Source organism: Citrus sinensis, chromosome 4 (assembly GCF_022201045.2).
Source record: "Citrus sinensis cultivar Valencia sweet orange chromosome 4, DVS_A1.0, whole genome shotgun sequence".
In the NCBI taxonomy this organism is placed as follows: Eukaryota; Viridiplantae; Streptophyta; class Magnoliopsida; order Sapindales; family Rutaceae; genus Citrus; species Citrus sinensis.
This window is the reverse complement of record NC_068559.1, coordinates 10,089,902-10,161,990: the sequence shown is the minus strand read 5'-3', so window position 1 is coordinate 10,161,990 and position 72,089 is coordinate 10,089,902. Positions and strand designations below refer to the sequence as shown.

The window sequence follows — 72,089 nt, the reverse complement described above, 5'->3', positions numbered from 1 at the left end:
CTCTTTGTCCCCTCGAATGAACTCTCCCATACATGTGTTTTTAACTTAGATCGTTAATTGCCATGTGCAATAAATATTAATAAGCTTGTTTCAAGTGATAAAACATTTTATTTTTCCTTGATGTGGCTGCTGAAGTAGCTTAATCACGTGCCCTTCTAAAACTGTGGACCACCACCAAATATAGTGTAATCTCAAATGAATTAATATTCTATAAATTAATAATACTTATTATATAATAATTTTTTAGTCAACATGTTAAATTAATAATTTTGATAAATTAATAAGATAATACTTTTTTTAAACCGTTATATAAGTTTATGGTCCCATTCGTATTATAAACTAATAATTTGCTAAAATTACAAATATAAATTTTTTGATATTTAATATTGTTATTACTTGTTTTTCTTGAAATTTAAATATAGTTATATCTCATCTCTAATTTTGCATATTGCTTTAAAAGTTCTAGGTTGAATTCTCAAATTGCAAGTACTTTAAATTTTTTTGGTCAATTTAATCTTTATTTAATGGTTAATTCATTTTTAATTGATTAAATTGGTAAAATACAAGGAGCTTTTAATTACTCTATAAATTAATAATTTATTGATTAATTAATACCTCTTTAAATTAATAGATATTTTATAATCCTGATATTATTAATCTACACACACACACACAAGGGATTGTGAAAGTATGAAACAGAAACCATGAGGGTGGATCTTTCAGTCCTACTAGCCGAGCAGTGAGAACCAACCATTACGGTGCTCCAAATTAAGTTAGAATATACTGATTTTATTTGATATAACATTTTAAGTAAAGTTTATTGAAGTAGAGGTTTTATTAAAAAAAAGATTAGTTTAGTTGTTAATGAGAACTTTTATTGAAAATTATAAAATACTTTAATAAACAAGTTTCTTAAAGTTGCATTATGAAATAAATGAAATAAGATTATAAAATAAATAAGAGATATTTTTAGACAATTTAACATTTTAAAAAAGCTTTCCAACCTCTTAAGTAGAGGTAAACTTAAGGATAACAAAAAATGAGGGTTTGGCCCGAATCTGCAAAGACCCAGTCAGAGGGATGGCAAAATGCAGGCTTAGGCCAGGGTTGAGCCTTTAGAGTGGAAGCCTAAGGGCTAGGCCTAGGCTGAGCCCACTGTAGGGTTGGGTTGGGCTTGAGCTTTCACTTATTTTTTCAATTTTTTTTAAATGTTGTAAACTTGAAATAAGTTAATAATAATTAAGTTGTTATAATCAACAATGAATTAAAGAAAATAAATATTTCAAAATTAAATAATAAATAAAGAAAATGAAGCAAATAAAAGTTTAGAGATATAATTTTTTTTAGTACTAGATTTTCTAATTCAAACACCCTCTTAATTAATTAACACTTAAAAGAGAGTTTATTATTGTAATTTTAAGTTTTTTGATTCATTATTGATATATGAATTAGGGATTAAAGCTTTCTCTATCTTTTTTTTTCATTATTTTTAAATTTTAATTTATTATTCTAATTTATAAATTAACTTTTCTAAAAAAAAATAAAGGGCTTGGACTGCCCAAGCTTTTATCCCTAAGTCCTTATTTGCACCTTCATTTAGGAGGCCTAGAAGATGTGAATCTAAAAAAAAAAACTGTATCCACATATTAAAAAAATATGGATTCAAATTCTAAAAATTAAGTTATAAGTGGATCTGGATCCAAATCCAGATGCAAAATGCATCTAGAAAATCGATCCACATTATTTTTAATTAAATTATTTATTAAATTAAAATTAAATAAAAATATATAAGTTAAATGAAAAAATTAACGTAACAAGTAAACACATGTGCGGATCCATATGGATTTTTGGTGGTGTTAAACTTAGATTTATGTTATTTTTTATGTTTGATTTATATTGTGATATTTTTATTTGTGGATTTATGGTATTGTATGCTATTCTAAGTGTTGAATTGTTATTTGTTGAATTATGATTGGATTTTATTTGATTTTATTAGGTTAATTTCTTGAATTTTAAATTATATTTAAAATTTAAAATTTAGTATTTTGCAGACCCAAATACCCAGAAAATCCACTTGCAATTTGTAGAGTACTACCCACATCTAGATTTGGACATATTAATGCAGTGCGGATTCGGATGTACCTACATTTAGAGACGTATATAAATTTTGCCATCTCTAAGTGAACTAGCTTGTTTAATCCTAGAAAGCTCTATTTAAAATACAATCAGAATCACTAAATATTTAAAAGGATCTTACAGGATTCAATAAGTATTATTGACTATTATATAAACTATGCCAAATATGCACTAAAGCCCAATTCATAAGCACTTGATTAGATTGTGTCCAAACAATATTTTATTTTCAAATCCTATATTTGGGAGGATCAATAGATATTTTACTCTATTAACAACTGAGGCTTGAACTCAAGACTCTTTTTAGGCAGGCTACACTCTCACATCTTAAGCTAATTATTAAAAAAATGATAATAATTAATTAACTATTCAGTTCGTGTCCAAATCCAAGCACTTGAATAGATAGTTATTAACATAAAATAAGTTGTTATATATATGTTAATGTGAGTCAAACACTCCTAAATTCACCCCATTTTAATTAATTAAATACATTTTAAGAAGATACATTATTCTGATATCCCAATGGTTAATTGGAAAACAAAGTAATACCATGCATATAAATGTTAGAACAATAAATCATTTGGTGAAAATCATCACTTATAATTCAAGAATATTCATATTCTATTATCAAGAATCAATAATAGAATATGCAGAAGCGTATCTAAATCCATGCTGAATCCATAGTTTGTCTTCCAAATCAATACATTCTCCTAGACCTAGAAAATCCTTTAAGTTTCTATGTGATTTCTCTCTGATGATGAGATGTCAAAAAGAATAGATCGATACATGTTACCTAAGAATCATAACCACTTATATAGACAACTTTTTTTTCATTTTTAATTATTTCTATTTCAACCCATCATAAAAGTAGAAATTACCCTTAAGTATCTACATATTAAAGTTCACACACTCTATTGGATACATTGAATCCCATATTAACATAAACCTTAATAGGCTTAACCTTATATGATAGTTTCCAACACATAATTGTTCACATATAAGCTCGATGTTGGATTAAGGATCCAATAATCTCCTACTTGGGGTATATGTGTAACCTTATAATTACGCCTTACATAATTAACCGTATGAGCTCAACTTTTCTGTCATTACTAAAATGCATCTACAATCAATTCGGTCCATTAATTATACCAGCATATGATTAAAGCGGTCTTTATTACGACTATCGTAACTTGACCCATTAATGGTCACTATGCTAATACCACTGAATGAAATAGATCATGATGAACGTGTGTAGTACTATATGCATTCTTATGACAAACTCCATAGCCATATTCTGTGATTGACGCCTCATAACATGCCATGAACTTTACTACCATCGTAGAAGAGGCTATAAGAGACTAGAGTACTCTTTTAGGAGAAAGCACCTTTAGATAATAGATAGATATACTCTGATGTGGACTTCATACTATCGAATAACTCTATGAAATGAGAGTTATCATGACATTTTTAGACTTAAATCAATATTACTTAGAGAGTAAATGATATGTTTTTATTGCATTTTAATTACATTTTGCAAGAGCATTTATTTAAGTTAATTTTTAATAAATTGATGTTTTGTTAGATCATTTTGTGCTCAAATTATTTTTCATGGAACCCACACTTAATCACATTATTTTTTTCAAGTATAACAACTGCCAGATGATACAGTAAGAGGGAAAAAAACAACAATAACATCAATTCAACAAATAGTCATATGTGATTTGTAAACAATAAAATAAAAAGCAAATAAAGTGTTGACTTGTACCTTAGTTGTAATGAATGAAGAGATGAGGGGTTGTTTGAAATTTGGAGGAATAAATGAAAACAACCCCTCCACTGTCACTACTTTTTTGCTTTTAGAGATGCCGGAACAAGAAGATGATTTAGGGATTTGAGATGGGTGCTGAACCGGTAGTGGAATTGGAGAAGGTAAGAGTAATAAAATATTATTAATGAGTTTGTGGGCTATTTAAAAATTTAATTAATATTAATATTTATGAGCTTGATTTTAGTTTGCAAACCCCATCTCTTTTGATTTGTTTTAAAAGTTTGGAGTGTGAGAATTTAACTATGTATTAGGGACTTGAATATAAATTATTGGGGGCTTAAGACAAAATTATTGAAAATTTTAGACAAATCAAATTAATTATTAAAAGTTCATTTTCTAAGTCCCCATTGGTCCTACGGTAAGTCCGCCTCTACTTAGGACTATGATAAAATTTAAGTCTATAACAGATTAAGAAATCATACAAGGAAAGCAAATGGGACTCCATAAGAGCCAAATTGGTGGTAGCAAAGGCTTGTAATAGTACTAAAACACATAAATTAATCATCAAGAGCGAAACTCCACAACGAGCAAAAAATTCTATGACTAGGGAAGGAATAGGGAATGACAATACCTCAATTTGTTGGCGATAAAGGTTCATACTATCGACACTATCAGCAAGTTCTCTCAACTGAATATTAGAGCCAAGATCCACATTTTCCACAAATTGGTCAAAGGAAATCCTCTCCATTCTAGGGGCAATCATGTTCTTGTCAAAAAATAAATAATAAAAAAATGAGAAAAGAAAATTCAAAGCCAATTCTTGATAGCTTGCTAGCTACAACTTCTGTTATTAACAAATGAAGCAAGTTATGCTAGAGACCATACTCAAGGGTACGAGAAAAGAGAACAAAAAGAAATAATAATAAAAGAAAAAAGAGGCCGAAAAGAAAAAAAAAAGAAAAAAGAAGAAGCCAAAAAAAAAGGGAAGAGAGAAAGCAAAATGGGACGAAAAAAGGAAAAAAAAAGAAAAGAAAAGAAAAAAGAGGCCAAAAAGAGAAGGAGAGGAAAAAACAAAGATAAAAGGGACGAGAAAGGAGGACTAAAAAAAGGCAACATAAAGAAAAGAAGAAAATGAGGAACGATGCAAACGGTAAAAAAAAAAAAGCAAAAGGGGACGAGAAAGAGGAACCAAAAGAGGAAAAAGAAAAAAAATGAATGAATGGTGGTGAAAAACGCAAGGCAAAACAAGACTCTGAAACTTACAGGAAGAGCAAAAGGCAATTGTGAAAGGAAAATGATGTTCTCACAAAGCTCAGCACAAAGCTTTGCACAAAATGATTCTTTTTGTGCGAAGTATAAAAGCCATTCACACGTGCAAGCAACACCGCCACACACACACGTAACAAATCCTGCAGCAACGTTCCTCCCATCTCTCTCTCCCGTCTCCCTCTTTTCTCCCCCACCACACAACAACATTCTTCTCTCTCTCCCGTGTACACACAAGCTCGATATCAGCTCCGTTCTCCCTTATGACGCAGCAGCAGTGACAACTCTCTCGTCTCTCGCTTAAAGCATCTAGTTGGCTCCCTGGGCTCCGATCTCCCTCACTCTCTCAGCTCCGGTCTACCTCACTCTTTCGGTTTCGATCTTCCTCACTCTCTCGGCTCCGTTGTCTCTCATTCTCTCGATCTCAACTGCATCGCTCTCTATCCCCCAACACAATTGGCTTAATTGACTAAAGATTAATTTGTAATTAAAGATGTAGACTGATTAATTGTTAAAGATTAATTAATATGTTTTTGAGGCCTCATAGATTTTGAATGATTATTATTCTTGGTAAGGATATTGTGGTCTTCAAATTATTTTACAAACCATATATTAATTTGGCGATTAATGGTTATCGTTCTTGAATTTTGTTCTTACATGAGGGACCTTCTTAGTTTGGTTTGATTGGGTTCTTCAAAATTTCTTATGATTGCCAAGGACTGCAGCAATTATTCCTCTGAATGGGAAGCTTTGTATCATTCGTAACATCATGAGCATTAGTATGGTTGCTGCACTGCTGTGTGGTGCGGGATAAAAGAGGGAGAATGAGAGAGAGAGAGAGAGAGATGGGAGAAACGTTGTTGCATGCCTAGGGGATTTGTTCAGTGATTTGGTGTTGTTGCTTGCAAGTGTAAATAGCTTTTATACTTTGCACAAAACGAACCGTTTTGTGCAAAGCTTTGTGCTTAACTTTGTGTGAATATCGGTGCTGATTGTGAAAAGAGTGAAAAGCCTTGGAAACACCAAAATAAGCAAGAGAATAATTTTTTAAGAATGTGAAAAGGAAGAAGACAAGGTGGTGACGGGAGTAAAATAATTATTTAAATGAATTCTTAAAAGAGTCAAAAGCGCAAGTAGCCCATGGCCAAGTCAAGTTAAAAGGTTGCCCATAATAACCACTTCAATAGGAATATCATGAAATTGAAAACATTTATATATTGGCTGCAGGTATGGACATAAAAAAAAAAGGCATGACGAATCTCATCATCCCAAAAAAAATATTTCAAAAAGGATAGCAAATGTCACATAACCACTATTTTTTTAGTCAAGTATTTTTAAATAAAAATACATTTGTGGGAGGAGTGATTTAGGTACCATACCTTAGAGGCACTAAATTACGCCATGTGTCCATATAAAAAAGAAACGAAGAAGCTATCCCAAAAAATTAAATAAACAATATCCAATCTATTCTGGAGAAAGTATCATTAGAATAAAATTTCCCAGGGACTTACGATAATAACAAGAAGAAAAACTCATTCTAATTCTGAGTTTCGGGGTTTGCGAGAACCACGCCCAAGATCATAAGAATAAGGAAGCACATGAACATGGAATAAATGATGTAAGTCTAGAATAAATATGTTTATTTTCCTATGAACAAATTCACGTCCACATGCGCAATAATAGTGGGTGACACATGTCATCAGGGAGAGAGACAAGGCAAAACCCTAAATCCATGTCACCCATCATTTATAAATAGAGACCATCTCACTAAGAGAAATGAGATCCCTCTTGAGCCAAAAAGAAGAGCATTGTTCATCCCTTAAAAGAGAAAAATTTAATCTTACTTATTGCTCTTATTCCCATTAAACCTTAAATCAAGAGAAAAATTTAATCTTACTTATTGCTCTTATTCCCATTAAACCTTAAATCAAACACTGACTTGGGTGTCGGAGTGCTTTTTTTACTACCCATCTCAACGGATTCGAGTTCAACAAGCGTCACAATTTCTCCACAAATAAAAAAATACATGTGAAGGTAAATTTCAGCCTCCTTCAACATCATAAAATATTGTTGACTATTCCAAGTAGTTGTAGGAGTGGCCCATAAATATCCATATGCATGCATTCTAAGAAATCCAATGTCCTATTAGCTTCAAATCTCCTTTTATTGGTTTGTTTTCCCTTAATACAATTAACACAAATTTCAAAATCTATAAAATCTAAGGGTTCAAAAATTTCATCTAACACAAGTATCTCTATTATAGATATGACCTAACCTCTTATGCGATAACGCAACTGAATTCTCATTAGTTAGTTTTTCTTTACACCTCGTGTACTTAATTGCAGGGATTCACTAAATGAAGCAATCATATCAATTAAATAAAGATTATCATAGAATGATAAAAAATCAAAACCAATCAATTTTCAGTCATGAAAAAACAAAATTTCCTATTCCCAAATAACAATAAAAACTACATTTGTCTAAACTAGAAACGGAAATCAAATTCCGTCTAAGGGATAGGACAATAAATGTTTTTTCAAGATCTAAATAAAATCCTATCTCTAATAATAATATAAATTTTCCAATTGCTTTAACTTCAACCATTTTTCCATCACCTATATAAATGTTCTTTCATCTTCACTTGGCTTTTAATAGCTTAGGCAACCTTGGATAGATTCACTGATGTGAAATCTATCCACCAATTGTGTCTAGGTATTGAAATTAAATTAACCTCAGAACAAACCAAATTAAGACGCATAAGTTTCTTAGCACACCATGCGGGATAATTGGTACAATGCTTCTTCTTATGCCCTTTAGCTCCATAGAAGAAACAATTAGTACCTTCCGGATCACTTGGTTTCTTTGCTGTATCTATAGCTTCCTTATCTTTATTCTTTTTTTTTTTTGCCTTTGTCCTTGCCCTTAAAGGTAGAAGCTAGTGGTTACTTTCTACCTCATCTTTCTTTAGCATACCTTCTTCCTAAACACAGTGTGATATGAGTTCATTCAGAGACCATGTCTCTTTCTGACAGTAACTCACCTTAAACTAGTCAAACCATGTTGGTAAAGATATTATGATCAGATGCACCAACAAGTCCTCAAAGAGTTTAAACTCAAGCACTCTCAGCTTATAAGTAAGATGAGACATCTCCATAATGTACTTTTTGATATTGTCTTTACCCGTAAACCTCACTAAAATTAGGCTTGTCAATAACGTACCAATTTAAGTCTTTTCATTCTTCATAAACCTCTGCTCAATTTCTGCAAGGAATTCCTTAGCTGTAATTGTTTTTTCAGACATTGAGCCCCTGAATGCTATCATAATGGCCCTCTTCATGATCATGATACACATGCGATTTAATCCCTCCCACCTTTCTATTTATATTTTATCATCAATGGTACTCTCATCCATAAGAGTTGGGGGAGAATCAACTCTTAACGTCATAACTCTATGAAATGAGAGTTATCATTGAATTTTTATACTTAAACCAATATTACTTACAGAGTAAATGATGTGTTTTTATTGCATTTTTAGTTGCATTTTTGCATGAGCATCTATTTAAGTATATTTTTAATAAATTGATTTTATTTTAGACCATTTTGTGCTCTGATTGTCTGTGATTGTAGGTGACCAAAAAGTTTAAGTTTTATGCATAGAATGTTGTTGCAACAGACTTGCAAAAATGACAGAAGAATATGGCTATAGAGGAATTAAAACAAGTCTGAAATAGTGAAGATGTTGTAGCCATTACTACAGCAATCTTGGAGCAATGACAAATTGGATTTCATGAGCGTTAACTGAAATATTGCGATATGAAAATGGGAGATACACGGCGACATGCTTTTGGTTGCCCTAATTCCATGTTATAAAAGGAGCACACATAAAAAGAAAAAAGGAGAGTCGTCACTCATGGAAAAATAACAAAGAAAAACAAAAAAAACACATAAATTAGGAGAGATTTGAGGGCTACAATAGAAGAATCACAAAGAATAAAAAGGAAAGATCGCAGGATTAAGTGGACTTCAACTCTTTATCTCATTTTCTTGCTTTCTATTTTTTTATGGGAATTATTTGATGGCTAAAATGATTCTATTTATTGTTTTAACGCAAATCATGAACTAAACTTTGTTGTGGTTAAGTGATAAAAAAACTTAATGGTTATTTGACTGATACAAGTGTGTTGCTCTATATCTGCTATAGCATTTTGTCTTAATTTTATATTTCGACTGACCACCCATTTAATGGATACTAGCTAAGAAATTAAAACAATATTTAGTTTTAAATTAGGTTTCCAAGTTGAGTAAATCTCGATTGAATAGGGTTATACTTGATCTAAAATTAGTGAATAACTAAACATCGAGATTCACCTTGTAAGGTAAATGGAACGTAAAATATTTAATGATATATCTAATGTCAACGTAACAATTGGTCAATGTTAGGTTGCATTAGGTATAAGATATATAACAAGCGACAGTTAAAGATTCTACCCAGTGCTATAGTAGATGACACGACTTAAAAGTGATTGATAGTGAGGTTAAACACTCTTAGTAGATATCTAACAAGACACTCTTATATTTGGGAGTAAACCACAATGAATTCTTAATATCTTAGTATAAAATATGGAAAAATGGTATTAACCATATTTTTTTACTAAGAGTTTCATTTTCCCCTAACTATGAATATTTAGCTAAACATATTTAAAATAAAAGAATTTTTCAAAAAACACATAATAAAAAAATGCTTGAAAATTGAAAATAAAACTAATTTAATGGGCCCAAAATGCAAATGTAATCAATGCCTCTAAAGTTGTAAGATCTCCTGGTAAGAAAATGAAAGCGTCAGCATGATTTAACATCTCAGATATAATGTTTTAATTGCTAGGGGCTAGCAATAAGCTAGTTGGGGGATGTGATTAGTGTTAGGGAATAGTTGACAGCTGTGGAATATAGCAAATCCTAGTAATGCTTTTGTCGAATATGGGATGTAGCGACTTTAGAAACGCATCTTCAGTAGCTTGTTCAGGTGTGATCTTTCCTATTTCTTCTTTTATTATTTATGTTTTCTTTATCTTTTTTTGCCTTTTTGCATGCATATTTTTAAATTATGAATAATGTTTAGATTAGGTTGGGGGGAAGAAATAGTTGACGTAAATTGTAAATATGTGTGTTTATTTTATTTTATTTTATAAAAAAATTCCTAAAAAGAACAAATTTTTTTTATCTAGGATGGTTGTGTAAAGAATCATGACTCATGAGACACATCCTAATAGTTCAGTTGTGTTATATTTTGATTTTAAAATTCATAGTAAATTATTTTTATTCCCTTTTCTTTGAATTACTCAAATTTGTGAACTCTCCCTTTGGTTATTAAATTATTTTGTTGTTTACTCATTTAACATGTATTATTAAATCATTCTCCACACACACACTCTGCCACATACTAGTGGGTTGTAAGTTAAAAATTTTACAGCATTTAGTTCTTTTGATTTATTAGGGATAATATCTAAGGTGGTAGAAAGTGTATAATTCCAAAATAAAAATAAAAAGAAAAAAAAGAAAAAATTGAATGAGTTGAATTTTGTTATATCTAGAACCTGAGTAATTAAGTCTGTAGGGGTGTTTCAACACCTAGTGCCCTAAGGTCAACTGGTCTAGGAGTCACTGACCTAAAGCTAGCTACATGAGTTAAAAATGTAATATTTTTGTTAAAAAAAAGTTTGAATAATCTACTGCCTGAAGATAGAGTTTCTAATGAGTTTTAAAACGAAAATTTTATTTTATTTTAATGAAACCCCATAAGTGTTGTGTTAATTACTTGAGCACAAGAGAATGTTTATGATATTCTGGATAATGAGTGGACGACCAAGAGTTAGAAAATTTTGGGAGAGTTTATTTATTTGGTAGTTTAGAGGATAGATGAACAACTATTAACTTGCATGTAAATTTTGTAAATCTTAATTTAATATAACGCTTTAATTGCTAGGGGCTAGTAATAAGCTAGTTGGGGGGAGTGATTAGTGTTAAAAATTGTATGTTTATTAAGGGATAAAAATGTTATTTTGTGCTATTAATGTAATTTATATTTGTAATTGTGTAACATATTGTGAATTTCTAATTATTTTCTAAATATTTGATTTTGTGTATTTTTGTGTGTTTATTAGGTAAAAATAATAATTTCATGCAATTTGAGGCTCCAAACAAATGTACGGATGTCAAATTTGGATTGCGGAAGTTCGAAAAATTATGTCATTGTCGAGGAGGAGCCAAGACTTTTGTTGTAAATTTTTACGTTTTTACCACAGTAAATGTGGTAATTGTAAAATTATAAGTTTTTATTATGTTAGGTATGGTAATTGTTAGTGCAATGTGTTGGATATACTTGAGTAGATTAAGTTAGGTTTCTGTTTTATTAGTGGGATTATTAGTGGGACAAATGTAAGGTTAAGATGTAATTAGATTTTTTTATTTGTGTGGTGTGGATTTACCATATATTAGTATAAATAGAGAGGGGGGGTGAACACACCTCTTCACACTTTTTCTTTTCTTCTTTCCCCCCAAATTCTTCTTCTCATTTCTCTTTATAATATATTTTCAATAAATAAAATTAGTTTTATTTTCAATTTTCAAGTATTTTTTAATTATGTCTTTTTGAAAAATCCTTTTATTTTAAATATGTTTAGCTAAATATTCATAATTAGAGGAAGGTGAAACTCTTAGTAAAAAAATATGGTTTAATCAAATTCTATTTTTAATTTTATAAATTAAATTGTTTTCTATTTAATTTTATCCATATTTTATATTTTGAGATTTTGATTTAGTGCAGACAAAAATAGGAATTTGGCACAATGAATTCTTAATATCTTAGTATAAAATATGGAAAAAATGGTATTTTGATTCAGTGTAGACAAATTAAGTTTTGGCACATTAAATTCTTAATCCACAATTAAATAAATGAGAAAATACTTTTAATTTATACAATTAATCTTTTGAGAAATAAAATAAAAATAAAAAGAATTTGTTAAATTGTATTTATTACTAAGAGTGGATCCATAACCCTAACTAATTCAATTTTATACTTTTTCTTAAATAAATTATATATTTTTTATTTTTATTTTTATTTGGATAAACTTAAGTAAACAAATTAACTCATTTCTCTGTGGATCGACCTCAGACTCACCGAGTTATAATATAACAAAATACTCTTATACTTGGGAGTAAATCAAACATTTTAAGTTGTGTCAAGTTTTTGACGCCGTTGCCGGGGAAATGTATTTATTTTGTTTTATTTTTCCTTTTTTTAACTTTTCGTGTAAATGTTCAATTACCCCCTTTTTCTTTTTTTAAATTCTCTTCTATCCCCAAATCGTTCATAATTCCAGTTTCACCCCAAAAAATCTCGTTTTGGCCCATTCTTCTCATAATTATAGTTTGACTACAAAATCATAGAAAACTTTCAAATAGGTCCCTAGCCAATATTTCCCATAAATCTCAAATTCGGACCTACAACTTAAACTTCTTCGGCCCATAATTGGACTTCTTTGGACTTGATTTGGACTCCTTAAAAAGAATTTTGACTTTAAAAATTACAAGGTCCATTAATTTGAATAAATCACTTAATTGGTTGGTAATTTTTAAATTTTGAAAAAAGAAAAGAAAAAGAGCCTACACTTTAATTATTTCTTTTCTTTTTTTTCTTTTATTTATTTCTACAATTTAATTTTTGCATTCATTTTATTTTTCTTTTTGGCTTTTACTTTGTTTATATGTTTGGTTTATTGCCTATTTAGTTATTTTAATTTTAATTAATTAATTTTTAGTTTATTTATTTTGTCTTGTATTCTTTTTGTACATTTATCTTGTTTATTTAATTTTCCTTTTGTCTTTAATTTGTGTAATTTTCAGTCTTTTTTTTATTTGTTTGTATATCATTTTTACAACATAATTTTATACTCACACGTTATCATCATTGCATGAGACGTTGGTCTCGTACTTCAAGTGGCAGGTTAATTCGTAGATATCAATCACCACCACCAATCATGAACGAGATGCAAGACAAAAACAATTTGAGCCAACTTAATCCTTCAATTGATCAGGAAGACAACCAATCTCAACATGATCAAAATCAACCAAGAACTTTGAGAGACTACATGAATCCAACCAGAACCGGAGCACCGTCGTGTGTAGGATTTCCTCCAGAAGCGTCTCGATTCAAATTCAAACCAGGTATTACTACTTTTACCAACATTTCATGGTTTAGAATTTGAGAATCCATATTTGCATCTAAAAGATTTTGAGGAATTTTGTAATACATACACAGACCAAAATTGTAGCATGAACATAATTAGATTAAAACTTTTTCCCTTTTCATTAAAAGATAAAGATAAAACTTGGCTATAAAACCTTAGATCTAGATCATTAAGAAATTGGAATAACATGCAAGAACAGTTTTTGAAAACATTCTTTCCACCTCATATAACCAATTCTTTTAAAAGGCAAATCATTTTTTTCACTCAAAAAAATGGAGAAACATTATACCAATGTTGGGATAGATTTAAAGAATTGTTTAACATATGTCCACACCATGGTTTTGAGACTTGGAGATTGGTCACTTATTTCTACGAAGGCTTAACACCAAAAAGTAGACAAGCTGGAGAAATGATGTGTAATGGTGAATTTAGAGATAAAAATCCTGAAGATGCACTAGATTACCTTGACCAATTAGCTGAAAATGCACAACATTGAGATACTGTTGAAACATTTGAATTGACTAATAAACCACAACCATCTCCATCTAGTGGAGTAATCTATAATCTTAGGGAAGATCATGATTTACAAGCAAAATTTGCATCACTAGTTAAGAAGGTTGAAGCTTTGGAAAATAAAAAAAGTGATCAAGTAAAATCTGTTCAAGAAATTGCATGTGATGTTTGTAGTTCTAATGATCATTTCACTCAAGATTGTCCCACTCTGCTTGCACTCAAAGCATGTTTGCATGATCAAGCTAATGCCATCAACACTTTTAATAAGCCAAACCCATATTCACAGACTTAAAATCCTGGTTGAAGAAATCATCCAAATTTTAGTTGGAGGAATAATAATAATGCACAATCTTCACAAGTACCACCTCCACAAAATTTTCAAAATACTCAGCCTTATGCACCATATGTTCTACCACCATAGAAAAATATAGAAGATACAATGCATTCATTCATTAGAAAGCAAGATGCTATTAACAATCAAAATGAACAAACCTTTTTTTATTTGAAAAATACTCTTGCTAAAATTGTTTTTGCACTCACAATTCAAGAAAAAAGAAAATTTCTAGCTCAACCACAACCAAATCCTAAGATTCAAAATTCACCTATGAACCAAGTTAAGTCAGTTATAACTCTTCGTAGTGGTAAGGTTATTGATTGTCCTATTCCTGAACCTTGTGAAAATGAAAATTCAAAGGGTAATGAAGAACTAGATAAACTTACACCTAGTGAAGAAATAATTATTGTTCTATCTGAACCACCATTTCCGCATGTATTGAATAAACCTAGGAAATCAAACCACTCTTTTGAAATTTATGAAATCTTTAAGCAAGTGAAAGTTAACATTCCTCTGTTAGATGCAATCAAGCAGGTACCTTCATATGCCAAATTTTTAAAGGACTTATGCACTGTTAAGAGGAAATTGAAGGTAAAAAAGAGTGCTTTCATGGTTGAACAAGTATCATTCTGTCTACTAATAATAAGTTAAAATATAAATATCCTGGTTGTCCTACTATTTCTTGACTTATGCATGCTTTGTTAGACCTTGGTGCTAGTGTTAATTTGCTTTCATATTCAGTTTATCTTCAACTTAATCTTGGTGAGTTAAAATCAATTTCAACTACACTTTTGCTTGCCGATAGATCAGTTAAAGTACCAAAAGAAATAGTAGAAGATGTTTTAGTACAAGTTGATAAATTCATATACCCTGTGGATTTTATTGTCTTAGAAACTAAACCTGTTGTAAATAATTATAAACCAATTCTCGTAATTTTGGGTCGACCTTTTTTAGCAACTGCTAATGTTTTGATTAATTGTAGGAATGGTTTAATGAATTTGTCACTTGGAAATATGACTCTGGAATTGAATGTCTTCAATATGTGTAGGCAACCTAATGACGAAAAATGAGAATGAATATGAAATTGATAAACAAAATGAATTGCTTCAATTGTGTATAGAGGAAAATATTCAAAAAGGAAATTTTTCTGAACTTAATGATATTTGTTTAGTTAATTCAATTGAATCAAATAAACAACTTGATCATGATACTTCTAATATAAATTTGTTGTTTGATTCTTGTTAGACTTTACAAAGTGATGATGGAAAACAAAAATTTGAGGAGCTTGGAATTATTGAAAAGACTGAACAATAAGAAGCACCTAAATTGGATCTAAAACCTTTGTCAGAGGGATTGAAGTATACTTATCGTGGAGAAGAACAAACCTATCCTGTTGTGATTTCTTCGACCTTATCAAGCGACCAAGAAGGTAAGTTACTATCTGTTCTTAAAAATCATAAAAACGCAATTGGATGGACTTTAAATGACATTAAAGGTATTAATCCTTTAATTTGCACACAGAATCAATTTCAAAGAAAATGCTAAAACATGTCAACAACCTCAAAGAAGATTAAACCCACACATGAAAGAAGTAGTAAAAATAGAAGTTCTTAAATTACTTGATGCAGGAATTATCTACCCTATCTCTGATAGTAAGTGGTAAGTTCTACACAAGTAGTGCCTAAAAAATCTGGAATCACTGTAGTTAGAAATGAAAAAGATGAATTAATTTCAACACGAATTACATTTAGTTGGCGCATGTGCATTGATTATAGAAAATTAAATGAAGCCACTAGAAAAGATCATTTTCTATTACCATTTCTTGACCAAATCTTAAAAAGAGTAACTGGACATCCATACTACTGCTTTTTAGATGGATATTTAGGTTATTATCAAATTTCTATAGCACTTGAAGACCAAGAAAAAACCATATTTACATGTCCCTTTGGAACATTTGCATTTAAAAGAATGTCATTTGGATTTTGTAATGCTCCTGCAATATTTCAAATATGCATGCTAAGTATTTTCACTGATATGATTGAACATTGTTTAGTGGTCCTAATGGATGATTTGACTGTGTTTGGAAATTCTTTCGATGATTGTCTTGGTAATTTGGAAAAAGTTTTAAAAAGATGTGTTGAAAAAGAACTCATGTTAAATTGGGAAAAATGCCATTACATGGTTACTTCTGAAATTGTTTTGGGTCATGTTGTATTTGTTAAAGGAATTGAAGTTGAGATGTGCGATCTTTTTTAGAACATGCAGGATTTTATAAGAGGTTTATTAAAAACTTTAGTGTCATATTTAAACCACTTTGTAACCTCTTATTAAAAGACACACCATTTGAATGGACTGATGATTGCCAAAAATCTTTTGAGAAAATAATTTGTCTTTTGACATCTGCACCTATTATGCAATCTCCTGATTGGTCTTTACCTTTTGAATTAATGTGTGATGCAAGTGACTTTGCTATTGGTGCTGTTTTAGGACAAAGAAGGGATGGTAAGCCGTTTGTGATTTATTATGAGAGTAAGACTTTGGATAGTACTCAAATAAATTATTGGACAACTGAAAAAGAATTACTTGTTGTGGTGGTTACATTAAACAAATTTCACTCATATTTGCTTGGTTCTAAAACTGTTGTTTTTACTGATCACGCTGTTGTGAGATATTTGATGACTAAACAAGATGCCAAACCAAGACTAATTCGTTGGATTTTGTTACTTCAAGAATTTGACCTCACTATCAAAGATAAAAAGGGTGCCGAAAATGTCGTTGTTGATCATTTATCAAGACTCACATATGAAATATGCACTGATATAACACCCATCAATGATTCCTTTCTTGATGAATTTTTATTATCTGTTACTTCAATACCATGGTATGCTAACATTGTTAATTTCTTTGTTACAAGTAAAATGCCTTCATAATGGAATACTCAGGAGAAGAATAATTTTTTTATTAAAGTAAAGAAATTTTATTGGGATGATCCTTGTTCAAATATTGCCTGATCAGATTTTTCGATGATGCACTCTTGATAATGAGGTAAGTAGTGTCATTAATTTTTGTCATTCTGAAGCATGTGGTGGACACTTTTCTTCAGGAAAAACTACGGCTAAAATTTTGCAATGTAGATTTTATTGGCCTACCATATTCAAAGACACATATGAATTTTGCAAAACTTGTGAAAACTGTCAAAAATTAGATCGATTACTAAAAGAAACATGATTCCCTGAAATCTCATACTTAAGATTGAAATATTTGACTATTGGGGAATTGATTTCATAGATCCATTTCCATCATCTTTTGGATTTGTGTACATATTAGTTGCAGTTGATTATGTCTCAAAATGGATTGAAGCAATGTCTTGTCGAAATAATGATAGTAAAACTGTCATTAAATTTTTAAGAGAAAACATTCTAAGTCAATTTGGAATCCCTCGAGCCATTATTAGTGATGGAGGTAAGCATTTTTGTAATAAGTCATTTGAGTCTTTAATGAAAAAATATGGAATTACACATAAAATTGATGCCTCTTATCATCCTCAAATAAATGGTCAAGTTGAATTAGCAAATAGAGAGATAAAATAAATTTTAGAAAAAACAGTTAACCCAAACCGCAAAGATTAGTCCCTTCGATTGACTGATGCACTTTGGGCCTACCGTACTGCATTTAAAATGCCTTTAGGAATTTCACCCTATCGGCTAGTTTATGGTAAACCTTGTCACTTACCTATTGAACTTGAGCATAAATCATTTTAGGCTATTAAAACTTTTAATTCAAATTTGGATGATGCTGGTAATGTGCGAAAATTGCAATTAAATGAACTTGAGGAATTAAGAAATGATGCATATGAAAATTCAAGAATTATTAAGGTAAGAACAAAAAATTTCATGATAAAAGAATTTTTCGAAAAACATTTGAAATTGGTCAAAAAGTGTTGCTTTATAATTCTCGTCTTCATTTGTTTCTAGGAAAGTTAAAGTCAAAGTGGAGTGGCCCATTTATTGTAAAAAATGTATATCCACATTGGGCTGTAGAAATTGAGAATTCAAAAAACAGTGTCACATTTAAAGTTAACGAACAAAGAATAAAGCCCTATCTAGAATACCAACCACGTGAACCAAGCACCGAAATAAATTTAAGTGACCCACCAAATCTTGATTAAGTTTTTAATGAGTGTTTTAACTTTTCACTGTTGTTTTACTGTTTGAATTGTTTGACTGTCTGGAATGATACGCGTTGTGACGTTTCTTGCTTAAGTGTGTTTAATAATTGTGTTTTCTTATTCATTTTACATCAAGAGCACCTCAATAAGGAAGATTTTGTTCAGACATCTTAAAAACCTTTTGCGAATAAAATTTCACTTTAGAAACCAAATACAAAGCTTTAAATCACATCCAATTTAGGAATGACAACCACCAACATTAGTGGCCTACGTTGAGGATCAAGAAAGACAACTCAGAGAAATAGAGCGAGGTATATATGAATTTCAATTGGAACTTGAGGTTAACTCAATGAGAGGACGAATGTAAGTTCATTTTCCTTCTTACATTGTGTGTTTCTTTTTGTTCGCTTTCACGCTTGATTTGATTTTGCAGATTTGATTTTGGTGTGTTTTGATTTATTTTCCCATATAATGGCGGATAATGGTACTCTGTGACTTCTTAAGTCAGTACCCTCAGTTTCCCACAATAAATGAGATCTCAAAATCAAGCATGGAAGAAATACAACATAAATTGCATAAGCGTTTTCATTCTCTCCCTCAAAATGCACTCAAAAAAATTTACAAAGCTCGTTGTGAAAGATTGCGTTTGTTAATAATCAACGGAATTCCTTCTGATATTCGTTGGTTAATTGAAGCAAAGGTCCAATTAGCTGGTGAGTTTCCTGATCCATTTATTTCTTACATGCCTGGTTTTGGTAAATACATATTTGCTAAAAAATAGAGAGCTAAAAGACTTGGCTCAGAATGTCATAATTGTGTACGACTTAATTGCAAACTAGAAGTTTGTAAATCTTTAGGAATGGTTTATGGTAATCGAGAAGATAAAATTAAATTCGTTAAAGATGACATGAGTAAAGAATTGTTGGATGATATCTTTCAATTTCTTAAGACACATTGAAGCGGACATGTGCAAAATAAGATACACAGGTTATGAAGACTATTCCAAAAAGAAAGTACATAGTTTAGTCTTGGGAATCTGACTCAAAAAGACCTTGTTTGCCAGTTTATAAGAAAACTAAATGGGAAGCATATCCTTGACCCATAGAGGGAGTTCAAGCCGTTACTGGACGTAAAACCAAAGGAAGATGTGAGCCACAATCACATCTACTAGTAATCTTTTTACTTTATTGTTCTTTTATTATTTGCATTATTGCATTTCATGGTGTGATTTTGTATTTAATCATTATTTGTTTTCTTTGACTTTTTTTCTTTCTTTTCACTGTTTGCTTTTTTTTTACTGTTTGCTTTTGAATAATTGAGACATGCGCTTTACGTGTCATTTGAAAAATACACAAAACCATTTACAATTGTTTCTCATTTTTTCTGTCACTCAGATCTTTAAATAAGAGTTCTTTTTCCAACCACTCACAACTTGTTTTTGAAGATTATTCTAATGGCAGCATCTTCGAGTAAACAATTTAAAAATATTTGTGTACTCTCTGAATTTCATTATGGAAAATACAAAGAATTTGTTCGAGCAGCTGTAGATCTTGGTCATGCCATAACTGAGAGGAAATTCCACCTTATATATGAAGGAGGTGACCGCAGGTTATAAAAACTTGTCTCATAAGTTGTTTTTATTAGAGGAAACCAACCATTAGGTATCATTCCACAAGCCTTAAAACCTTTGGTATGCATGTCTGATGTGCCAATTAGCGAAGAGTTAGTTGTCTCAAGTATGCAAGAGCAAATATCTGAGATATTAAATTATGCAAACGCTTTTATTTTCTTGCTAGGAGATCTTGCAACTTTAGAGACATTGATTACATTTGCAACTTGAGCCCATTTAAACGTCCATAAAAAACCCATCGGTTTACTAAATGTTAAAAATTCTTTTGATGGGTTGTTGACATTCATTAACCACGCAATTAAGAATCATTTTATTCCAATCTCTATGAAAAATCTCTTTGTTTGTGCTTCTACTACTAATGAGTTACTTGATTTTTTACAAGTTTACAAACCAGAGCCAGATCCTAAGACCTTGGCATTGGAATGGTTGACTAATGATGGTAACCCTAGCCCTAGTAAGAAGTACAAGTTAGACTTAACTCTTCGGTTGTAACTTTTTTCTCGGAGCTATGAGGTTATGTCTTCTAAACTCTACTTCTTTCCTTTAAGTCATTGAGGACAATGTCTTGTTCAGGTTGGGGGGAGGGAATAGTTGACAGATGTGGAATATAGTAAATCCTAGTAATGCTTTTGTCGAAGATGGCAGAATAAGGGTGTAACAACTCTAGAAACGCATCTTCAGCGGCTTGTTCACTTGTGATCTTTCATATTTCTACTTTTATTATTTATGTTTTCTTTATCTTTTTTGCGTTTTTGCATGCATATTTTTAAATTATGAATAATGTTTAGATTAGGTTGGGAGGAAGAAATAGTTGACGTAAATTATAAATATGTGTGTTTATTTTATTTTATTTTATAACCAAATTCCCCAAAAACAACAATTTTTTTTCTAGGATGGCTGTGTAAAGAGTCATGACTCTTGAGACGCATCTTAATAGTCCTGTTGTGCTATATTTTGATTTTAAAATTCATAGTAAATTATTTTTGTTCCCTTTTTCTTTGAATTACTCAAATTTGTGAACTCTCTATTTGGTTATTAAATTATTTTTTTGCTTACTCATTTAACAGGTATTATTAAATCATTCTTCACACACACACACACTATGACACATACTAGTGGGTTGTAAGTTAAAATTTTTGCAGCATTTAGTTCTTTTAATATATTAGGGATAATATCTAAGGTGGTAGAAAGTGTATATTTCTAAAAAAAAATTTAAAAATTCACAATATGTTACATAATTACAAATGTAAATTACATTAATAGCACAAAATAACATTTTCACCCCCCAACTAACTTAATGCTAGCCCATAGCAATTAAAGCGTTATATTAAATTAAGATTTACAAAATTCACATGCAAGTTAATAGTTGTTCATCTATCCTTTAAATTACCAAATAAATAAACTCTCCTAAATTTTTCTAACTCTTGGTCGTCCACTCATTATCCAGAATATCATAAACCTTCTTTTGTGCTCAAGTAATTAACACAATACTTATGGGGTTTCATTAGAAGAAAATAATATTTTTGTTCTAAAACTCATTAGAAATTTTATCTTCAGGCAGTAGATTATTCAAGTTATTTTTTTTAACAAAAATATTACATTTTTAACCGATGTAGCGAGATTTAGGTCAGTGACTCCTAGACCAGTTTACCTTAGGGCACTAGGTGTTGAAACACCTTTATGAACTTAATTACTCGAGTTTTTAGTAAATAAGCTAACAATATATCTATAACTCATGTAGCGAGCTTTAGGCCAGTGACTCCCAGACCAGTTGACCTTAGGGCACTAGGTGTTGAAACACCCCTATGGACTTAATTACTCGGATTCTAGATATAACAAAATTAAAGACATTCAATTTTTTCATTTTTTTTTTGGCAATATACACTTTCTATCACCTTAGATATTATCCCTAATAAACCAAAAGAACTAAATGCTGCAAAAGTTTTAACTTACAACCCACTAGTATGTGTCATAGTGTGTGTGTGAAGAATGATTTAATAATATCTATTAAATGAGTAAACAACAAAATAATTTAATAACCAAATGGAGAGTTCACAAATTTGAGTAATTCAAATAAAAGGGAACAAAAACAATTTACTATGAATTTTAAAATCAAAACATAACACAACAAGACTATTATGATGCGTCTCAAAAGTTGTAACTCTTTACACAGTATCCTAGACTAAAAACATTTGTTGCTTTTGGTTTTTTGGGTTTTTTTTTAAATAAACACACCTATTTATAATTTACGTCAACTATTTCTTCCCCCCAACCTAATCTAAATATTATTCATAATTTAAAAATATGCATGCAAAAATGCGAAAAAGATATAGAAAACATAAATAATAAAAGAAGAAATATGAAAGATCACACTTGAACAAGCCGTTGAAGATGCGTTTCTAGAGTCGCTACACCCCATATTCAGCCATCATCGACATAAACATTACTAGGATTTGCTATATTACACAACTGTCAACTATTCCCTCTCCCCAACCTGAACAAGACATTGTCCTCAATGGCTTAAAGTAAAGAAGTAGAGTTTAGAAGGCATAACCTCATAGCTCCAAAAAGATAGTTACAACCGAAGAGTTAAGTCCAATTTGTACTTCTTACTAAGGCTGAGGTTACCATCATTAGTCAACCATTCCAATGCCAAGGTCCTAGGAACTGGCTCTGATTTGTAAGCTTGTAAAAGATCAAGTAACTCATTAGCAGTAGAAACACAAACAAAGAGATTTTTCGCAGAGATTGGAATAAAATGATTCTTAATTGCATGGTTAATGAATGTGAACAACCTATCAAAAAAAATTATTAACATTTAGTAAACTTATGGGTTTTTTATGGATGTTTAAATGGGCCCAAGATGCAAATGTAATCCATGCCTCTAAAGTTGCAAGATTTCCTAGCAAGAAAATGAAATAGTCAGTATAATTTAACATCTCAGTTATTCGCTCTTGCATACTTGAGACAACTAACTATTCTCTAATTGACACATCAAACATGCATCCCAGAGGTTTCAAAGCTTGTGGAATGATACCTAGTACCTAGTTTCCTCTAATAAAAACAGCTTCTGAGACAAGTTTTGATAACCCGAGGTCACCTCCTTCATATACAAGGTGCAATTTCCTCTCAGTTATGGCATGACCAAGATCTACAGCTGCTTGAACAAACTCTTTGTATTTTCCATAATGAAATTCAGAGAGCACACAGATATTTTTAAATTGTCTACTCAAAGATGCTGCCATTAGAATAATCTTCAAAAACAAGTTGTCAGTGGTTGGAAAAAGAGCTCTTATTTAAAGATCTGAGCGACAAACAAAATAAGAAACAGCTGTAAATGGGTTGGTGTATTTGTCAGATGACGCGTAAAGTTCATGTCTCAATTATTCAAAAGCAAACAATAAAAAGAAAAGCAAATAGTGAAAAGAAAGAAGAAAAAAAAAGTAAAAGAAAACAAATAATGACTAAAAAAAAGTAAAAGAAAACAAATAATGATTAAATACAAAATCACACCATTAAATGCAATAATGCAAATGATAAAAGAACAATAAAGTAAAAGGATATTTACTGGTAGTTGTGATTGTGGTTCACATCTTCCTCTGGTTTTACATCCAGTAACGACTTGAATGCCCTCTATGGGTCGATGATAGGCTTCTCATCTAGTTTTCTTATAAACTAGCAAACATGGTCTTTTTGAGTCAGATTCCCAAGACTAAACTGTGCACTTTATTTTTGGAATAGTCTCCATAACCTGTGTATCTCATCCAACAATTCTTTACTCATGTCATCTTTGACGAATTTAATTTTATCTTCTCGATTATCAGAAATCATTCCTAAAGATTTACAAACTTCTAGTTTGCAACTAAGTCGTACACAATTATGACATTCTGAGCCAAGTCTTTTAGCTCTCCGTTTTTTAGCAAATGTGCTTTTACTGAAACCAGACATGTAAGAAATAAATGGATCAAGAAACTCACCAGCTAATCGGACTTTTGCTTCAATTAACCAACGAATATCAAAAGGAATTCCGTTGATCATTACCAAATGCAATCTTTCACAACGAGTTTTGTAAATTTTTTTAAGTGTATTTTGAAGGAGAGAATGAAAACACTTATGAATGAAAACACTTATGCAATATATGTTGTATTTCTTCCATTCTTGATTTTGAGATCTCAGTTATTGTGAAAAACTGAGGATACCGACTTAAGAAGTCACGGAGTACCGTTATCCGCCATTTATATGGGAAAAAAATCAAAACACACCAAAATCAAATCTGCAAAATCAAATCAAACGTGAAAACAAACAACAAAAAGAAACACACAATGTAAAAAGGAAAATGAACTTACATTCGTCCTCTCATTGAGTTAACCTCAAGCTCCAATTGAAATTCATATATATCACGCTCTATTTCTTTGAGTTGACTTTCTTGATCCTCAACGTAGGCCACTAATGTTGGTGGTTGTCGTTCCCAAATTAGATGTGATTTACAACTTTGTATTTGGCTTCTTAAGTGAAATTTTATTCGTAGAAGGTTTTTAAGATGTCTGAATAGAATCTTCCTTATTGAGGTGCTCATGATGTAAAATGATTAAGAAGACACAATTATTAAATGCACTTAAGCAAGAAACGTCACAACGCGTATCATTCAAGACAGTCAAACAATTCAAACAGTAAAACAACAGTGAAAAGATAAAACACTCATTAAAAACTTAATCAAGATTTTGTGGGTCACTCAAATTTATTTCGGTGCTTGGTTCACGTGGTTGGTATTCTAGATAGGGTTTTATTCTTTGTCCGTTAACTTTAAATGTGACACTATTTTTTGGATTCTCAATTTCTACAGCCCCATGTGGATATATATTTTTTACAATAAATGGGTCACTCCACTTTGACTTTAACTTTCCTGCAAACAAATGAAGACGAGAATTATAAAGCAACACTTTTTGACCAATTTCAAATGTTTTTCGAAAAAAATTTTTATCATGAAAATTTTTGTTCTTGCCTTAATAATTCTTGAATTTTCATATGCATCGTTTCTTAATTCCTTAAGTTCATTCAATTGCAATTTCGCACATTACCAGCATCATCTGAATTTGAATTAAAAGCTTTAGTAGCCCAAAATAATTTATGCTCAAGTTCAACAGGTAAGTGACAAGGTTTACCATAAACTAGCTGATAGGGTGACAATCTTAAAGACGTTTTAAATGCAGTACGGTAGGCCCAAAGTGCATCAGTCAGTCGATGAGACCAATCTTTGGGTTAATTGTTTTTTTTTAAAATTATCTCCTTATTTGCTAATTCAACTTGACCATTTGTTTGAGGATGATAAGGGGTATCAATTTTATGTGTAATTCCATATTTTTTCATTAAAGACTCAAATGACTTATTATAAAAATGCTTACCTCCATCACTAATAATGGCTCGAAGGATTCCAAATTGACTTAGAATGTTTTCTCTTAAAAATTTAATGACAGTTTTACTATCATTATTTTGACAAGACATTGCTTCAATCCATTTTGAGTTTGTAAATATGGGTTTGGCTTGTTAAAAGTATTGATGGCATTAGCTTGATCATGCAAACATTCTTTGAGTGCAGGCAGAGTGGGACAATCTTGAGTGAAATGATCATTAGAACTATAAATATCTCATGCAATTTCTTGAATAGATTTTACTTGATCACTTTTTTTATTTTCCAAAGCTTCAACCTTCCTAACTAGAGATGCAAATTTTTCTTGTAAATCATGATCTTCCCTAAGATTATAAATTCCTCCACTAAATAGAGATGGTTGTGGTTTATTAGTCAATTCAAAAGCTCCAACAGTATCTCAATGTTGTGCATTTTCAGCTAATTGGTCAAGGTAATCTAGTGCATCTTCAGGATTTTTATCTTTAAATTCACCATTACACATCATTTCTACAACTTGTCTACTTTGTGGTGTTAAGCCCTCATAGAAATAAGTGACCAATCACTAAGTTTCAAAACCATGGTGTGGACATATGTTAAGCAATTCTTTAAATCTATCCCAACATTGATACAATGTTTCTCCATTTTTTTGAGTGAAAAAAATAATTTACCTTTTAAAAGAATTAGTTCTATGAGGTGGAAAGAATTTTTTTCAAAAACTGTTCTTGCATGTTATTCCAAGTTCTTATTGATCCAGATCTAAGGTTTTGCAGCCAAGTTTTAGCTTTATCTTTTAATGAAAAAGGAAAAAGCTTTAATCTAATTATGTTCATGCTACAATTTTGTTCTGTGTATATATTACAAACTTTCTCAAAATCTCTTAGATACAAGTATGAATTCTCATATTCTAAACCATAAAATGTTGGTAAAAATTGGATAATACCTAGTTTAAAGTTGAATTGAAATGCTTCTGGAGGAAATACTATACACGACGGTGCTCCGATTCTCGTTGGATTCATGTAGTCTCTTAAAGTTCTCGGTTGATTCTGATCATGTTCAGATTGGTTGTCTCCCTGATCAACTGGAGGATTAAGTTGGCCCAAAATATTTTCGTCTTGGATCTCGTCCATGATTGGTGGTGGTGATTGAGATCTATGAATTAACCTGCCACTTGAAGTTCGAGACCAACGTCTCATGCAATGATGATGTGTGAGTGTAAAATTATGCTGTAGTTGATATACAAACAAATAAAAAAAAGATTGAAAATTACACAAATTAAAGACAAAAGGAAAATTAAATAAACAAGATAAATGTACAAATAAATACAAGACAAAAATAAATAAACTAAAAATTAATTAACTAAAATTAAAATAACTAAATAGACAATAAACCAAACTTACAAACAAAGTAAAAGTCAAAAATAAAATAAATGCGAAAATTATATTACAAAAATAAATAAAAGAAAAAAAAGAAAAGAAATAATTAAAGTGTATGGTCTTTTTCTTTTTCTTTTTTTAATTTTAAAAATTACCAACCAATTAAGTAATTAATTCAAATAAATGGGCCTTGTAAATTTTAAAGTCAAAATTCTTTTTATTGAGTCCAAATTAGGTCCAAAGAAGTCCAATTATAGTCCAAAGAAGTTTAAGTTGTAGGTCCAAATTTAAGATTTATGGGAAATATTGGCTAGGGACCTATTTGAAAGTTTTCTATGATTTTGTGGTCAAACAATAATTATGAGAAGAATGAGCCAAAAATGAGAATTTTTGGGGTGAAATTAGAATTATGAAAGATTTGGGGATAGAACATAATTTAAGAAAAGAAAAAGGGGGTAATTAAAATTTAAAAAAAAATAAAACAAAATAAATACCTCTCCCTGGCAACAGCGCCAAAAACTTGACACGATTTAAAAGTGATTTCTACTCTCAAGTATAAGAATGTCTTCTTATGTTATAAGTTGGTGAGTCCGAAGTTGATCCACAGAGAAAGGATTTAATTTTTTCACTTAAGTTTATCCAAATAAGAATAAAATTTAAAAATATGTAATTTATTTAAGAAAAAGTATAAAATTGAATTAGTTAGGGTTATGGATCCACTCTTAGTAATAAATACAATTTAACAAATTCTTTTTATTTTTATTTTATTTCCCAAAAGATTAATTGTATAAATTAAAATTATTTTCCCATTTATTTAATTGTGGATTAAGAATTTAATGTGCCAAAACTTAATTTGTCAACACTAAATGAAAATACCATTTTCCCATACTTTATACTAAGATATTAAAAATTCATTGTGCCAAAATCCCATGTTTGTCTACAATAAATCAAAAATTCAAAATATAAAATATGGAAAAAAAATTAAATAGAAAATATTTTAATTTATAAAATTAAAAATAGAATTTGATTAAACCATATTTTTACTAAGAGTTTGTCCTACCCCTAACTACTAATATTTAGCTAAACATATTTAAAATAAAAGGAATTTTCTTTAAAAAACAAAAAACACATAATTAAAAAATGCTTGAAAATTGAAAAGAAAACTAATTTGATTTATTGAAAATATATTACAAGGAGAGATGAGAAGAAGAATTTGGGGGGAAAGAAGATAAGAGAAGGTGTGTAGAGGTGTGTTCACCCCCCCCCCCCCTTTTATACTAATACATGGTAAATCCACACCACACAAAAAAAAAACTAATTACATCTTAACCTTGCATTTGTCCCACTAATAATCTCACTAATAAAACATAAACCTAACTTAATCCACTCAAGCATATCCAACACATTCCACTAACAATTACCATACCTAACATGATAAAAACTTATAATTTTACAATTACCACATTTACCGTCGTAAAAACGTAAAAGTTTACAACAAAAGTCTCGGCTCCTCCTCGACGATGACTGGTAGTGTCATTAGGGTGCACCAAATTTAAAATCTTACTACTAGTATAAATAATTAGTACATAGTGAGTAAGGATCGATCCCACAGAGATTATGCTAGTTGTACTTATTATCAACTCTAAAGCAGAACTTTAAAATAAAATAATAATAGGAATAATAATATAAATTAATCTAACTAAAGAAAATGCCAACTAAAAATAGAAAAATGGAGGTTTTGAATTTTTAACCAAATACCAAGAAATAAAGAAATTAAAACTACTAACAAGAATTTAATAAAAAACTCTAATTAAAAGAGATAGAAATAATAATGATGAAAACTTTGGTTAAAGGATCATTCGCCGCCACCAAATATGCACACAATATATCAATTCTATTATCAATTTATATTGAAACTATCAACCATAGATAACAATAAGCTTTGTTAGTCTCAATCTTTCCTTAGTGTGTCGTTAAGCAAAACAAGCTCTTCACCTAATCTCTAACCATTAAATAATTTAAAATAAGCTCTTTAAATTTTAGATAATGGAAGCTTTAAATAGAGAAAGATATTAGGTTGATCTAGGCAATAAACACACAAGCTCGGATTATTTAATCTAGGTTATGTTCTCCAATCCAAATCATTGATTCCAACCTGCTACTAATGATTAAAATATCAAGACAATTACGGATCAAGATTTTTAATCTAGCAATAGAATTTATTCAAGTCCTATCTAATTGGCCACTCAAACAAGATGAGAATAAAGTCATAAACATTAATTATAGAAGAACATAAACAATCTCAATTAAATAAATTGAATGATAGAAATTAAAAATTAATCATATGACATGTTTGGAGTTTTGAATTCACCTTCAACCAAATAGAAAATCTAGGCTAACATAATCAAATTGGGAATAAGAGAATTGATAAAACCAATCATGAAGATTAATTCAAGCGGCTGCTGATTTTTTTTCTTCTCCTTTTCGGTTGCAAATTGTTTTGTATGTGTGGCTGCTGAATATATAATCCCCCTCGTGTTGCTTCCGCTTGGCCCTTATATAATGCTTCAATTGTGGCTTTTAAATCCTTAAATGGAAATAATTAAATCCAAGCCAAAACCGCCACTTTCATAACGTGCTTACCATTTAAATTGTCATGCAAAATATTTGCTTCCTTTTTCGTCTTCATTCACAAACTCTTTTGATTGGCCATGCTTAAAGCCAACAGGCGTTATTCTTTTCTTCCTCTCACGTGCTGGATGGCAATCTCTTTTTTCCAAATTTAGCTCCATGTGCAAAATTAATTTTGCTTGGCCCGTACAAGCTCTAATTGGAAAATATTCTTTATTTCTCCAATTCTTGATCTCTTACGCACTTTTGTCTCCCAAGCTTAAATTCTTTTCCTATTATGATTCTCTCAATCAGATTTCTTTCTTGAATGCTCCGATTTAATTTCTCTTTAATCCCAGAAAATACCTAAAATAACAAAAACAAACTAAGATAAAAATTAACACAATAAAAATATAATTTACTAAATTAAAAATTAACTAAAATAGCTAGAATATTTAAGACCGAAATAAGAAAAAGATGGAGAAATTAATAGCAAAATATATGAAAAATATGCACTTATCAATGACATAATTTATCGGACTTCCGGAATCCAAATTTGACTTCCGTACATTTGTTTGAAGCTTCAAATTGCATGAAATTATTATTTTTACCTAATAATAATTAGAAATTCACAATATGTTACATAATTACAAATATAAATTACATTAATAGTAGAAAATAATATTTTTACCCCTTAATAAACATACAATTTTTAACACTAATCAGTAGATGTTGTAGCAACAGAGTCTTAACTGGAAAAATAATCAATACCATTAAGCGAGTTTAATCACTCAATTACTCATCACCCATTGATTACATCCTTGTGTTTGGCTTGAGGAATTTTCTTTATTGCATTTTGCTATTTTCATTATCTTTATTTAGTAATTCATTTATTTCATCAATTATTAAATTTTAATTTAGATTGAAATTTCACTGTTAAGATTGCTACAGCAAATCCTATAACATCCATCCTTGTAGAGACAATTTGAATACTCATCAGTAAATTACTTATTGTATGCACTTGCACATCAACACCTATAGCAATAGAAATCACCTAAAAAAACATAAGGTCAAAATCATGACTAAGAGAACTATTAAGATGTTCTTTTGTCGTGACTTGAAGTTAAAGCCACTTAGCATATGAATAAAATTAATGTGGACAATAATATTAACAGTAGACATAACTGAACAAAGAGCAAGAAACAAATAAAACAAGCTCATATAAGTTTCAAAACAAGAATAAAATCAAATAAAGGTAAACATTATCTTAAGATACTAGACACTCAATTAATATTTCATCTTTGGACAAAATCTTAACTTGTAAGTGATATCTTGATGTAATAATCAAACATTAATAATAAGAACATATCAAACAATAAATCTTTTTTTGGGTTGATTTATTGATCACATGTAAAATCAAATAATTATCATGCATTGATCACCACAGGTGCACATGCAATTCTATCAAATATGGACACATCCTTTAGGCCGATCGATATTCACAGAAATTACATATACACAATTGTTTAATTTCAAAACAAATTAATCTCCACAAGAGAGGTTACTTTATGACATGTTGATTTAATTAATTTATCTCAAAAAATATATATAAACATACTAATGTTTCTAATATCTTATAATCCTTAATTTTAGAAAACAATCACAAATTGTTCTCAATGATTTAACATGAAAAAGATCTGATACCACTTGTTAGAACAATAAATTATTTGGTGAAAACCATCACCTATAATCCATGAACATTCATATTGTATTATCAAGAATCAATAATAGAATATGCGGAAACGTACCTAAATTCATAGTGCTTAATTGCTCTCTAAGGTCGTGTGATTTGTCTTCCAAATTATCACATTCTCCTAGAGAATCCTTTAAGTTTTTCTATACTTTCTTTCTGATGATGGGATGTCAGAAAGAATAGAATGGTACTTGTGATCTAAGGGGTATAACCCACTTATATTAAAAACTTTTTCTATTGTCTTTAAGTATTCTTATTTCAGTCCATTATAGAAATAGAAGTTACCTTTAATTATCTACACAATAGAGGTTCATACCCTATTAGATACATTGAAGCCCATATTTCTATAAATATTAATAGATTACCCTTAATTGGGCTTAACCGTATATAACAGTCTGCAACATATAATTATTCATATATAAGCCCAATGTTGGATTTATGATCCAACAATAGGGTGAGTTTCTTAACAAGCCAATTAATTTTTCTTCTCTATATTGATTACATGGGTAACTCTTGCACACCTCTATTATTGTTAATTTTTTTCATTATAATGACGATCCTCATCATCCACCTAAAAACTGACATTTAGTAAGGGGAAGTGCTAATCAAGATTTTATGATAAACTTCCATCTAGAATCATTTGCCATCTATGACTAAATTTATGTACATTTTGCTTGCCACAAATTACCTTCTTCTTTTCTCTCTGATTAGTAGTATGATGATTAAATAGACCATTATATTGTATAGCACGTGAGAACTAAGAAGCAAATTAAATGGGCCATTATCAATTATTCGACGTGAATAAACTTAAAGCCGAACAAGAGAATTTTCAATTTTCTTTTTAAATGAGAGCACACGTGTCCTAAAGATTTCAAGAATATGTCAATGGGTTAACATTATATAAGCCAAGCCTTTCGCTTTTGCATAAGGAGGAGAGGGAGCGAAATAGAGACGAAGGGAATTGGAGGTAGAAACTACAACATAGATTCTATTGCTCTTATTATTCTCAATCTCCAAATGTCTATGTAATATTTAATACTAGGATTAAGGATAATACCTTGTTCAGTAAAATAAATTACTTTTCATTCAATTAGTTCTCTAAATGTGTTCTTTAATATCTATTGTTCTTGTTTCACATTTTTTGTTGAATATAATTAAATCTTTTTACTAATTCTGTCATATATTATTGATTGTTAGGATTATTATTTGACTAAAACTATACTTGGGTCTATAAAATTTATATGGATCTGGCTATAGGCTATGTTGGAACTGCTCCACAGTGGAGCACTGCTGATGATCATACGATCATAAAGATAAATATTATATTTGCACTTACTATTATGATTATTTTTTATTTTACATCTTTCATTGAATTGTTTAAGCACAATATTAAGAAAACTTTGACCCTTTGTTATTTAATATTATTTAGATGGGATGCTTAGATATTATATTGTTAAAGATTATTTTAATTGAACTTAATTGTTATATTCATGAGTAGACATAATTTATTTTGAGTTGTCACTCTAAAATTGAGAATTGATTAAGAATTAGATAATTGTTAAGTTGAACTGTTATGGATTTTGAAACCTTTGTAACTTAAATCTCTTGAGTTCTTGTGTCAATTTACTCTTTTTAATTTTAATTACATCTTTAGTTTAAATCTCTTTAAACAAAATATTTTCTTTCCAATTCGATTAGAGTTATAATTAACTTAAATTAGATTAAAATTAGCAATTCTTGTGAATTCGACCTTGTTATTCCTAGTCTATACTCCAATAGACCCGTGCACTTACAAGTATAATAAAATTTGCACAACATAACAGTTCATCAACTATCTATTCTGATATCAGTCTTGAAGATGGAAATAAAACAACTGCAACTAAATTTGACAAAAATCTCAATGAATCAAGTCATACTTAGTAGTTAAACACAAAGTCCTCGGATGAAAAATAAACCCAAAAAATGCCACCCAACAAATTATTACATTGTGATGGTTACACAATTATATAGAGGTCTAGAGTCTCAACTTAATAAAGAGGGAATGAAAGATAACAACTTCCCATTTCTGCAAAATCCGATTTGAATAATCATGAGGAACAAATTAATAAAGTGCTAAAAATATGTACAATTAGGAGTGGTTGTTAGAAAATAACTTGTGTTGAAAATAATCACCTAAATTGTAGGAACATTCATGTTGTATCATCAAGAATCAATAATTAAATATGCAAAAGCATACCTAAATCCATAATGACCAATTGCTTACTATAGCCATGCAGTTTTGCCTTTCAGATCAACATGTTTTCTTAGGGAGTTCTTTCACTTTCTCTTTGCACTCTCTCTGATAATGGGATGTTAAAAAAGAATAGAACATAACATGTGATCTAGGGACCATAACCGTTATATATATAACTTTCATATTATCTTTTGGTAATTTTATTTTAGCTTATCATAAAAATAAAAATTTTCCTTATGTCTCTACACATCAAAGGACCACACGCTGTTACATATATTAAAGTCTAAATTACTAGAAAAACATTAACAATCACTTGTAATTAGGCTTAACCTTATGTGATAGTTTGCAACACATAATTATTTACATATAAGCCCAACATTAGATTAAAGATTCAACAATGTCCTATTTGTGCTATATGTGTAATTATTTACATATAAGTCTAACATTGGATCAAACCTAATTTTTCATTATCTTTCCAGGAAATTTCAAAAAAAAAATCTTAATCTAATCAGGAAAAGAATCCAATGAAAATAATAAGTATCATGGGTGTATTACTATGAGTCAGCTTCTGGAATCTAATAATTAATGAGGATATATATATGATTTAGCTACCTACATAATACTTGAGACACTAGCTCTAGTTTGGGTCTATTAAGCAAAATCTTCTGCTTCTAACAAAAATGATTATGTGCAACTATTACTTAAACTTCTCCCAATTGTTGTAAGATAGTTGATAATTAGTCTTCATTAAATATTGTTATTGCCTTAGCTATAGCAACTTGAAATTATCTTCCGAATTATGTTCATTGTAAAGTTATACATATAGGAAAATATCCACCGTCCACTCGTTTTTTTCTAACTTTTTTAAAAATACACAATTCTTTTTCTTTTTTTTTGCTGGAATCTACCCAAAGTTACATTTTGTTTCACTTTTCCACTTTCGTTTGAAATCCGTTAAGGAAGCTAACGGAAACTTTAAAAAATGACAATTTTACCCCCAAACGAAAATTTCAATTTCACTCTAAAAAATGCCAAAAATAATCAGATTTAATAATGAATATCATTATTGGTACGTTAATGAAGTACAAAAAAATCTTAACTACTAGAGATTACAACTCAATGAATAATAAAACTCTAATTATCTTAAATTCAATTGATAGTTTGTGAGATTGAGCTATTTTTAATACTACTGTTACAATTTAGCATTCTAATTACCGACATATTTAAAAAAAAACTTGTATTTGATGATTGTGGAATTAATTTCTTTATTGACCGATGAGAAAAATAATTAGATTTAATTTGATCATTTTTGGTAATTTTTAGTGTGAAATTGAAATTTTCATTTTGGGGGTTAAAATGATCATTTTTTTAGGTTTCCGTTAGCTTTCTCAACGGATTCCAAACGGAAGTGCAAAAGTAAAATAAAATATAATTTTAGGTGGATTCCAGCAAAAAAAAAAAAAGAATTGTGCATTTTTTAAAAAAGTTAGAAAAAACGGGTGAACAGTGGATATTTTCCCTATACATATTAAGTAATACAATACCCTGGGTGCAATTCCCACTCATCAGTAATCTTAGTTTTTTTATATGAATGAGAGCTTCAAAGCTCCTAGCCTCCCATGAGTCTTAAGATCCTAGCAACCATGATAAAAAGGTCTGACCGAGTGATTGACCCAAAACTTAATTTTTAGGATTCTAGCCTAAATTTAAAGGGTCAAGAATCGAGTTAGGGTTCAAGGAATCAGGGTTCAATTACATTAAAGTCAGGGTTAGGACCTTACAAAAAAGCCCTAACCCAATCTTTGACCCTTAAATTAATTTTGTAAGATATAAAAATTAAAAGTTATTACAACCCCCCCCCCCCCCCCCACATGTGGTCACAACTACAACTTAAGTATGTTTGTCTCTCTTTAATATTAGTTTAATTTTTTATTTATTTACTTGTTGAAAGTTTGGTTAATCTGTTAATTTGGTTAGCTAAATGGGACAATAATAATATAATATTATTAGTAAAGAGTGAAGATCCCGAGTCCAACCTTGACACAGTAAAGATTGGACTTTTTAAGTATTGGAGCCCTTTATTTTAGTCATAAGATCAGACTAAGCCTTGACATGTCCCGAGCCCAATCCGACCATGGCGAAACCCAGTCATGGCTGAAAGTAGAAGTGCTACCTTCCCGCAACTGTCGAAAAAGAAAATTCTCAGTGAATACGGGATTAGGCCGAAAACAGCAATGGACTATTTTAAATTAGAACTTCAAATTCGATGGGCTTATAGTATTATTGGGCCAAACTAAAATAAAGTAAAAAGCCCAAATGGGTACTTCAGCGAGCCTAAGTTGTCGTCAAAGTTTTATAAACTCAAGGCTCGAACATTTAATAATTAATACCATGTCTGTATCCCACTATCCCTCCCTATATCTCCTTTGCCACAATTGGAGCAGATTTTTAATCAACATTGTTAGGCTAATGAAATGGTGTAGAAATTATTTAGCTTACTTCTGCCCTTGTTACAATTGCAACTATCAAATTGCATAAGCTATGTTTCATATTTTTAAAGTGTACAAGACTTGTATCTTTCTCCTAGTAAATATTATTTTTTATATATACCTACAATTAATTATAAAATCAAATTCAAGATCAATTAACGAAGTGACAAAACATAATGATAAAAGAAACAAGTTGATTTATAAAAAAAGAATAACAAGCTAGCAGGTGAAAGTATTTATATTATGATAAGCGGCGGTATCATATAACTCTATTTATTATCTTATTAATTTATAATTTAAATATTATTTAAAGTATCTACTTCGTGTCCAACCAATAAAATAAAAAAATAAATAAACTGGTATCAGTGATCAAAAAAATAAATAAACACACTGATGAGCATTTGATGACAAAAGCAGGCCTATGTCCGTACACTCTCATTGGTGGCACCATTATAACATAATACAAAAAAGAATTCAGTGCACTCTTGAGACTCCGAGGGAGAGAAAAAGAAAGCCATTTTGGTATATATTTGTTTTCTCTTTTTTAGGCGCACGTTAACTATCCTTCACCCACTTCTGCTGTGTTTTTTGTTGTGTGTCTTTCACTCTTTCTGTTCTCTCGCCCTTTTTGTTTTCTCTGGTTTTTCAGAAAATATTTAAGAGAGAAAATAAAGGTAAGCCCAAGATTCTTGAAATATTAACGTTTACTCTTTTTTTTATTACTTTTTCTTTCATGAGAGGTTTAGTTTTTGGCCTCTGGGTTATTTCATTGTAAAGTTTCCATTGTTTTCTTTTTGGGAGAATTTTGTTTTTTTTTTTTTTTTGTTCATTTTGTCTTTTGTTAAAAAGGTAAAGCTCATCCTTATTGTTAAGCTCCACTGTTGCATTAATTATAGAATTTTTGCTTTAAATATTTCCGTTTTTGTTTTTCCCGGCAAGAAACGGACGTGTCCTCCTTTTGGTGTGATAAGATAATAAGTCATTTGTCGAGTGAAAGACAAAGAAAATGCATTTCTCGAGACTCATGATTCATGTTGTTTACTTTGTGAGAAAATGAAATTGTCGTTTTTCTCTAGATTCCTGAGCTTTGTGAATGCTAGGAGGAAAATGAAAAGTCAATGACCATATGTTAAATGAATTGAAAGGATTAAAGGGTTTTTAGACATTCTTAGCAAATGAAATTGGGATTTTTGTTATTTCTATTCAATAGCTTTGCTAAAGATTGTTCTTCTTTCTATCATTGAATAGATGTTGTTTACTCATGGGATCTGATTTACATCTCTTGAGTTTCTGCTAAATTCTAGAACTTTTTCTTATTGCAAAGTGTTGTAGCTATAAGGTAGGTTAGGATGATGGCAGAAGAGTGATACTAAGCAACCAAATGGAGGAAAATGATGGGTTCTCTAATTTTCCATAATACCCAGATGAAAGCTTGCAATATGGATATTAGTAAGACACTCTAGCAAACCTTTTAGTTCATCATGTCAAGGCAACCTCACCTTCCACCCCGTTGCCCATTTCAGAAGAAACACGTGTCTGGCCCAATCCATGATCCAATCTCTCCACCCCAACGTGCTGAATCGTATGTTCGTCACCATAAATCTTCCTCCCAAAGTTCCATCCTCGAGGATCAACCAGCATGGCTGGATAATTTGTTAAGCGATCCTGGTGCAAATTCTGTGGGGATTTTGCACCGCAGGTCAGCAAGTGATTCAGTCACCTTGTTGGATGGTATTGTGGGCTCCTTTTTGGATTTGAATCCCCAAAACGATGACAAGAATTTAGACGGGCATGAAGCATGTAGTGGATTGGAGTCATCTTGCTTATACGGACCTAATTCCCCAAGGAAAAGAAGTAATTTAACCTTTGCAGGGAATGCCATAGTTTCAGCTATATCAGAATCTGCACTTGAGAACCACCTGTTGCAGTATGTGGATGAGAGTCTTTGCATCTCTGGGGTTATTCCCTCTGATTTGAATGGGGACATTCATACTTTGACTGGTGAGCACAATGCTGAAACAAAGATGACAAAAAGGTTTGAATCTGAACTTCCCTGTTTACTTTGTTTTATTGTAATAAGAACTCTGATGAATGAAGTGTTGTTTGTTGATAGTTACACACAATTTGTTGATAGTTACACACAAACGAATAATTAAAGCCAGCAAAACAAAATAATGCTATTCATACAACAGTGTTGACAAATTTTAAGCCTCATTTCTTCTGCATATTGTTCTGTTATGTAATTCCGAATATGTTTGTGTGGCCTGTTTTACTAGGTTCAGTACAAATAGTAATTTCCCTCGTGAGTTGCTTGTAAATTGTTTTTGGCTAAGTTGATACTGTTAAATTCCTCAATTTGCCTCAGGAATTACGTACATGGATCAATGAACAAATTTGCTTCTGCTTACTTTGTATTTGAATATCTAGTACTGTAGCATTGGTTCTCTGGCCTGAAATATTTGAAGACCTTGTGTGCATGGGCTCATGATCTAATTTCAAAGGGCATGAAGAATTCCATTATATCATTATCCATATTATGTCCAAGAGTTATGATGTTAAACAGATTAGTGTTCCTTGTGTGTGGCATACAAATACTAGTCCATACATTCTTATTTTTAAACCTTGAGCCAGATACACTGACAGTTAGATGACAGGCTTTGATTATTGTTTTACAGGCAATTTGGGCAACGGTCAAGGGTTCGTAAACTCCAGTATATTGCTGAACTGGAAAGAACTGTTGAATATTTTCAGGTAATCTATCAACAGATATGGATTGGATTGCTTACTTTATTGAATATGCTGAGATCTATCTTTACTTGGGTAGTGAGCTGATAGCTTACTGATAATTTGTGGAAGGCTATTTTAACTCAAAACTTTTGACTTAAATTTTTCCACAACTATTTAGTCGTTGATTTCATTAAAACCAATGGTAGGGAGTGTGGGTGAGTTGGCAAATTTATCTGCTCTTTTTGACTTTGAATATTTAGCACTATCTTTCATGAGATAAATATATGAGAATTTGTGTCAAATTTTGAAGTTAAAATTAATAATTTAATATATTATCTGTGTTATTGGTAGTATTTGAAATTCAAGTAACTCTACCCAAAATGTAGATGGTGTTAATTTCCCTCAGAGCAGCAATTATGCGGAAGGCAATTGACTTGTTATGTGCTTTTGGAATTGAAATATTAATTTCTGTAGACGCAGTATGTTGCACATGGCCTCTTTGCTTCATTGCCCTGCCGTTGCACTTACATTCCAGAATTCAATGTTTTAAATGATTGAGCCCATACCCTTAGCTGGCATCCTCTGAAAAAAATATCATACATATGCTTATGATGTCATCGGATGGAATTTGTCAACCGATTGACCAATGGATACCATCTGAGTCCTTATAATTGGTTTTGTTTTAGTTGTAATTTATGGATGCCATTCAAATAATAATTAATAGTAATAACAATAAAGTTAAAAACGAGTTATGCTGACTATTTCTTTCTTCGGCAAGATTTTTCTTGATTGATGTAAGCAAATTTTTAGCGGGCTTGATCTCTTTCTCCAGACTTTACAAGCAGATCTGGGAGCCAGAGTTGCTTTACTGCTTCAGCAACATGTTTCTTTGTCCATGGAAAACAGCAAACTGAAGCAGAAGATAGCAAGAGTACAGAAGGAAAAACTGATCATGGAGGGTGAGTTTGTATTTATTTTGTTGTAAGGTCCTGCAGTTGATATAATGTGTCTAATCCCATTAGTGAGAGAAAACCAATCAATTATTACTTCTAGAAACCTTTCAAATAATGATGGAGCATCCATTTGGTAACAAGAGAAAAATAAGAACCAAAAGTTCCCAAGTTTAAAAGCATCTGAAGTACTAAAAACTTCCATTTGCCCAATACTTTTCTGAAATCTAGTTTTGAAATTATGTCATTAATTAGCATGTCATCATTAAGATATTAGTTGTGGTGGAATAGAGATTCTGCACCTCATTAACAGTTGCATGATTTCTTAGATAACCAAAGCGTGTGTGCTCTGCTTTTTTGGTCCTTTCTTAACATCTTTGTTTTTTCAGAAACTCTCTATTTCTTGTTTTCCTTTTCCATGTACAATTATGTCCATGCTGTTGTAACAGGTCAATATCAGTACCTGAAGAAGGAAGCTGAGCGATTGAAAGTCAGTTTGGCAATATCACCAAGAAGCAAGGTCAAAACATATTTTGGGACTAATTCTGCTGCTGAAGGATCCCAATCAGGGGTTAATTGGCAGATGTTAGACTTTGCAAAACTTAATCTCAATTAAACCATAATTTTGTCTTTTTATTTGCATTTTCAACAACATGCGACTTTCACTCCCTATGAATATGATGTACTTACGAAAACGACACCAACTAATGCAGCATTGTTGGTAAAAGAAATCTGTTGCTGCAACCTGGCCTTAAGTGTTCTAAGAACTAATATTACCTGTTAGTGAAAATGTAACATTGCTTCTGAAAATGTTTATCCTTAAGAGAATGGAAAGTGTTGAAAATACAGTTTTCAATTTTCAGTTTAGCTGAGCAGTTATCGCTTTGAAGTTGTGTCGAAAATGCATTAAGTGAGCTTGTTGCTTACTGATTTTCACAATCTTATTAAGGAAATTTCTGAAACTGCTTTAATTTGCAGTTTTGCACACGAGCAGCGTCGGCTTCTTTTTTAAATACTGTGCAGCACCGACGCCAAGCCTTCGAAGTAAATTCCCATAACAAACAAATTTCATACCCCTTTTCTCTCTTTTATCTGGTTTTTAACAGTTTTCTTTACAAAGTATGTCTAATGGTCCTTATTAAAACCAATGGAGAATGCCAACACTTCAGTATCAATTGAATAACTACATGAATAAAAGCGGATTCTGCACAATCAGTATACAATGACAAGCTCCATCTGATTCTGCCTGATGCACACACGCATAGACACAGCCAGTAAATCCCTAACCACGGATGGACGCCTGAGGGACAGAAGGTAAACCCAGTTCATCCTCAGCCTGTTGAGCATTAAAGTTAAGGAGAAAAGGAACGTGAGGTGAACAATGGTGAATATATCATTTTAAAATAAAACAGTATGATCATATAAAAGCCAGTCTTGACTTCGCTTGTAAGAATCTAAAGATCTCTATAATATGCTATTCTACTATTTAGGTGCATTCACAAACAGCCCATTTATAAACTGATTATTTTAAATGACGAGTGAATGAATGGCAAAAGCGAACTTTTACGGATCAAGGAAACAAACTATAAGCTAAGTAAATATCAAAAAGTGTCTTAAAAGAACATAATAAAATAATCTGTGCATGGCTGCAAAACTAAACAAACTTTACTACAGTGTAGATGCAGTACCCACATCAGTTTCCCTAATGCGAAAGAGAAAATGGGGAAAAAAAGGTTTCAGTCACTTCAACCACTGGAACACCCATCCATTTAATCAGCAAACATCTTTCCATCAAACCACATTAGCAAATGTCATTCATTAATTTGCAATTGACTAAAAGATAATATCATGTATAACACACATTACCTGTGGTCTGTCATGCTGTGCTGATGCATGACCACTAGGTGCTGTAGGCAAGTTGAGCTCTGCATCCAAATCAGGTTCCTTGTCGGGTTGAAGATAAGAGGGAACTCCGGCTTCATCTTCCATTCCCATGTCTGCTTCCAGAGCATCAAGTTCTGCATCAAAAAGTCAGTTAATGCACCGCACATGGTATATAAACAGATGGAAACAGTTTGCTTCAGATAAAATGTATATAGGGTCTGTTCCCATAAAGAGAAGACAACAGAAGAAACGTGTCAGTACTCTTGAATCATATCATTGTGACAACAAGATAGTTAAAATAGTGTATAAATTTTGCAACATGATATACACAATGTTGTTTTATCTGATTTGTTTCCTGAAAGAAAAACAGCATCTCAAAAACAAGACAAGATTGTTTACAAATTATGAGAATTAGGTACGCTGAATCAAGTATTTGAACTATTTATCTTTCCAAACAGCAACTAAGGGCCAAATAAATAAATAAATAAATAAATTTTTAAAAACAATCTAAAATTCTGAAAATGACATCCAGTGAATATTAAATAGCTTTCATATAATTTCAAAGCTTACCACCCATGAGTTCGTCCTCGTCAATGTCATCAGGAACATTATAACTTCTACCAAGCGTCTCTTGAATTTCATGGCTCACATCCATCAGGTCCATCATCTCATCTTGCAAGTTCTATATTTATTGCAGAAATTAACAGTTCAACACCATAAATTCTCTATAAAATACCCACTTCAAATGAGGGACAAGTAAAACTTCAAGAAGTTACATACATCTATGTCTTGAATCTTCACGGTTTTCATCATTCCCTTCAACTCCTTGTTGGCGCTTTTCAAAGCTGTCATCTGGAAGGATGAAATAACAGATAGATCATAATTAATATATGGCTTCCTACAGTGCCTCTTTGAGGCACCCTATCTCTAGGAACACATTGGACATGAATATATATGAAAATCTAGGACATAAATTAATAACATATTTTCACAAAGAAAGCCCCGCCCGTGACAAATGGTTCACCCCTACCTCTCATGAGATAGGCAGCAGGTCCCAATCAGGATACATATAAAGCTCTTCCCGGACCGCCCTGAACTGTGCCCCTTTGGGCGCTAACAAGACAAACAAACATTTCATAGTAAATATAGGAGGCCCTGACACAAGCATGCTTAACGTAACACCTAAGACTCTTTAACAGTTTCTGGGAATTAACATTAGTCGTTTAAATATGAAAGCTTATTTAACTTAAGCCTGTTTTATGAAAAGAACTGAAAACCGAACTGATAGACAACAGTAACCATGCCTTCTAAAAGAATTAAAAACACAAACAAAGGTAGTTTAGAACATAAAGTGAATTCAGCGATTCTAAGATCAGGCGAGAAATTAAATTTTCTATGTTAATTTGGCTAAGGATGACATTAAAATTTCTATTGCAAAACTCTATCTCAAGATGGAAGCTATCATGGATGTTAAATGTGTCCAATTTCAGTAGACATCATCTTCCAGTTGCATTAATTTAGATAATGGGCCTGACATAATCGAAATTTAGCAAATTCCAAGTTGAAGCCCCCCAATAGAAGACCAGAGTCTTTGAGATGTACCAATAATGGATTTGGGGGTCAGGGAAGTCCAACGCATAAATATATTCAAGAAATCTTTAGGGCCACAATAAAAGTTACAAGGAAAAAAAATTCAACACTCTGTAGGACTTACAGTTTGTTGTGCATCTTTAATACCCTCCGAAGCAAATGCAACTTGATCAAGGTTGAATGTCTGATTGTAAAGCATATCACGCTGACCTTCATACCTGTATACAAGACATTGGAAAATCATGGAAGGGAAAAAAACAACTTCCAAAATATTTTGTCTAGGATCTTGTTAGTGTCCGACTCTCAAATAAGATACTGCAATGATATAATCATATCATCCATGTGAATGATAAATTTTGGTGTACAAATTAAACAAACATTAGTCCTATGGATATTAACTTTATTCATGGGCATTCTTAATACCAAAAAAAAAGGGGTACTTATTGATTGAAAATCTCCAGTACATGCCACCAGCAAAATGGATACTCGTGCTGCTTTCCAAGGAGAGATACCACATCCCCTTGGAAAGGGACAATGATCCAATCAACATGCCACCATTCGTAAGGACATTAAGATCAGTATTGGCTACTAAATACTTAAGTAGCCAGCTGGGTAATCATTAAATATTGCATTGGAGGACACTTTAGGCCAGTGATAGTCACAAAACTAACCCTCGCGCTCTAACAATGCACTGTTGGAAGTTGTAAAACAAACATAACATACAAACTCATCGGATATCAGTTAGAAAGCCTTTCCACTACCAAATTATTTATTTAAAAAGGAATTAATGAATGTGAACGAATGTTTGTAATAAGAGCTATAAAAGAAGAAGCAGCTACATTCGCTTTTGCTTGAGAACCCTCATGGCTCGAGCTTTAATAGCCTCTTGAGCAGGACCAGGTCGCATTTTTTTAATTTGTTCTTTGTATCTGCTGAGTTCAGCATCTAGACTTCTAATCTTCTGATCCACATTTTCACCTCTTTTATTGATCTGCAAAGCCAACAGAAAATTTAAAAAAAAAATTAATTAGAATAAAAAAAAACACTAGTAATCAATACATGGAAAAGTTAAAAAAAAAATGAATGTGAAACAAATACTGATAACTGAAATTAAATGAAAATTTTCATACAGTAACGGCAAAAGTCTCTCGCATCGCTGCAAAATCCACTCTATTACAAGCGCAATTACATAATCAAGTACGCTAATTCAAACAACCAATCTTCAATTGGATAATTACGAATCGAAAAAACCCTAGCTGAAATAAACTATTAATTAAATATAATTATATAAAATAAACATATAAAAATTCATTAGTATTATTATTATTATTATTATTATACCCGATCGGAGGCATCTTGAACGGAGGGAGGAGGTTCTTTATCTTTCTTGGCGCCGAAGACTCTCTTCATCTTCTTCTTCTTCTTCTTCTTCTTCTTCGTCCAAAGATTTTCGAAGAAAATCGAAGATTTTAATTTTAAGTTTTTTGTATATTTTGATTTTCTGATTCTTCCTTAAGTAGGCAAAGCAGCCAAAAGCTCTACTTTAGCTTTTGTATTTTTTTTAACTTTTCTTTTTTATGTACTACGCGTTTGTTTACCTGGCTATCGGCCCCTGTTTTCGAGACGGTCAGATTCAAAATTCTGTCAGTCTGTTAACCAATTGGAAAGTGACACGTCAACAGAATAATGAAGGATTTTTAAGGGGAAATATGATTACCGCTTTAGAGAGGCAAAATTTGTTTGACTTTTAAAGAAAGCACCAGGAAATTTCATTCTAATTAAACAAAGAAAGTTTTGTCTATCCTTAGTAGGATGATATTGGTACCAGCAAATCTCTCTAAAATTACCGGTCTAAATCGTTCGCTGTTAGTAATTTTGTGGATTGTAGATAAATTTAATATTATAAATTAAAATCGCGTTAAGTTGTGGGTGAATTTGATATTAGTTAAATATGCGGCGTATATCCGTATAGAAATTCACCAATTTAAATTTTTAAATATTTTTAATTTAATTTAATTAAAAAATATTTAAATCTAAAAATATATAAAGTAAAGGAAAAATATCCACCGTCCACCCATTTTTTTTAATTTTTTAAAAAATATACAATTCTTTATTTTTTTTGCTAGAATCCACTTAAAGTTACATTTTGTTTCACTTTTCCACTTCCGTTTAGAATCCGTTAAGAAAACTAACGGAAACTTAAGAAAATAACCATTTTACCCCCCAAAATAAAAATAACAATTTCACCCTCAAAATTACCAAAAATAATCAGATTAAATCTAAATATTTTCCCCATCGGTCAATAAAGAAATTAATTCCACAACCATCAAATGCAAGTTTTTTTTTTATAAATATGTCTGTAATTAGAATGCTAAATTATAATAGTAGTATTAAAAATAACAAAATCTTGCAAACCATCAATTGAATTTAAGATAAGTAGAGTTTTATTATTCATTGAGTTATAATCTCTAGTAGTTAAGATTTTTTTTGTACTTCATTAACGTACCAATAATGATATTTATCATTAAATCTGATTATTTTTGGCATTTTTAGGGTGAAATTGTAATTTTTGTTTTGGGGATAAAATGGTCATTTTTTTTAAGTTTCCGTTAGTTTTCTTAACAGATTCCAAACGGAAGTGGAAAAGTGAAATAAAGTGTAACTTTAGGTGGATTCTAGTAAAAAAAAAAAAAGAATTGTGTATTTTTGAAAAAGTTAGAAAAAACGGGTGGACGGTAGATATTTTTCCTAAAGTAAATAATGTAAAGTGCAAATGTGTGCAAGTTGCAACGTGCCTAAGCCCTAACATGATTTAATTTAATGCATTGATTATTATATACTTATTATAATTTTATATGGACTATTATTCTTTAACTTAATGTATGAATTATTACATTATTATAATTTTGTTCTTCGGATTAGCATTTAAAACGTATTATTCTTTAGAAAATATTAATCTTAATTGTTATTATAGGAACTGTGTTGGATGGGTATAATGATGGTGAATGAAATGAAAATCTTCCCTTGGAGCATGTATTGAATGATAATATGAAATGATAATTGTTATTTTTATATATTAGTTTATGGTTTTTTTATGGATTTTTGTATTTTATACTTCAATTTGAGAATTTATGTTGGATTGATGTTGAAATTTTAATTTTCCATTTAGATTGGTTAAATTTAGAATTGATTATTTTATGTCGAATTTTATGTTATTATTATAGATTTACATATTAAACATTTGTGATTTTAAATGTGAAAACCTGTAAAAAAATTCACTGAGTACCATTGCGAGTTTGATAGTTGTCAAAACCTACAACGAGTATATATATTTTTTTAAAATTAAAACCCGCAGCAGGTAGGTCATTATTATAAATTTTATAAATTTTGTACAAGTTTGGGTTTGGTAATAGCAAACCCACAGGTGGTGCCTATTGTCATCCCTAAATTCCTTAGCCACTTTGCTTTTCTACCTCTTCTGCTTTGTCATTGAGGTTAGAAAAATGATAGCCACTAATAAAACAAAATTAAAATGATGGTACTATAGTATGAATTTTATTATTATTTTATGTGTTCCAGTAGTATTGTAGCATAAACAATACCCCTATTTTCTATTTTAATGGTATCTTAATTGTGTTCAAACATCAAAACCCTTGAGGTTAAGAGTTAATCAAAATCTCTCGTGTGGTTATAATCTTATAAGAGTAGCATTTCTCTTAATTTAGAAATTTTTTTTTATTTTTTTAAGATCAGATTTTTCAATTGAACTTTCAATGAATTATATAAAAATAAGTTTTGATAGATTTCTTATTGAATATAAGAGAGTAAAGTATTTATATCTTTCTTTGGAGAATATTTTAGATTTTAGTTTGAGCTTCTAATGACCTACATAAAAGCACTTTTGCAATAGATTTCTTGTCTTAAATATAACATAATCATATTGTAATATTTAAAAAAACATTGTACACCAAATGATATAACAGTAAATACTTATATATATAATTTAAATTACAAATATTAAAAGCTTTACTCAAAGGAAAAAACTAGGGGTGGGCAAAATACCCGACCCGATCCGACCCGACCAGATCCGACCCGAAAAATTTCGGGTTTGGATCGGATCGGGTTGTTAATATAACCCGATCGGATGAAATATTGCAAACCCGATCCGATCCGAAAACCCGATCGGGTTGCTTTAAAAAAAAAAATCTACGGCCAAACACACGCACACGACACACAGCACACCACACATAATCACAAAAATCAGTGAAATCACATACCCAAAAGGTTACACTTTACAATTTACACAAACATAAAACACACAAAAACAAAAAAATCACAACACCCAACCCGTGAACCCACCCTCAAGAAGCAAGAAAACATTCTCTCCTTCCCGCAATCTGCTGCTGCCGTGTTGCGAGTCCGGCCATCTACTGCTGCGTCAGCGATCTGCTGTTGCCATGCTGTTGTCATGCTGCTGCCGTGTTGCGTCCAGCCATCTACTGCTGCACCCACGATCTACTGCCGCCGTGTTGCGTCCAGCCATCGCGAGGAAACTGATGTGCGTCCAACCATGCGCAAGCTGCTGCTGCACGCCCACCGATCTGCTGCCGAAAACCCAGCCACCGATCTGCTATCGAAAACCCAGCCGCCGATCTGCTGCTCCAAGGCTCAAGCTCCAACCCGACCCGAGTTTCTCCCTTAGTCCTTTATGTGTTTTGAATTTTGAAGCTTTCATGGTGTATTAGTATATATGTTTTGAATTGACCCGTTTTCATCAACCCGAATTGGTTTAACTTGACCCGAATTCAATATGATCCATTTTTAATCCGAACCGATTCAACCCGATTTTTGACCCGATCCGAACCGATCTGAACCGATCTGAATATATATCGGATCGGGTCGGGTCGAGTTGTATTCAGATCAATGTTTGCACAACCCGAATAACCCGAAACCCGATCGGGTTGACTCGAATCCGACCCGAATCCGATTTTGTCCACCCCTAGAAAAAAACAAATTACTACTAGTACACTAAATGAAAAGTAGGAACGCAAGTAGTTAAGATAGTAACATATATATTATAAAAGTTTTTGGTTTTGACAAATTAAAGGAAGAATTTTTCACCTCCAACATTTAAAGGGTGGTAGATTTTAAACTGGGGTATCATTTCATTATCAACAGTATCAAGTACATTAAAGTCCAATTAGTAGAGTCTGATCATGCAAACTTTTGAGAATGAGGTTGACATTAGAGATGGTTGCGATGGAAAACATGGTAGCATGTTTTGGAAGTACATTTGAATTGTAAGAGATTCAACTCTTCATTGGTTGTCTGGAGAAAATCTCTATGAGTATATCAAATGATATTTTATTGGACATATTTTGGTTTAACCTCTGTTACTATTTAGGAGTAAAGTAGAATTTCGAAAGTGAAAATGAAATGCTTGCACAGTGACTCCCTCTGTTTGTTTAGTGTGCTTTAGGATATTTGTGATAAAAGTGCATCCATTGCTTTTAACTCTAGCTATTTTACCATCCCTTTTAATGCAAAAATTACAAAAATATCCAAAAATTACAAAAATACCCTTGTCATTCTCTGCTCTGTAGTCTTTTTTGACATAACTTTTTGTAGCACCACCTCAGTTAAACCAATGAAGACCTACATAAATACTTCAATAGTCAGGCATACCACCTTAACCACACCACTAAGGACCTAAAGTTTGCCAAGTTTGGTGTATTTACGGTGAGATCTATTAATGTTTATGCTATTAGTAGTGATATTCACACCAAACTTAGTACAAAAATGGTCTTTCTGCTAGATTTGCTAAATCTTTCTAAGAAAATGTAAATACTTCTAAACTTCTTCTATCAATCCCTCAACTACTCGAATTTTGATTCCGGTAATTGGAACTCCTTTATGTATTATTCTCGACTGATTTTTAAGATATTCTAATATAGTTACTAATTTAGGTCTACTAAGTTGTGAACAACGGAAAGTAAATAATGCTGAAAACTTACTATTTATAATATTATCAATTATAACTTCTTCTAAATTAATCATTCAGGATTACTGTTTTTTTGTATTATATCCTATATTATATCTCTGGTTAAATGTTATTTCTATTCTTCTATTGGCGATAATTCTAAGTTTAATATTACAATCTATATGACTTTCTATTACACTAATCTTCCTAAATTATCAAGTTGTTTAATATATTTGCTAAATGCTTCAACAAAATAGTGCTATAAAATAAAACAAGTATAATTGTCTAAAGGCATGCAAGTTAAGTTTTAACATCTAACAATCTTATAAACAATTATTTTCCTCTACTAGATACTCCCCAATTCTTTTCCAAACTTCTGTCAAATTGGATAACAAATTATTTTGTCCAAATACTAACGAAAATTAGGTTTCTTCTGAAAATTGTTTTCTAAAAGTTTAGAGTTTAAAATCTAACTTTTCAATTAAAACCAAAGTTTTTTCAAAACCTTCTTCCCTTAGGGGCATGCAAATCCCAACACAAAGCCTTTCTTCTTCCCTAAAACGCCTATCTTTTGACTAAAACAATTCTTTAGGAGTAAAACTTGGCACTCTGAGTCCTTTTTCAGGGCTTTTGGGTTTTTCTAGAAACTTCAGTTTTTCTCTAGAGCTTAATTTTATTCTTCACAGATTGAAAATATTCCTTAAGAACAAATAAAAAAGAAACTTGATTCATAAGGAAAGATTAGTAACATAAAACTTGTTTATTTATAAGCACATAAAAGTTTACAAAGGAGTGAATTTCTCTATTAGAGAATAACTAAATAATTTAGTAACAATACATGCTGAATAAATCACTTGAAATATCTTCTAAGAATACAGCAGGAAATTGAATAGGAGCTTAAAAACTTCTACAGATTATTCTGGCTACAAGACTTTTTTATGAGTTAATTGTTTTTTGCTTGGTAATAACTAGATCGAGATCTGCTCAGCTAAATATTTCTGATTTTTAGTAGGATTTTGATTCTGGAGTGGATCTTCCTTATTGAGAGAAGAAATGACTTCTTCTATTTATAGATGCTTGACTTCTTGCTTATCCTTATCTTCTATTGCTTTGTGATCTTCTACTTTCTACATGTGTGGACTAGAATGCTTTACGTGACTAAAAAAATGTCGACAAAATTATCACCACAACTTTTCCTTTTTAAAAGTTTTTCTTTAAAAAAAGTAGTGAGTGAAGGCTGACAACTGGAGAGTGGACCACTGCTGAGTCATGCTTCCAACATGTTGTCAAGGTTGTGGGCCTCAACATCATCTAAGTTAGTAATCTCTACCATCATCTTCTTCACTTGATTGACCTTCCATAAAAGCTTTGTAAGCTTCCATATCCTTTTTATATTCTTCACGGTAGAAATCTACAGGCTAATTGGTGGTGGTCCTAAATAAAAAAAGAGACTTCGGGTATATTCTGGCGAGAATATATTTTCTTATTAAAGTCTTCAACAATCAATATTGGATAATTGGTGAATTCTCTAATATCAAATTCTCTCGCAATTACTATGCTTCTTTAATGCCTAATCTGCTTAGTTAAAGAATTATTAGTGCAAATCTAAGGAATTTTAAAGCCTTCCAAGTTGTTAAGTTCTTTAAAGGTGTTAGATCCCTTGAGAAAAATGGAATGTTAGGCTTGAAATGCATAGTACACTTCTTCCTTGAATCGCCATTCTATTGCTTTTGATTGGATATAAGCTACCACAAATCTTTTTCCCATTGCCATTAGTTTAAGCATTGTTGATGCTAATTTTCTCCCGAAGGCATTTGTCTAGTCTGGGTCTCAAACAATTACTTGATTAAGAAAACCATAATCTAATAACAATTGCGGAGTTAATATTAGTGGTTTATTTCTGAATTTTGGCTTTATTAGTTTGTATAATCCCATATCAATGCTTACTTTTGCAATACTGTAAGTGAGGTGGCATTTACAATCTGCATATTCTAGTGGAATTTCTTAACATAATGGATCAATTTTTGGGACAACTTTTTAAGTATTGCCATAATAGGTTTCCCATACAATACGAAATCCAAGTGTTTGTTGGGCAAATCTTGGGTTTTCATAACTGTGTTTGGCATAATAGGTTTCTCATACAATACGAAATCCTGATGTTTGTTGGGCAAATCCTAGGTTTTCATAACTGTATTTGTTGAGCAAATCCTGGGTTTCATAACTATGTTTGGCATGATCTTGGAGGAAACTCTAAATCAACTCCATTTTGTCGTTTTGCATTTTGGCAAGATGTTCTTTAATGATGAGTCTATCATGGTGGGGTAGCTTTGATAGTTCAGGGTGGGTAAAAAAAAATGTTCTACTTTCTTTCCAGCTCATTAGGGTCAAGTGTTTTGCACTCATTGTCTATTTTAACCAATAGGGTTAAAGGTCTTTTGCCTTTATCTGCCAGTGAGGCTGATAAAGTCTTGAGCTTATCTTTTAGAGAATCTCATTTTTCATACAAATCTCTGCAATTGTCATTCAATCTTTTAAAATTTTTAATCATTCTTTCACAATGATCACAAAAAGATAAAATGTTAGTGGAGGATGAAGCGACTCTACTACCGTGTGTATTTTGAACACTTGGTGATGGGTGCTGTGATAAAACTAGTATACTGCTAGATGGTATATTGCTAGTTATTTCCTTTGCTATTTGGCTTATGAAAAAGCTCAATCCAATTTTCTATTTTGCAGCATCAAAGGCTGATTTGAAATAAAAAGATCATTGCCAATGAGACATGTAAAAATTTCTTATTTGTGGAAGAACTTTAGGCTAAGTATGATATATACCTAGTGTGAATCCTTTAAAAATCACATAAAAACTGAAATTTTTTCTTAAAGGCTTTTTTTCAATTTTTGAAAAGTAAAAGGTTAATGCATTTAATGCTGCTAAAATCTTCGTACTATCACCTTTTGCATTCCGGATGCTGTCTAAAAGGCATTGCTATGATTCATCTATCTGACTACCAGGTAAATGGGAATATTAGTAGACTAATATGTCTGAACGTCACTCTCTTGTCTTCCATCTGCAAAATCATAAATTATGTTAGAATAAATTTATCTACTTAAATAATTTGTTACTCTATTATCTACTCCTTTGATATGCCCAAATTCTACCTTATACCCATTACCTGCTATTGTATTAACAAAATTTAACCATTTTTTACTACTTAAAATTTTCTCATTTGTTTTATTATAAAATCAAACTATGGCTTCATAATCTATCTTTATTGTGAAAAGTTGATTGAGAAATAATCTAAAGCTATTTAAAGCATTTATAACTCCTAAAATTTCATAATCTAGGTTGGTTAAACTATTTTTAGAATCTTTGTAGAGACCTGATGAGTATTACAAATTTTCTTTGTACTCTTACTGTCATATTTACTTGGTTTGGAGAGTAATACCACTCCCTATCCTCTCTCACTAGCATCTGCTTCTATTACTTTACACTCATTTACTAAAGGTAAAGTTAATTCTGACAAATTTCTACAAATATTTTTTATTTCTCTAACTAATTCTATATATGAAGAATTAAAGAATTTTTGGCCTCCCGATTTGGTTTTGCTATATAAACGTCCTATTAATTTACTAAGATACTTTATATACATCCTAGCATAACTTAACATTCCTAAAAAGACTTGTAATTTCTTAGTATCTTATATTTTATCTGGAAAATCTAAAATTTTCTTTACTATGTGCTCTTGTAATTTTATCTTTCCTTTTCCTATGTTCATTCCTAAAAATTCTATGTACTCTTTACAGAGTTCCATTTTCTTCGTACTAATTATAAGTCCACTATTTACAAACTCATTAAAAAGTACAAGTATATGATTATAATGGTCTTCTAAATTCTGACTAAATACTAATATGTCATCCGTATATACTAAAACAAATTTGTTATATTTTCTAAATATCTAATTCATCTTACGTTGAAAGATGGAAGTGTTAGCCTAAAGGACTACATATATTGTAATTTTGATGATAACAAATATATGTCTTAAGTGATATGATAAATAGTGTATTTCACATTTTCACTAGTTCTTAAAGGAAAATATTTATGCAAGTGAATCAAGTGAAATCAAGCTCAAGACACTCAACGGACAACGACTTGATCAAGAATAAAGTTTAGCTCAACGAAGTCATTATCGTGTCAAATTCTTGTAAAACCGATATGATTTAATATATGCATGGTTTATTACTTGAAAATCTCAAGATTTTGTTTAGAAAATTATTACTTTTCATAAACCAAAATGTTTTATATTTTTAAGATAAAGTATTTTATGGATTTGATTTTTTTTCAAATTTTAGATTAAATTAAAAAAAGTTTTGAGAACTTTCAAATCAATAAATATTATGTTAAATTTCTAAAAAGAACCTCTTTAAAAAATATTATAAAGTTTTGAGCCATAGCACAATTTCAAAAAGTTTTGTAGATAACAAGTATTATTTTGAAATTCTGAAATTGGATATGTTCGCAAAGGTTTGTGACGTTTTGGGCCATAGTAAAATTATAAAAAGTTTTTGAAAAAAATACAATTTTAAAAAATAGTGATATTGTAGCAAAATTCAAATTGCAACAGTAACTTGCACTTTTTGTGTCAAAACTCTAGAAATTTAAATTTAATTCATTTTTAACAACATTTGCAAGAAAGAACAAGAGCATATATCATATTTTGAGCTTCCATTTCGCAAATCATCATATATTAAACTTTTATTGCGCTATCATTTTTATATTCACTCTAAAAAAGAGTTGTTTGTTGCAACCTTTATTTCTTTATCACATTTGTGAAAATTTGAGTGTGATAAACACTTGGGTTAAGATATTAAGAGATAATCTCTTGTTGTAAAGGTTCACCGACACCTTAGAAGTCAATTGTAAGTATTTGAAGTCTTGGGAGGCTTGGGTAGTGAAATCATCAAGCTTGATTTGCTTGGAGGCGTGGATGTAGGTGGGGATTGCCAAACCACGTAAAAACTTTGTGTTTGCTGACACAACTTAAAAATATTTGATTTTTTCCCAAGTATAAGAGTGTCTAGTTATAATATATCTTGATGAGTCCGAGATCGATCCATAGAGAAATGATTTAATTTGTTTATCAAAAAAATAAAAATAAAAATTAAAAATATGCAATTTAGTTTAAGAAAAACTATGAAATTGAATTAGTTAGGGTTATGGATCCACTTCTAGTAATAAATACAATTTAATAAATTCTTTTTATTATTTTATTTCATTTCCCAAAAGATTAATTGTATAAATTTAAATTATTTCCCCATTTATTTTATTATGAAGTAAGAACTTAATGTGCCAAAACTTAACTTGTCTACAATAAGTCAAAATATGATTTTATCATACTTTATATTAAGATATTAAGAATTTATTGTACCAAACTCCCATGCTTGTCTAAAATAAATTAAAATTTTAAAATATAAAATATGGATAAAATTAAATAGAAAACAATTTAATTTATAAAATTAAAAATAGAATTTGATTAAACCATATTTTTACTATGAGTTTCACCTTCCCCCAACTACTAATATTTAGCTAAACATTTTTTTTAAAAAGGAAATTTCTTTAAAAACAAATAAGACATAATTAAAAAATGCTTGAAATTTGAAAATAAAACTAATTTTATTTATTGAAAATATATTACAAAGAGATATGAGAAGAAGAATTTGGGGGAAAAGAAGAGAACAGAAGGTGTGAAGAGGTGTGCTCACCCCCCCCCCCCTCTCTATTTATACTAATACATGGTTAATCCACACCACACAAATAAAAAAATCTAATTACATCTTATCCTTACATTTATCCCACTAATAAAACATAAACCTAACTTAAACCACTCAAGCATATCCAACACATTCCACTAACAATTACCATACCTAACATGATACAAACTTATAATTTTACAATTACCACATTTACTGTGGTAAAAACGTAAAAATTTACAACAAAAGTCTTGGCTTCTCCTCGACAATGACATAATTTCTCGGACTTCAGAAATTCAAATTTGATATCTGTACTTTTGTTTGGAGCCTCAAATTGCACGAAATTATTATTTTTACCTAATAAACACACAAAAATACACAAAATCAAATATTTAGAAAAATAATTAGAAATTCACAATATGTTACACAATTACAAATATAAATTACATTAATAGCACAAAATAACATTTTTTATCCCTTAATAAACATACAATTTTTAACACTAATCATTTGCTCTCTCTTCCCTTACTCTTTTTTTTAGTATTGTTAAATTTATTATTTTTTATTTCATTAAGGCATTAGATTAAATTATTGTGTGGTTTGATTAGCTTAAATTTTAGAAACCCAATTCACCTCTTCTTGGGTTGCACATGTCAAAGATTTACTCAAGAGATTTGGCATTGATGACTCAAATATCAAGAGCACTCTAATGAGCACAACAATCAAGCTTGACAAATATGAAAAAGGTAAAGAGATTGATATCAAAATGTATCGAGGTATGATCGGCTATTTACTTTACTTAAACATAAGTAGACCCGATATCATGTTTAGTGTATATTTGTGTACAAGATTTCAATCATGTTCCAAGGAATCTCATTTTCTTGTTGTCAAAAGAATTTTTCATTATTTGAATGGAACCATAGATCATGGTCTTTGGTATCCTAGAGGAACTCATATAGATTTAATTTATTATTCGAATACCGATTTTGCCGGTTATAAAATCGATAGGAAGAGCACTAGTGGAACCTGTCATTTCCTAGGTCATTCACTTGTTTTATGGTTTAGTAAGAAACAAAATTTAGTTACACTCTCAACCATCGAAGCAGAATATATTGTCGCTAGTAGTTGTTGTGCACAAGCTTTTTGGATAAAATAAACACTTAGAGATTATGACATTAATCTTGACCAAATTTTTATCATGTATAATAATACTAGTGCTATAAACCTATCAAAGAATCTCATTCAGTACTTTAGAACCAAACATATAGAGATTAAACATAATTTCTTAAGAGATCATGTTTAAAAGGGAGATATTGCATTAGAATTTTTACAAAGCATCTTTGCGAAGAACAATTTTCAAAAATTCAGCATGAACTTAGGATGATGAAATTTTCACATTAACATCTTTAATCATGTTATTGAGACTATTAAAATTGATTGATTGATAATTTTTGGATGATTATAAAGTTTATAAGCATGATAAATGAGTGATGTATTTGAATTATTAATCTTTGAATGCTTACATGTCTCATAATTGTATGATGTATATGTATGATAAATGTGTTATATATTTGAATTTATAATCTTTGAATGTTTATAATTATGATTCATGCATTATGATTAATGTATTTGAATTATTAATCTTTGAATGTTTATAATTATGATTCATGCATTATGATTCATGTATTTGAATTATTAATCTTTGAATGTTTATAATTATGATTCATGCATTATGATTCATGTATTTGAATTATTAATCTTTGAATGCTTACATGTCTCATGATTGTATGATGTATATGTATGATAAATGTGTTATATATTTGAATTTATAATCTTTGAATGTTTATAATTATGATTCATGCATTAAAATGGCTTTTGAAAGTGTTTGAGATCATAAAATGATCTTGGATTAGAACAAAATTAGTCGGAAAGCAAACAATTGTGCAGAAGAGCAACAAAGAGGCGACTAGCCGCCTGCCCCAAGCGGCTAGCCCAAACCTAAGAGTAAGCGGCTAACTGCTTGGTCATGGGTTTAAGGGATTTCTTCCCTTTTTTTCTTGCTTTCTTCAACATTTCTTTTTTCTCTCTCATGGTCGTTCATCTCTCCTCCATTTCCTGTCAAATTTTCTTCATTTCTCACTCATTTTTATGCCAAAATCACTCATCAAAATCATTACCCATCCATTAAATCTTCATTATTCATCCTCCAAACATCATTTCATCACTTGTTTCTTCAAATCTCAAAATCAAAGTCTAAGCATGCTCATTTCTCTCTCCTCCATCTTAAGCCATTTCTAGCTCATCTTTGATCAAACTAATACCATACTTGTCTTAAATCATCTCTAGGATCAATTTTATTAGTTCAAACACATCCATTTCACTCAAAATCTTGAAAATCTGAATTTGGGTATTTAAGCTTGTTTTTGTTTTCAATAATGGTTGGTGGTGAAAAATCCAAGGGAAAACAAGTAGCCAAGAAGCGCAAGGAACATCATGGAGACAATTTGGAGTTCATATTAACCCATTTTCCACATCCACCTCCTCGGAAACGTTTTCACAACAAATTTATATCGAGATCGGTTCTCGTCCCCTATTTTGTTAATCTTTATAGTTTGGAGAATTTAACTATTTGTGATAAATCTCTTAGTGATTTCTAATGGATATAGGTTGGACTAGGGGTAGGCAAAACCGAACCGGAACAGAAAAAATTCGGTTTGGTTCATTTTTTTTTATTTCAGTTCGGTTTTTTTAAGTGAAAAATTCGAATTTATAAACACCGAACCGAACGGTTTGGTTCGGTTTTCGGATCAAAAATTAAAAAATCGAAACCAAATCGAAATTAAGGCATTTTTGTAATTTTACTAGGACATATATATACACAAATTAAACATGTGCAGTTTGCTCCACTCTCTCTCACACTTTCAACTGCAGCACAACCACTTACCCAAGCCCTAACTCGCATCTGCCTTCTCCTTGGTGCCAACCTACTGCTTTGTTTCTTTCCTTACTCCGTTGCTAGCTAGATAGTCAGGTAATGTGTTTGTTTTCATTTGTGAGTAACTTGCTTTGTTTTTTTTTTGTTTTTTCGAAATGGGGTTTTTTTTAAATAACTATTTGATTTGCACTTATTTCATGTTTGTTTAATTTATTAATAGCATTTAGTTTTATTAGCTTTGCCTAGTTATGAGTATGTTACTGTATTTTTCAATTTTTTCGTTTGAATATTATGCTCTGGACATTGCTGGGTGAAGTCTGATGGGGTATAATGGAGGGATAATATCATTTAGGTCCCTTCTATTTTAATAAAATTTAAGTATGGCCCAATATTTAGAAAATGTTTGCATATAGGAATTCTTTTATGATTTAGTTTGTTTGCTAACTTTGCATAATAGTCATTGACCAAAGGTCAACTAGATAAAATATCATTTCAGTCCCTAATATTTATGCTAATTTTTACTATGGCACAAATACTTATTTTATTTTATTTACATTTTGGGCCACAACTTTTGATATTAAAAATAGTAACTATAATTTTAAAAATTCTTCGTTTTAGTCCAAAATTCTTGCCTTTTTTTTAATACAAATTTGTAAATTATTTTTTTATTTGATTATACATTGATTATAGTAGGCCTTGTGTGTAGGATGGAAGAAAATAACAATGTTGTAGAGGAGACTGTGAAGGATGATTTTGAAGAGGGTGTTGAGAATGAAAAAGGAGGGAGATGCTTAAAATCAGACGTTTAGCAATTGCTTTCAAAGGTACCTGGAGGAAAAAAAAAGAAGTGTAGCTATTGTAAGGAGCAATATGTATTTGAAAGTATTAAAGGGACTTCAGGCTTAAGAACTCATTTGTTACAAAGGTGTCCTATGTATAAAAAAGTGAAGCCTAAAGAGGATGAAAATCAATGTGCTTTAACTTGTGAAAATGGTGTTGGTAATGCTAAGTTTGTTTCTGTGGGTTTTAGTAAAGAAGCTTGTAGGAAGGCACTTGTAAAGATGATTATTAAAGATGAGTTGCCTTTTAAATTTGTTGAGACTGAGGGGTTTTTGGAGTTTATGGCTACTTGTTGCCCAAAATTAGATGTGCCATCGCAAAGGACAATTATAAGGGATATTCTTCAATTATATGAGAATGAGAAGAAGATGTTGAAAAATATGTTCACTGCAAATCGTCAAAGGGTATGTATCACTACATATACTTGGACTTCGATTCAAATGTGTAATTACATGGTGATAACAGCCCATTTTATTGCAAAAAATGGGAGTTACATAAGAGAATACTTAGTTTTGCACCCATTTCTAATCATAAATGAGAGGCTATTAGGAAGCTCATTGAGAAGTGTATGATTGATTGGGGTATTGAAAGTTTGTTCACGATTACCGTGGACAATGTAAATGCTAATGAAAAAGCAATCAATTATTTGAAGAAGAAGTTAAGAAATTAGAGTTAGGATTCATTGGTTTTAAATGGTTCATATTTACATGTGAGATTTTCAGCACACATAATAAATTTGATTGCGAAGGATGGGTTGGATGTGGTGAAGACTTCAATAGATAGTATTTGCAATGTAGTGAGATATGTTAGATCTTCCCCATCGATGTTGCAAAAATTCAAAGCTTGTGTTGATGCGGAAAAAATCTCATATAATTGGTTTATGGTGTTAGATGTGCCAACTAGGTGGAATTCAACATTCTTAAGGTTGAGATCTGTGTTGAAATTTGAAAAATCATTTGATAGATTAAAGGATGAAGATGGGCACTATGTTAATTGGTTCGGAGGTGACGGAGAGGATGAGAATGAGAACGAAAAATATAGGGTGGGGCCACTGATGGAATTTGATTGGGAGAATGCAAGAAGGTTAGTCAAATTTCTATCAACCTTTTATGATGTGACCTTGAAATTTAGTAGTTCTCAATTTGTGACTGCGAATAATTATTTTAATGAGATGTGGAAAGTTTAAATTCATTTGAAGTCTCTTGATGATAATGATGATATTTTGTTAAACTACATGGTTAAACCTATGATAACAAAGTTTGTCAAATATTGGGGTGATAATTTGGAGAAGGTCAACATGTTGTTGATTTTAGTAGCAGTACTTGTAAAATGGACTTTGTTACATGGTGCTTTAGTAGTTTGTATGATACTAAGAAGGTTGAGGAGTTGTGTAATAAGCTTAAAGAGTTGTTGATGAAGCTTTATCAAAGTTATAATTCAGGCAATCCAAACAGTTCTGCTAAAACTAGTTGCATGGTTCAGACTAGTGGATTAGTGAGTGTGCTGGCTCTATTTCTCTTGATCCTTTTGCACAATATAAAAAGATGAAAGCAAGTACACAAGATGGATACAGTGGGCAAAATGAGGTTGAAAGATACTTGTCGGATAAAACAGAGATGATGAATGACAACTTTGATATTTTAAAGTGGTGGAGTTTGATGGCATAAGTATCCAATTTTGTCTTAGATTGCCAAAGATGTTTTGGCAATTCCAGTTTCCACCGTTGCTTCGGAGTCGGCATTTAGCACTTGGGGTCGCATTCTCGACCCATTTAGGAGTTCTTTGACTCCTAAAACAGTTGAGTCCTTGATTTGCACTCAAAATTGACTTCGATCAACTATTTTTGGAGATCGCATAATAGAGCCAACAGAGGAAGAAACTGAATTTTATGAACTTGTTGAAGCAGGTAATAACATGATTTTGTTGACTTTTGATAATTTATTTGTAATATTCAATATTATAAATAATGATTTTCATATATTTGTTTTATTTCTTTGTAGAATTTGCGAGACCAATGCTACCACAACAAGCACAAGCAGTAAAAGACCAATTGGTGATTGAGTGATGTTTACTTCAATCATTTCAATAAAAGGTATCATTTATATGAATTTCATATATTATTTTTATAGTTATATTTATTTTTATTTTACTTATTTTAATTTTATTTGTGTAGATCTAAGTTGGGAAGTGTGGATGTTGGAAGTTATTAAAATTGGAAGAAGTTGGTGGGAAAGAGGAGCAAATTAATAGCATTTCTTATAGTTGATTTTTAATTTTTATGTTGTAATTGTTTCTTATGGTTATGGATGTTGTCTTGGATATTGCCCGGATGTTGTTGGACATTTGACGGTCTTTTGTTTTGTGTCATTGTCGGAATTTTTTTTTAATGTTGTCATGGACTTATCTTATGAATTATATTAAATTAATTTGGTAATGATGATGAATGATTTGGTGGTGGTATTAGTAGATTATGATATACTTTAATGATGTAGTAGTAATTGATGAAATTGTAGATTAATTGTTGAAATCGTAGATTTTACATGCTCTGAATATATTATACATTTATTGAAAATGAGGAAATTATTGTACATGGTTTGAAATAGAAAATGATTTGAAAAATCGAACTGAAAACCGAACCGTTAAGATGAACCCAAAAAATCAATTGCTTAAATAAAACCGTTAAGAGAACTGAAACCGACCTATCGATTTTGATTCGGTTTTTTTTCAAAAAAACTGAACGGTTTTTTTAAATTTTAGATCCGAACCAATCCAAACCTAAAATTTATTCCAAAACCGAACCGAACCGAACTGATGCCCACCCTTAGGTTGGACAAATTTTTTAATTATTAAAGAACGATATTATGAGAACTTAGTTAAAGGTTTTTATTCGAATATGGTCATTTCTTTGCAATCTACAAATAGAATTGTTACAAGTGTTGGGAGAATTCATATTGAGTTTGATGTTGCGGATTTAAATCAAATTCTTAGAACTGCAAATGAAGGGTTAGAACTTTATATTGCTAAAAGAAAAACATATTATTCGTGGTATTCAGTTGAAGATGTTGTTCGAAAAAATTGTAGACGTTCCGATTTGTCCTCTAAGTTTTGTCAATCTACCTTGAAATCTCAAGTCTTGCCCATTCAACTTATGATCCTTCATTATGTTCTTCAACATGTCATTAGTCCTAGGTTGGCACATAGGGATGAAGTTACCCGCTTAGATATGGCCTTATTGGATAGAATTTTAGAGGGTGGGGTGCTAAATGTCGGTTATACTATTCTTCATCATATGCTTAGCACTTCATGCATAGCAAAATAATAAATTGTTTATAGAAGCATTATCACCTGTATTCTTAAACATTTTCGGGTTCCCATAACTGAACCAACCTTTTTGAGTCCTAAGGAATTAGGAGATGATATTATAGCCAATTTGGGGTTTATAAGGGAGGAAGAAAAATGGTGTAAAGACCAGAGATACAAAAACAAGCGTACTGCACTAGCTTCTACAAATCATCGTTTCTTTAACGAGGTTCTTCCACCAGACTAACTCTCTAATCTTAGTGCTCCACAGCGCTCACATCCTCCGCCTTTTGAGGGTCCTTCTCATTTTACTTCAACTGACCTAAGGATTCGATGCAACAGCTGTTGCTGAAGTGCATTTTCTTTTCGAGCAGTAGAGTCAACTTCAATCCTAGTTTGAGGCCTTTCAAATTCATTCAATTTCGGAGCAACAACGCCTCTTTGAGCAACAACAACGTTTATTTGATCAACAACATCGCCTCTTTGCTCAACAACAATAGTTTCTTAATGGCCATTTGCAACTTTTCGCAGCTCTTGGGTTTCCACCACCATTCTCCTCATCACATCCACCATATCCATAGCTTTCTATTCTTCTTTATCTTGATTTCAGTTCTCTATTTTATTTTGCACTACATTTTCATATGCATTATTGCTTTAATTGTGGATTGAGGGTGATTGTTGTTTGATATTTGAATGCTTTATATTTGGATGATGTTTCCTCAATTCTTGGAATGTTATAACTCTTTGGTTAATTGCATGCTTGATTTTTATATATTTCTTGATTACCCATTGAGGTGTTATTTTGGTCTGAGCATAGATTTATAGTAATGTTTATGATAAAGGGAGAGAAGTCATATATTTTGAATTCCTAGAGACAGGTAACATGTATTTTGATCTTGAAATTTTGATGCATGTTTTTAAAATATTCAAGGGGAGCTTACATTTGTTATAGATAATGTATTTAGGAGGAGTTCATAGTTGAATTATATGTTGAATTATGTATGTCATATACTAAGGGAGAGTATAAATGTCAAAACACATGAGATGTTTGTCATCATAAAAAAAGGGGAGATTGTTAGCCTAAAAGGCTACATACATTGTAATTTTGATGATAACAAATATATGTCTTAAGTGATATAATAAATTTTGTATTTCACATTTTCATTAGTTCTTGAAGGAAAATATTTGTGCCAGTGAATCAAGTAAAATCAAGTTCGAGACACTCAAAGGACAACGACTTGATCAAGAACAAAGTTTAACTCAACGGAGTCATTATCGCAACAAATTCTTGTAAAGCCGGTATGATTTAATATATGCATGATTTATTATTTGAGAAGCTCAAGATTTTATTTAAGAAATTATTACTTTTCATAAACCAAAAGGTTTTATATTTATAAAATAAAGTATTTTGTGGATTTGAGTGTTACTCAAATTTCAGATTAAATTGAAAAAGTTTTGAGAACGTTGAAATCAATAAGCATTATATTAAATTTTTTAAACGAACCTCTTTAAAAATATTATAAAGTTTTGGGCCATAGCACAATTTCAAAAAGTTTTATGGAATAACAAGTATTATTCAGAAATTCTGAAATTGGACCTGTTCACGAAATTTTATGACATTTTAGGCTATAGTAAAATTACAGAAAGTTTTGGGAAAAAATATAATTTTAGAAAATAGTGTTACTGTAGCAAAATTCAAATTACAACATTAACTTGCACTGTACTAAGCGACAAGCCGGCTAATTAGGAGGCTAGCCACTTGCTTACTGGTTTTATCCATAACCGCTAATTTTTATGTCAAGACTATATAAACTCAAATCTAATTCATTTTTAACAATTTTTGCAAGAAAGAACAAGAGCATACATCATATTTTGAGCTTCCATTTCGTAAATCACTATCTATTAAACTTTTATTGTGCTATCATTTTTATATTCACTCTAAAAGAGAGTTGTTTGTTGCAATCTTTATTTCTTTATCAAATTTGTGAGAATTTGAGTGTGAGAAACACTTGGGTTAAGATATTGAGATATAATCTCTTATGGTAAAAGTTCATTGACACCATGGAAGTCAATTGTAAGTATTTGAAGCCTTGGGAGGCTTGGATAGTGAAATCTTCAAGTTTGGTTTGCTTGGAGGCGTGGACATAGGGGGATTGCGGAACCATGTAAAAATCTTTGTGTTTAATTTATTGTTTTTTTTATTTCATTAAGGCATTAGATTAAATTATTGTGTGGTTTGGTTAGCTTAAATTTTAAAAGCCTAATTCACCCCTCTCTTGGGTTGCATAACTAGCTAGCATTTCAAGAAATGACATTTTTTAACCCAAATGGCATAATTATCCATTCGAAATGTCCTTAAGGACAACTAAAGGTAGTCCATGGAATAGAATCATCATCCATTTTTATTTGCCAAAATCTTGATTTACAATCAAACTTACTAAATATCTTTGCATTTTAGGTGCAATTAATTAGCTGATCTTTATCAGGAATTTTATACTGATCTTCATATGTATTATAATTTAAACACTTATAGTTTATGACCATTCGCGCCTTTCCATTTTTTAATTTATGCATGATTTCTAACCATGAATGTTGTACTTCTATGCCTAATTACTCTTAATTTTAACAATTATGTTATCTGAATGCTAAATTATTGCATATCTTGTGGACTATAGTCTCCTTCAGCTGTTTTGATAGTAAAATCTACATTTTTATGTCTAAATGAGCTTTAAATTTATTTCTTTCCCAATATTTGATTGGGTATTCTCGTTAAACTTATGTAGTTTCTGCTGATTTAATTATTTCTTCTAAATCTTATTTTTTAGATCTTTTAGTTTGTATGTCTATATTTTTTAATATAAAATTAAGGTCATAAAATTCGTCTAAATCTAAATCACAAAAATCTATATTTCTATATGGTCTTTTTAAGTTTTCTATAAAACTATCTATAATCTCTCTATTAGTTTCTATAGGGTAATGCTAAAAGTCTAAATCACTACTTGTTCTTATTTCTAAATTATGTGAAAAATCGAAATCAAAATAACTACTATTGGTTCCACCACGCTCTGCATACAACTCTGATTGAACATGCTGATGTTGTGGAAAACGGGAAAGACAAAAATCAATTGGGGTGACAATTGTTCTTTTAAAGAGTAAAACATAATTACTATTGATTAACATGCTACCTTTACTACTACGTATAAAATTTAATCTAGTTTCATCCATCTGTTGGGACTAAACTAATATTTATGTGAGACTTACTACTTCTTGTATCTATCATGGCTAATAATTCTATGGTATGACCATTTTTAAATTTAATCTTACTAATAATACTAAGTAAAGCGGTCTGAGGGAAAAAACCTCTATCTTCTACAGTATTTTTTCTCTAAAAAAATACTCGAATGAAAGAAGACTGAAGCCTTTTGGCTTTCTTCAATCACTCATTAGTTGGGAGCCTTTTACTTTTCTCTATAGTCTAGTTCAGCCTCTCAACCAAACTCTTCAGGTTGACACCTCCTTATGAGAAGCTTTATTCACAGACTCAGAAGTTTGGTGAGAACTTTAGTGTGGGCTACACAATAAAGTATGGATACTGCAGAATTAATACGCAAGTGCCAGACAGTAGTTTTAAAAGAAGAGGAGGAAGATATCGTAAACTTCATGGGGAGAATGAAGATAAAAAGAGAGGAAATGGTTGCAAACTACTTAGTTGGAAAGGTGCTTCTCTCACAAAGTATAAACAGGGAGGGATTGAAGGCAGCAATGCAGCAAGTATGGAAAACAGTAAAAGAGGTAAAGATCAAAAGCATGGGAGACAACATTTTCCTCTTCAAGTTTGCCTCTGAAAAAGAGAAAAAGAGGGTGCTCATAGGGGGACCGTGGCATTTTGACCGAGTGCTAATAGTCCTATTTGAACCAACTAGGATAGGGGATATAAAGAATCAATCTTTTACACATGTAACATTTTGGGTACAAATCCATAATATACCCATAATGTGTATGAATAAGGAGGCAATTAAAAAACTAGGAGAGAAGATTGAAACGGTAGAGGAAATAGAAACAGATGAAGCAGGGGAATGTATAAGCCTATTTGCTCGGGCCAAAATTTCCATTGACATCACTCAACCCTTAAAAAAGATTGTGCTCTAGCAACAAGAGGGTGACAGGATTCCAATGCCAATTGTATATGAAAAGTTACCATATTTTTACTTTTGATGTGCACATATCGAACACCAATATAGAGAATGTTTGAAATACAAAGGGCAACAAAAAGAAGATTTGCCTTATGGTAGGTGGATGAGAGCAATTACACAAGTTAAGAGAGTGAGGCAAAATCGAAGTCGGGAGAAAGGAAACCGAGAGCAAGTTCAATCTAGAGCAAATGTTCAACCAACAACCAGTACTAAGCCAACCCAGAGTCAACAAAATCTGGGTGAACAAAACGGGTCACAACCCAACGACTCGGGTCCGGAGCTCAATGAGGAAGTAGAACCAGTGGGTATTAGCAGGGGACTAGGGGCTGACAAAAAGCAATTAATGTTGGCGGCTATAGAACTAGAAGATAAACAAGTTGAGGGTCAATGCGAAAGTGATGTTATCAATGAGGAGCTGAATAGACTGACAAGAAATGATAGTTGTTCTAGAAAAGGAAACCTGAGAGCAGGAAATGAAGATTGGTGGGAAAATGTAACTCTAGAGAGGGGGGAAAATTTGAAGATTTGAAGGGAAAAAAGAATGAGGATAAAAGTGGAAAATCGGATGAAGAGGCAGTAGTCAACGGGCCAATAAATGCTAAAGGAAAGCCCATTAGTAGAAAATAGAAACTGCGGGCAAGGAAAATCAGAGCAGAAAAAGGGGCGAACGTTGGGCCAATAAATGCCAAAAGGCCTAGCAGCGATGGCTTTTGGCCTAGCCCAGAGCGCAAAAGGATGAGGAAGCAAAGCTCAACAATACACTCATAAGAGGAAAACACGTTGGATCCATCAAGATATTTAAGCAACTATAACCACCTTAGACCTTCCAAAGTAGCACGATAGCTGCAGCCAGCAGAGGAAATACAAGATGCAAAGGGGATTTGGAGGCAATGGAAGAAGATTTATCGGCGGGAGCTAGTGAGCAGCCCCGCTGGGAACCATGAAGATCTTAAGCTAGAACATTCGAGGTATAGGGAAGCCTCGAATGCGCCTAACCATTAAAAAAATTCTCCACCTGTTTTGGCCTCAAATTTTCTTTTGTTGTGAAACTAAAATGTTGACTAGGCAGAAACACCATCAAAATTGCTTGGAGATGTACAAGGATCTACAACCACCTAGAACTCCATCAGAAACACCATACTTGGACTCTGCTTAAAAGGTTAGCTAGCCTCTCTTCTTACAGGTGGTGTTGTTTTGGAGATTTCAATGAAATTATGCACTTGCATGAAAAAATAGGGGGGCAATGAGAAGAGTTTACAGATGGTAGCAGATTTTAGAGAGGTGGTACAAATGTGTAATCTGGTAGATGTGGGCTGTAAAGGGTACCCCTATACATGGTCAAACAGAAGATATAATGATCAATACATAGAAGAACAACTGGATAGGTTCTTGTGTAGTAAGCACTGAGGGAGTAAGTTTCAAGTCTCTATAGCTACAAATGTAGTAAATTGGGTTTTTGACCACTGCCCAATTTTTTTTAGCTTAAAGAGAGATGCAGAAACTCCAAACGTGTGAGCAGATCATTCTCTTAGGACCACTACGAGGATATGTGGAGTTCCTATAAGGCTTGTAAAACTATAGTGAATGAAGGGCGGGGAATTTACAGGAATTGAATTGGAGAATACCCTGTGCAGCAATTTCAGAGGACAGCAAAGAGCTCGTTAACTCGACTTAAGTTGTGGAGCAAAGATGAGTTTGAGGGCAGGAAGAGGCAACAAGAAAAGCTAATTCAGAGATTACAGAATGCTAAGCAAGGGAGGTCCAATCAAGTTGATGGAAAGGAGATTAGAAGGTTGGAAAGTCAAATGAATGCGCTGTTGATGGATGAGGAAATCTATTGGAAACAACGATCGAGGGCTAATTGACTAAGAGAATGGGACAAGAATACGAAATTTTTCCACGCCGAAGCATTAGCTCGTAAGAAAAAGAATAAAATATGAGGGATTGAAAATTCTCATGGCAGCTGGTTAAAGGAAAAAGAGGAAATCGAAAGTGAGTTTTATAGTTATTTTCAAGAGTTTTTCACTTCCACCAGTCCAACCCCGAAACAGATTAAAGTTGTCTTAAAAGGAATGCCTGCAAAAGTATCTCCAAAGATGAATGCCTAGCTAGAGAAGCCTTTCACCCCAGAGGATATTGCAGAAGCCCTCTTACAAATGTGCCCCACTAAGGCCCCGGGTCCTGATGGATTACCTGCTGCCTTTTTTTCTAGAAGCATTGGCAAGCTGTTCAGAGTGGAGTTGTTTCAGCGTGTTTACATATCTTGAATGGAAAAGGTAACCCAGCTCCCTTAAACCACACTTTTATTACATTGGTTCCAAAGGCTGTTGAGCCAAGGAAGACTACAGATTACAGACCCATAAGCCTTCGTAATGTGATTTACCGAATTATTGCTAAAGCCATAGCAAATAGGATGAAACCAATCCTCGACCAAATCATCTCCCCAACCCAAAGTGCATTCTGAAATACTAACTAGGCAACCCAAGGGGGGTGAATTGGGATTTTAAAATTTAAGCTAAGCAAACCACACAACAATTTAATATATTACCTTAATCAAATTGAAAACAATAAATTCAATCATGCATAATATTAAAAGAGTGAGGGAAGAGAAAACAAACGCAAGGATTTTTACGTGGTTCGGCAATCCCCGCCTACGTCCACGCCTCCAAGCTCACCCGCTTGAGGATTTCACTATCCAAGCCTCCCAAGGCTTCAAGTTTTTACAATTGACTTCCAAGGTGTCAATGAACCTTTACAATCAAGAGATTATCTCCCCAATCTCTTCACCCCAAGTGTTTCTCACACTTGTACACTCACAATTTGATGAGAAATGAAAATTACAACAATGAAACTCTCTTTAAGAGTGGATATACAAATGATAGCTCAATGAAGATTTAATCTATGATGATTTTTGAATTTGAAGCTCAATATAAGTTGTGTGCACTTGTTTATGCTTGCTTAAGTTACCAAAATGAATTGAATTTGAGTTTATATAGTTGGAACTCAAAAACTAACTGTTACAGCAAAAATTTGAATTTCAGGATATTCGATATGCCACTTATGAAATCCGGATAGCCATTTATGCTCCAGAAGCTTACTGCTCAACAACCGGATTACCGTTTATCAGGATCCGGTTAGCCGCTTTCAATTCGGATAGATTCTGCCCAACATCCGGCTTACCGATTTTTCACATCCAGTTAGTCGCTTGCTACAGTAACTGCTATAGTGAACTATTTTCTAAAATTATAGTTTGGCCCCAAAACTTTTCATAACTGTACTAGGGCCCAAACGTTATACATTTTGCAAATAGGTCCAATTTCAGAATTTCTAAATAATACTTGCTATTCCCAAAACTTTTTGAAATTATAATATGGCCCAAAATGATATGAAACTTTTCAAATAAGTCAAAGTTTTTAAAATTCTTTCAATTAAACCATAAACTTGAAAAACAACCAATTTCATAAAATCATTTTTCCATTAAATATGAAACCTTTATAATGAAAAAATAATGATTTATTTAAAAAGTATAAAAAATAATTTGAGTTTAAAAGATTAATCATTCTTAATCTTGTTTGTTATCATCAAAATCAACATTATGGAAACATATATGTTAACACATTCATACCCCATAAGCTCATTACAGACAATGTCATTATTGCCTATGAATGCCTCCATAAAATTAGACATTGTAAAGAGAGAATGAATGGTCTAGTAGCTCTTAAATTGGACATCAGCAAGGCGTATGACAGGGTTGAGTGGCTGTTTTTAGAAAGCATAATGAAGAAGATGGGATTTTCAAGCAATAGGGTGGAGCTGATAATGAGGCTCATCTTTACTACCACCCTCTCAGTGATCATCAATGGAGTGCCAACATGTCTAATTAATCCGGAAAGAGGATTAAGGTAGGGCTACCCCCTCTCTCCATACATTTTCATCATCTGTGCAGAGGCTTTCTCCAACTTGTTGATGAGGGATGAGAGAGATCAGTTAATCCGAGGTCTAAAATTTGCTAAGGACGTCCCTATAACTCACTTGTTATTTGTCGATGATAGCCTTGTTTTCTCACAAGCCTCGGTGACTAACTGCAAGCACTTGAAAGAGATCTTCGACCTTTATGCAGCAGCTTCGGGGCAGATTTTTAACTTCTAAAAATCATTCATGTTCTTCAGCAATAAAATTCCAGAAGATCGGGTGGCTGCAATTAGAGATATCTTCCAGCTAAATGTAGTCTCTAAGTATGAAAAATACTTAGGCCTCCCCCTAATGATAGGTAGAAAGAAAATGAGCTTCTTCAATGAGGTTAAATTGAGAGTGCTCAGCAAGATTGCAGGATGGCAGCTCAAGATGTTCTCTAGTTGGGGCAAGGAAGTGTTGATCAAAGCAGCAGCACAAGCAATCCTAGCCCATGCGATGAGTGTTTTCAAGCTCCCAATAGGCGTTTGTGAAGACATTCAACGTGCTATAGCAAAATTTTGGTGGGGAACGAAGGAAGAAAAGCATGGGATTCACTAGTTAAAATGGGAAAAGCTTAGCCATGCAAAAAGTAGAGGTGGGTTGGGTTTTAGAGACTTTACGAGTTTCAACCAAGCCTTGGTGGCCAAGCAAGAGTGGAGACTTCTGCAGTTCCCAAACTCTCTAACCTCAAGAGTGCTCCAAGCAAGATACTACAAGAACTCAGATTTTCTAAATGCGAAAGTAGGCTCCAACCCATCATACATTTGGAGAAGCATCCTATGGGGAAGATGTGTGATCAAGAAAGGGCTCAGATTGCGTATTGGTAATGGTAGGAAGATTTCAGTCTACAAAGATAATTGGATGCCAAGGCCAGAAACATTTAAGTTTATCTCTTCACAAACCATACTAGAAGATGATGTTGTTCCTGATTTGATAAATGCTAACAACCAATATAATGAAGCCAAGCTGAGCCAACATTTCAATTATGAAGATACAACAGTGATCCTCACCATCCCACTGCCTAATGAGCAATTAGAAGATTAAGTCTTATGGCACTTTGACAAAAGGGAGAAATACTCAGTAAAAAGTGTCTACCAATTAGCCTTAAAGCTGAAGTTTTCTGATGCATCCAGCAGCTCAAAAGAAAACTCTCAGCATTGGAGAGCCCTATGGTCCCTTGAGCTCCCCGAAAAGATAAAAATCTTCATGTTGAGAGCTTCGAATAACTTGCTTCCAATTGTTGAAAACCTGTGGAAAAGGAAGGTTCTGTAGGAACTAACCTACCAAAGATACAGAAGAGATATAAAGTCCATCAATCATGCCTTGCTGCACTGTAAGGCAGCTAAGAAAATATGGCTTCACTCCCCTTTTACAGCCCCAGATGAAAACCTTCAATCCTAAGATATTTTTAGCACTCTACAAAAAATGGCTAAAGATTTGAGGAAAACTAACTTGGAGCTCATGATAGTCTAATGTTAGGTTGCTTGGTTCTATCGGAATAAGATCATCTTTGAAGGAAAGAAGATAGAACAAATGATCTCAACTACGAAGGCTGAATCCATTTTGGCAGCATATCAAAGGGTAAAGAGCACCGAGATTTTACAAAATGACTTCCCAATAAGAGAAAAGTAGCAGACGTGGTCCCCCCCTGGAAATGTGTTCAAAGTAAACGTTGACGCTGCCATTAACAATGAAGATAAGAGGACAGTTGATAACTCTATGAAATGAGAGTTATTACATCAATTCTAGACTTCAATCAAGATCACTTAGAGAACAAATAAGGTGTTTTTATTACATTTTGGTTATATTTTGCATAAACATTCATTTTAGTTGAGTCTTAATAAGTTTTACTTGAATCAAAGTAATTTGTGCTCAAAATAGGTGCATAATTGTAGGTTTTCAGAAAGTCTTAATTCATAAAGGGATGCTGAGACATTAGATTAGCAAGAGGAGGAAAGATGATGGCCGCAAAAGAAGTAAAGCACAATCGAGAACAATGCAGTGTTGTAGCTGTTGTTAGAGCAACAAGGGTTATAGCAATCTGGGAGCAATGAGGGAGAAAACT

At 31.6% G+C, this 72,089-nt stretch overlaps 3 protein-coding genes and 1 long non-coding RNA gene across 7 annotated transcripts; 3 read left to right on the top strand and 1 right to left on the bottom strand.

The window, feature by feature from the left end:
- The first annotated feature begins 36,427 nt into the window (after positions 1-36,427).
- LOC102606792 (basic leucine zipper 6) lies at positions 36,428-40,467 on the top strand. Of its 4 annotated transcripts, none has more exons than XM_025100956.2 (5): positions 36,428-36,445; positions 37,248-37,958; positions 38,599-38,674; positions 39,483-39,609; positions 40,050-40,467. In XM_025100956.2, exons 2-5 carry the CDS (start codon positions 37,405-37,407, stop codon positions 40,214-40,216), a joined length of 924 nt encoding a protein of 307 aa, XP_024956724.1. In that variant the 5' UTR covers positions 36,428-36,445; positions 37,248-37,404; the 3' UTR covers positions 40,217-40,467. The 4 variants fall into 4 exon arrangements, with proteins under 4 accessions (XP_024956724.1, XP_006485479.1, XP_006485481.1 ...); XM_006485416.4 differs by lacking the exon at positions 36,428-36,445 and adding an exon at positions 36,452-36,597; XM_006485418.4 differs by lacking the exon at positions 36,428-36,445 and adding an exon at positions 36,463-36,597 and having other exon boundaries at positions 37,256-37,958.
- A 182-nt stretch (positions 40,468-40,649) lies between these two features.
- Positions 40,650-44,639, bottom strand: LOC102631392 (vacuolar protein sorting-associated protein 60.2). The gene is made up of 7 exons (XM_006485414.4): positions 44,416-44,639; positions 43,914-44,065; positions 43,199-43,292; positions 42,265-42,336; positions 42,055-42,166; positions 41,467-41,618; positions 40,650-40,936 (listed from the first exon to the last, which is right to left on the bottom strand). The coding sequence occupies exons 1-7, from the start codon at positions 44,482-44,484 to the stop codon at positions 40,883-40,885; spliced, it is 705 nt and encodes a 234-aa protein (XP_006485477.1). The 5' UTR covers positions 44,485-44,639; the 3' UTR covers positions 40,650-40,882.
- A 12,244-nt stretch (positions 44,640-56,883) lies between these two features.
- On the top strand, positions 56,884-61,025 carry LOC112498865 (uncharacterized). The gene is made up of 4 exons (XR_003066288.2): positions 56,884-57,833; positions 58,444-60,483; positions 60,578-60,669; positions 60,751-61,025. It is a non-coding gene; the product is annotated as an uncharacterized LOC112498865 (long non-coding RNA).
- An 8,744-nt stretch (positions 61,026-69,769) lies between these two features.
- On the top strand, positions 69,770-70,582 carry LOC107177901 (uncharacterized). The gene is made up of 2 exons (XM_015532442.1): positions 69,770-69,972; positions 70,240-70,582. Exons 1-2 carry the CDS (start codon positions 69,770-69,772, stop codon positions 70,580-70,582), a joined length of 546 nt encoding a protein of 181 aa, XP_015387928.1.
- The last annotated feature ends 1,507 nt before the right edge of the window (positions 70,583-72,089 follow it).

What these genes read in the sequence shown, in the direction of transcription:
- LOC102606792 (XM_025100956.2), top strand. Translation starts at nt 37,405, where the DNA reads ATGTCAAGGCAACCTCACCTTCCACCCCGTTGCCCATTTCAGAAGAAA. An exon ending in GAAACAAAGATGACAAAAAG is followed by an intron (nt 37,959 to 38,598) that starts GTTTGAATCTGA and finishes ATTGTTTTACAG; the next exon opens with GCAATTTGGGCAACGGTCAA. An exon ending in GAACTGTTGAATATTTTCAG is followed by an intron (nt 38,675 to 39,482) that starts GTAATCTATCAA and finishes CTCTTTCTCCAG; the next exon opens with ACTTTACAAGCAGATCTGGG.
- LOC102631392 (XM_006485414.4), bottom strand. Translation starts at nt 44,484, where the DNA reads ATGAAGAGAGTCTTCGGCGCCAAGAAAGATAAAGAACCTCCTCCCTCC. An exon ending in TGAAGATTCAAGACATAGAT is followed by an intron (nt 42,167 to 42,264) that starts GTATGTAACTTC and finishes CAATAAATATAG; the next exon opens with AACTTGCAAGATGAGATGAT. An exon ending in CGAGGACGAACTCATGGGTG is followed by an intron (nt 41,619 to 42,054) that starts GTAAGCTTTGAA and finishes TTTTTGATGCAG; the next exon opens with AACTTGATGCTCTGGAAGCA.
- LOC107177901 (XM_015532442.1), top strand. Translation starts at nt 69,770, where the DNA reads ATGAATGGTCTAGTAGCTCTTAAATTGGACATCAGCAAGGCGTATGAC. An exon ending in AATCCGGAAAGAGGATTAAG is followed by an intron (nt 69,973 to 70,239) that starts GTAGGGCTACCC and finishes CATGTTCTTCAG; the next exon opens with CAATAAAATTCCAGAAGATC.